The following is a 71,731-nucleotide window of genomic DNA, read 5'->3' on the forward strand; positions in this document are numbered from 1 at the left end:
GAGTGGCACGGTGGCACCGTGGTTAGCACTGCTGCCACACAGCTCCAGGGACCCGTGTTCAATTCCGGCCTCAGGTGACTGCCTGTATGGAGTTTGTACGTTCTCCCCATGTCTGCGTGTGTTTCCTCCGGGTGCTCCGGTTTCCTCCCACAGTCCGAAAGGTGTGCTGGTTAGATGGCGGACTGGCCATGTGAAATTGCCCCTTAGTGTCCCAAGATGTGTAGGTTAGGTGGATTGGCCATGGCAAATGTGTAGGGTTACGAGGATAGGAGAGGGAAGAGGGTCTGGGTAAGATACTTTGTCAGAGAGTCAGTGCAGATTCGATGGGCTGAATGGCCTCTTCTGCACTGTTGGGATTTTATTCTATGTCTGGTCCAGTTCAGTTTCTGGTCAATGGTAACCCCTAGGGTGTTGATAATGGGAGAGTCAGTGATGATAATGCCATTGAATGTGAAAGGGAGATGGTTGAATTCTCTCTTATTGCATATTTTCAGCTGTAACAATACCTCCTATTGTCAAAGAGCCTTTGGATCAGACTTGTTCTGCCCCTAAATGACCAAAAGATGGCACCAAACATCTAAGATTCAACCGGAAATCATGATGGAAACTCAAAAATTGAACGTGAGCTATTCAACGATTGGATTGAAAAGATGAATTGCTGAATTAAATTAGGCCTGTGAGTGCTCAAAACTGCTGACTAACATTTGTAACTAACAAGTGCTTAATAAGCTAACTGTAGATTGCAAATCAATGGAGTGGTTGGAGCAGAGAAGATTAAGGGGAGATTTAATTGAGGTGATCAAAGTTGGGAGAGGTTTTGAGAGGGGAAGTGGATGTTTCTGGTGACAGGGAGGACCGGTGACCGATTGGGAACATAATCTTTCTCGGTGCAGTGAGTTGTTATGACCTGGGACTTACTGCCCAAAAAACGTTGGAAGCAGATTCAGGAGGAACTTTTGAAAGGGAATTGGATAGATATTTGACGGGGGAATACATTTTCAGGGCTCTGCTGAAAGAGCAGTGGTGGGGGGCGGGGGGGGGGGGGGGGGGGGGCGTGGGATTAATTGGATAGCTCTTTGAAAGAGCTGGCACGGATATGGTGGGCCGAACGGCCTCCTTCATTTTTCTGTGTGATTGTACCTTGTAAGAAGTCTCACAACACCAGGTTAAAGTCCAACAGGTTTATTTGGTAGCAAAATTGATTGTACCTTGGTCATGGCCATCCTTGCTGTCTGTGTACCTCTTCCTGTTGGACTTTAACCTGGTGTTGTGAGACTTCTTACTGTGCTTACCCCAGTCCAACGCCGGCATCTCCACATCATGTGTACCTCTCACCAGGAGAGGGCAGTACTGAGCTACCATCAGGTAGTGCCATGTGTATAGTTGGCTTTGATTTATTATTGTCACATGTATTGGGATACAATGAAAGGTATTGTTCCTTGCGCACGATACAGACAAAGCATACCATTCATAGAGTACATTTTGATTTGATTTGGCTTATTATTACATGTATTGGTACACAGTGAAAGTATTGTTTCTTGCGCCCTATACAGACAAAGCATACTGTTCATAGATAAGGAAAGGAGAGTGCAGAATGTAGTGTTACAGTCATAGCTAGGGTGTTGAGAAAGATCAACTTAACATAAGGTAGGTCCATTCAAAAGTCTGGCAGCAGCAGGGAAAAAGTTGTTCTTGAGTCGGTTGGTACGTGACCTCAGATTTTTGTATCTTTTTTCCAATGGAAGAAGGTGGAAGAGAGAATGTCCGGGGTGCGTGGGGTCCTTGACTATGCTGACTGCTTTTTCCAAGGGCAGGGGGAAGTGTAGATGGAGTCAATGGATGGGAGGCTGGTTTGCCTGATGGACTGGGCTTTGTTCACGACCCTTTGTAGTTTCTTGCGGTCTTGGGCAGAGCAGGAGCCATACCAAGCTGTGATACAAGCAGAAAGAATGCTTTCTATGGTGCATCTGTAAAAGTTGGTGAGAGTCGTAGCTGACATGCCAAATTTCCTTAGTCTTCTGAGAAAGTAGAGGCGTTGGTGGGGCTTTCTTAACTATAGTGTCGGCATGGGGGGGACCAGGACAGGTTGTTGGTGATCTGGACACCTAAAAACTTGAAGTTCTCAACCCTTTTTACTTTGTCCCCGTTGATGTAGACAGGGGCATGTTCTCCTTTACGCTTCCTGAAGTCGATGACAATCTCCTTCATTTTGCTGACATTGAGGGAGAGATTACTGTCGCCGACACACACGATATTGATGGTGATGTCCATTCGTCTTGTCCGCACTCTTGTGACTGGAGAATTGTGATGAAACACTTCTTATCCCATCTCCTGGGAGAGGGAGGAAAAAAAATAAAACTGAACAAAACAAAAAGGGGAAAAGCCCAGGATCATTAAAGGTTAAAAAATGTTCTGGAAAATTCCTCTCTGAAAAGCGATAAAAGCGATCACAACCAGTCCAGGACATCTGCTGGATCCAGTGTGATCCATGAATCCATTTCCCATTCCCATGATACAAATTGTGCTCCTGTCAGGAACTTGACACCCATGTGATACCCACCGAGAATCGAGCACCCGTCACGCCAACCAGCGACACATTCCACAGGCTCACCCACCAGCCTCTGGGCAAAGAATAACCACCCACTCTCCAGTCTGTTCCCACTCCGACAACCAGTTCTGGTCACCACCAGAGAGTGGGCCAAAAGGTGGCAGATGGAGTTTAACTTGGATAAATGTGATGTCATGCATTTTGGTCGGAAAAATGGGAAGGTGACTCGTTATCTAAATGGGAAGAGACTTCGGGGTGTTCCAGTGCAGAGGGATCTGGGTGTCCTTGTTCATGAGTCACAGAAAACTAGCATGCAGGTACAGCAGAAAATAAAGAAAGCAAATGGAATGTTGGCATTTATAGCTAAAGGAATAGAATATAAAGATAAGGAAGTATTGCTGCAACTATACAAGGCATTGGTGAGGCCACACCTGAAGTATTGTGCACAGTTTTGGTCCCCTTATTTGGGGAAAGATGTAGTGGCATTGGAGGCAGTTCAGAGGAGGTTCACTAGATTGATTCCAGAGATGAGGGGCTTGTCGTATGAAGAGAGATTGAACAGTTTAGGCCGATACTCTCTGGAATTGAGAAGAATGAGGGGAGATCAAATTGAGGTATACAAGATGATAAAAGGTATGGATAAAGTAGACGTGGAGCGGATGCTTCCTCTTGTGGGGCATTCTAGGACGAGAGGTCACAGTCTTAGGATAAGGGGCAGCAAATTTAAAACAGAGTTGAGGAGAAACTACTTCTCCCAAAGGGTTGTGAATCTGTGGAATTCGCTCCCCCAAAGTGCGGTGGATGCTGGGACAGTGAGTAAATTTAAGGAGGAGTTAGACAGATTTTTAATTGGTAATGGGTTGAAGGGTTATGGGGAGAAGGCAGGAAAATGGGGATGAGGAGCATATCAGCCATGATCGAATGGCGGAGTGGACTCGATGGGCCGAATGGCCTAATTCTGCTCCTATATCTTATGAATTTATGAACCACTCTTTAGGGAGGAGGCGAGGGTTCTTGAGAGAGTGAAGAGGGAGACATATCGATAATGCTCCAGGGGATTTTAGCTCCGATGTTAGGGTTGGAGAACCTGGGATTGTTCCCCTTGGAGCAAAGGTGATTGAGGGGAGATTTGATCGAGGTGGACAGGACTGGGAGAAAGAAAGGTTATTCCCATTGGCTGATAGAACAAGGACTAAGGGTGGGACACAGATTTAAGGTTTTGGTTAGGGAGGTGCGGAGGGGGACGGGAGAAGGGATTCTTTTTTAATGTAACGAGTGCGAATGGGCTGGAACTATCTGCCCACCCTGGGAGACGGTGACTGATTTCAAAAGGAAATTGGATAAACACTCATGGGCTATCATCTCGCAGGGATGCAGGGGAGGTGAATGGGATTGACTAGTTTGTTCCGCGGAGAGGCTAGCATGAACTTAATGGATTGAGTGGCCTCCTTCTACTCCATTATGTCTCTTGTGACAGAATTAAACTCACGTCCCCCGGTCGTCCCTAATCTCTCGCACTGGAATAATTCAACAATAGGCAATAGGTTACCCAGGCCAAGTTATAAACCTCTGCCAACACTAATGTGAATAGACCCAGCGCCAACCCACTGGCAGCGGGAGGCTTGCTGGGCAGGCAAACTTTCATAAAATTCATTTGTGGGATATGGGCGTCGCTGGCTGGGCAGCATTTATTGCCCATTCCTAGTTACCCGAGTGCAGTTGAAAGTCAACCACATTGCTGTGGCTCTGGAGTCACATGTAGTAAGAAGTTTAACAACACCAGGTTAAAGTCCAACAGGTTTATTTGGTAGCAAAAGCCACACAAGCTTTCGGAGCTCTAAGCCCCTTCTTCAGGTGAGTGGGCCAGTCACATGTAGGCCAGACCAGGTAAGAACGGCAGATTTCCTTCCCTAAAGGACATTAGTGAACCAGATGGGTTTTTCCGACAATCGACAATGGTTTCATGGTCATCAGCAGATTCTTAATTACAAATATTTTTTATTGAATTTAAATTCTACCATCTGCCGTGGCGGGATTCGAACCCGGGTCCCCAGAACATTAGCTGAGTTTCTGGATTAATAGCCTAGTGATTATAGAATCCCTTCAGTGCAGAAAGAGGCCATTTGGCCCATCGAGTCTGCACTGACCACAATCCCACCAAGGCCCTATTCACGTAACCCCACATATTTACCCTGCTAATCCCCTTGATACTAGGGTGAATTTAGCATGGCCAATCCACCTAACCCGCACATCTTTGGACTGTGGGAGGTAACCAGAGCACCCGGAGGAAACCCACGCCGACTTGGGGAGAATGTGCAGACTCCACACAGACAGTGACCCGAGGCCAGAATTGAACCCGGGTCCCTGGCGCTGTGAGGCAGGCCATGCTGCCTCATGTAGGCCAATAGGCCTCATGTAAGCCTGCCAATATGGAGGCCAGACCAGGTAAGGATGGCAGATTTCCTTCCCTAAAGGGACATTAGTGAACCAAATGGGTTTTTCCGACAATCGACAATGGTTTCATGGTCACCAGTAGATTCTTAATTCCGGATATTTTTTATTGAATTTAAATTCCACCAACATCCGTGGTGGGATTCGAACCCGGGACCCCAGGATATTAATTGAGTTTCTGAATTAATAGTCTAGCGATAATATCACTAGGCCATCGCCTCCTCCTTAATTTGGCACAAGGCCAAAGGTCAGTTTGCCAATGGCGAGGTGCAGTTTTACAATTTGTGACTTTAAAGGGGGGTCAAAAATTCGGACAAATTATGTCGGTGTCGGGAGAAATTCAGGGAAATCGAATAAATCGGACTGTTCTCTGCTGGTGCATATTTTTAGAACCTATTGGGAAAATATAAGCTGCTTAAAGGCGGGGACAATTTGGTTATGCTAACGGGACTAGTGCTTTTGATATGTTAATGGGTTTCGCATCACTGCAGAGAGGTGTCTACCTAAGGCAAGTTGGTAACAATGTGGAACAGAACATAACAGGTTTGAATGGGGTAAAGTTAGCGATACTGTGGATAGCCATTGTTGGAGGTAAAAGGGAGATGACAAGGTGCGAACTTTGCATTTACACTCGAAAAAGAAAACACATGACGTGAGGGTAATTAAGTTTGACTTCTGAAGAGGTTAGTTTCGGTGAGGCAAGATCAAGAGGGAAAAATAGCATATCTGGAGATGATTGAACCTCCAACCTCAGAACCAGCAGGAAGAGGTTCCAACTCCCAGCAAGCTGAATCTCTGAAGAAAGCCTGTCTCAAGAAGCCAGCTGTTTGTTTGACCTCAGATGCAGACTTAAAAGAGATGCAGCTGCCTGGTATGGTAACGATGGCTGGATGTTTTAAAAACATCCATTAGATGGGCGGCACGGTGGCACAGTGGTTAGCACTGCTGCCTCACAGGGCCAGGGACCCGGGTTCGATTCCGGCCCTGGATAACTGTGTGGAGTCTGCACATTCTCCCCGTGTCTGCGTGGGTTTCCTCCGGCTGCTCCAGTTTCCTCCAACAGTCTTGAAGCACATGCAAGTTAGGTTGATTGGCCATGCTAAATTGATCCTTAGTGTCAAGGGGTCTAACAGGGTAAATAGGTGGGGTTACAAGGATAGAGGCTGAGTGGGATTGTGGTCAGTGCAGACTCGATGGGCCAAATGGCCTCCTTCTGCACTGTAGGGATTCTTTGTTTCTATGTTGTGGAATGCTTGGGGAGAATTAACTCTGAAGGTGGAGATAATAAAGATGTTTCAAAAGGGGGTAAAGTTAGCGATACTGTGGATAGCCCATTGTTTTAGTTCATGGTACATAGAAACATGGAAGATAGGAGCAGGAGGAGGCCATTCGGCCCTTCGAGCCTGCTCCGCCATTCATCACCATCATGGCTGATCATCCAACTCAATAGCCTAATCCTGCTTTCTCCCCATAACCTTTGATCCCATTCACTCCAAGCACTATATCCAGCCGCCTCTTGAATACATTCAATGTTTTGGCATCAACTACTTCCTGTGGAAATGAATTCCACAGGCTCACCACTCTTTGGGTGAAGAAATGTCTCTTCATCTCCGTCCTAAACGGTCGACTCTGAATCCTCAGACTGTGACCCCTGGTTCTGGACACCCCCACCATTGGGAACATCCTCCCTGCATCTAATTTACCTTACTGTTGTTTATTTCATTGCTTCATTTACCTTTATTTTATTGAAAATTATCACCAAACGTCTGGGACATCATTCTCAAGATACCAAACCTTTCGTTCACATTCCATCAAATTGAAGGCAGTTGTTACAAGTTTGCTGTCTGGGATTTGGAATAAATTGGTGTTTACAATTAGCCGTGTTCTTAACCGTCAGAAAGCCCGGACTATTGCGTGTATTAGCATGTCAGGCATGTTTATCCACGAGTCACGCAGCACGGAATTAAGCGCCCACGCCAATTTAAGCTCTCTGCCAACAAGAAGTTAGAACATTTATATTCTTGACAGCAGGTACGCGGGCAGCATTAGGCCAGGGTGACTACCTTCCTTCATTAAACAGTTGTTGCTGCATTCTGCTGCTGAGGGAGTGCCTGTAAATGCCAGCATGTCCTTCAGAGCGGGTGCTGCCAATGCAAGTTGTGCAGGGGATGAACAGGAAAAGGAGGAAGGTTTAAAGGGGAAACAAGGAGAGGTAGTTTGGTGAAAGGAGAAGGGATAGAGTATTCGGGGAAGAGGGATAGTGTCCGGAGGGAGAGTGCCCGGGGAGGGATAGTATCCAGGAGGAGGGAGAGTGCAGTATGTCCGGGGACGGATAATCACACTCCGAATATTCTTTCAGTACGATTCCCAGATATTTGACCCTGTGAGTGAATGCTGTGGGCTGCGTCTTTCCTGCCTCCGTCCACTGCGAGTCTCGGCAAATCCCTCGGAGAGTGCTAGCTCCCGGGTGGTCAGTAATCCTGCAACTCCCCCCCACCCCCCCACCGCCCCCCCTCGACACCCACACCATCCCAGCGAAGTGACTCCCACTTCCACACCTGCCACCCGTCACAAACTCCACAATGGAAGATTCCCGAAATTATCTCTAAGAGTTCCTGGGAGACGAGGGAAAAAAAATTGGTGCGGGATTTTGTGTCCTCGCTGACCCCCGGAACTGTAAAATCCCACCTGAGGTCAACGGATTTTGCTGTTGTCTGTCCTCCCCCCGTCCCCGCCTGTTCCGATTCCCATGGCGGACAGGGCGGTAGAATTCTGGCGTCTGGGCGCTGACTTACATGGCCAGGCCTGGTCGGAGAGTTTGGCGCTAGCCAGATCTCCCCGTTCACCGCTGCGGGATGGAAAAATCCCGCTGGCGTGAATGGTGGTAAGGTTCCGGCCTCTGTTTCCGGGGCGAGCGAGTTTTGCTGTGTAGTTTCACTGAACAAATCTCAACGAAAGCCACGGGTAAGAATATTGTTCGTATCGATGTAGCGAGTAAAAGCCATTCTCATCCTCATCTCCCCAAGCATCCTGACAGGCGGGTTGGAGTATTTCGAGGGAGGAATATCAGTTAGATTTGATTTGATTTATTATTGTCACATGTATACCGTGAAACAGTAAGAGGTCTCACAACACCAGGTTAAAGTCCAACAGGTTTATTTGGTAGCACGAGCTTTCGGAGCGCCCCCTTCATCAGGTGAGTGGAGAGCTGGGTTCACAAACAATGAAAAGTATTGTTTCTTGCGTGTTATAAAGACAGAGCATACCGTTCATAGAAAAGGAAAGGAGAGGGTGCAGGATGTAGTGTTACAGTCATAGCTAGGGTGTAGAGAAAAATCAACTTAATGTGAGGTAAGTCCATTCAAAAGTCTGATGCCAGCAGGGAAGAAACTGTTCTTGAGTTGATTGGTACGTGACCTCAGACATTTGTATCTTTTTCCCAATGGAAGAATGTCCGGGGTGCGTGGGGTCCTTGATTATGCTGGCTGCTTTTCCGAGGCAGCGGGAAGTGTAGACAGAGTCAATGGATGGGAGGCTGCTTTGCGTGATGGATTGGGCTACATTCACGACCTTTTGTATTTTCTTGCGGTCTTGGGCAGAGCAGGAGCCATACCAAGCTGTGATACATCCAGAAAGAATGCTTTCTATGGTGCATCTGTAAAAGTTGGTGAGAGTCGTAGCGGACATGCCAAATTTCCTTAGTCTTCGGAGAAAGTAGAGGCGTTGGTGGGCTTTCTTAACTATAGTTTCGGCATGGGGGGACCAGGACAGGTTGTTGGTGATTTGGATAACTAACATTTACCTGTCCCACACACCGTGGGTGTGAAATCGACAGGGTACTGGCTCCCAAGAGTTTGCCGCCCAATAATCTTGCTGGAAGCTCAGGAAGTTGAGTAACCTCCCTCCCACCCGGCCCACCCAACTCACCCCCCCATCCCCACCCCCACTCCCCCCCCCCAGTCCCACTCCCCCTCCCAGCCCCCAAACCCTCACCCTCACCCAGTTTTAACACCACTGGATTCAATTATTAGCCAGCTCTGTGTCTTATCTCCAACACTTTGCGCGTGCGAGAGGGGCCATCCCGTCCACGGGCGCCGTCAGCTCCTCTGAGGTAAGGCTCACTTTCCGAAGGCGCCCTTTAATCGTACTTCCTCTTTGCTCGGTGTAGATGGAGCCGCCGGCAGCACTTGCTCAGCAACAAGGCCAGCAGGAAGGCCAGGACGAGCAGGGCCCCCAGGACGTCCAGGCAGTGGTACTGGATCCAGTTGAGGTCGTGGGCTGCGGTCCACAGATGTTCAACCCTGCCATGCCTCATCACAAACTCCACCCAAAAGACGGAGAGCTCCAGCGCCCCCAGAGCGCGATCCTGCGAGATGGCAGACATCTTTGTGACGGCTTCCTTGTACCTGAAAGAAAAAGCAATGGCGTGACTGAGAGCGCTGTCCCACCCCCATTCCTCCCCGATGTGAACAGTGGGAGATCTGGGCCAGTCGACTTATTGGTCTGTTCACTAGTTCCAAAGCTGATAGCACTGGACTCGACAAGACAAGTGTCCCACTCAAAGTACAAAGAACAGTATAGCACAGGAAACAGGCCCTTCGGCCCTCCAAGCCTGTGCCGCTCCTTGGTCCAACTAGACCAATCGTTTGTATCCCTCCATTCCCAGGCTGCTCATGTGACTATCCAGGTAAGTCTTAAACGATGTCAGCGTGCCTGCCTCCACCACCCTACTTGGCAGCGCATTCCAGGCCCCCACCACCCTCTGTGTAAAAAACGTCCCTCTGATATCTGAGTTATACTTCGCCCCTCTCACCTTGAGCCCGTGACCCCTCGTGATCGTCACCTCCGACCTGGGAAAAAGCTTCCCACTATTCACCCTATCTATACCCTTCATAATCTTGTACACCTCTATTAGATCTCCCCTCATTCTCCGTCTTTCCAGGGAGAACAACCCCAGTTTACCCAATCTCTCCTCACAGCTAAGACCCTCCATACCAGGCAACATCCTGGTAAACCTTCTCTGCACTCTCTCTAACGCCTCCACGCCTCCTTCTGGTAGTGCGGCGACCAGAACTGGACGCAGTACTCCAAATGTGGCCTAACCAGCGTTCTATACAGCTGCATCATCAGACTCCAGCTTTTATACTCTATACCCCGTCCTATAAAGGCAAGCATACCATATGCCTTCTTCACCACCTTCTCCACCTGTGTTGCCACCTTCAAGGATTTGTGGACTTGCACACCTAGGTCCCTCTGTGTTTCTATACTCCTGATGACTCTGCCATTTATTGTATAACTCCTCCCTACATTATTTCTTCCAAAATGCATCACTTCGCATTTATCCGGATTAAACTCCATCTGCCACCTCTCCGCCCAATTTTCCAGCCTATCTATATCCTGCTGTATTGCCCGACAATGCTCTTCGCTATCCACAAGTCCAGCCATCTTCGTGTCATCCGCAAACTTGCTGATTACATCAGTTACACCTTCTTCCAAATCATTTATATATATCACAAATAGCAGAGGCCCCAGTACAGAGCCCTGCGGAACACCACTGGTCACAGACCTCCAGCCGGAAAAAGACCCTTCGACCACTACCCTCTGTCTCCTATGGCCAAGCCAGTTCTCCACCCATCTAGCCACTTCTCCTTGTATCCCATGAGCCTTAACCTTCTTAACCAACCTGCCATGTGGGACTTTGTCAAATGCCTTACTGAAATCCATATAGACGACATCCACGGCCCTTCCTTCATCAACTGTTTTTGTCACTTCCTCAAAAAACTCCACCAAATTTGTTAGGCACGACCTCCCTCTTACAAAACCATGCTGTCTGTCACTAATGAGATTGTTCCGTTCTAAATGCACATACATCCTGTCTCTAAGAATCCTCTCCAACAACTTCCCTACCACGGACGTCAAGCTCACCGGCCTATAATTTCCTGGGTTATCCCTGCTACCCTTCTTAAACAACGGGACCACATTCGCTATCCTCCAATCTTCAGGGACCTCACCCGTGTCCAAAGAAGCGACAAAGATTTCCGTCAGAGGCCCAGCAATTTCATCTCTCGTCTCCCTGAGCAGTCGAGGATAGATGCCATCAGGCCCTGGGGCTTTGTCAGTTTTAATGTTCCCTAAAAAACCTAACGCTTCCTCTCTTGTAATGGAGATTCTCTCTAACGGGTCAACACCTCCCTCCGAGACACTCCCGGTTAACACGCCCCTCTCCTTCGTGAATACCGATGCAAAGTATTCATTTAGGATCTGCCCTATTCCCTTGGGTTCTAAGCATAATTCCCCTCCTTTGTCCCTGAGAGGTCCGATTTTCTCCCTGACAACTCTTTTGTTCCTAACGTATGAATAGGATTCTCCTTAATCCTGCCTGCCAAGAACATCTCGTGACCTCTTTTTGCCCTTCTAACTCCCCGTTTGAGTTCTTTCCTACTCTCTCTGTATTCCTCCAGAGCTCCATCTGTTTCCTGTTGCCTGGACTTAACGTACGCCACCCTTTTCATTTTAATCAGATCCTCAATTTCCCTGGTTATCCATGGCTCTCGAATCCTACCTTTCCTATCTTTCCTTTTTACAGGCACATGCCTATCCTGCAGCCTTATCAATAGTTCCTTAAAAGACTCCCACATGCCAGATGCGGACTTACCCTCGAACATCCTCTCCCAATCAACATCCACCAATTCCTGCCTAATCCGGCTATAGTTAGCCTCCCCCAATTTAGCACCCTGCCCGTAGGACAGCACTCATCCTTGTCCATTACTATCCTCCACACTGACACTACAATTGGAAGTGCGACCTTTATTCATTCATGGGATGTGGGCGTCGCTGGCTGGGCCAACATTTGTTGTCCATCCCTGAGGGCAGTTAAGAGCCAACCACATTGCTGTGGCTCTGGAGTCACATGTAGGCCAGACCGGGTAAGGACGGCAGATTTCCTTCTCTAAAGGACATTAGTGAACCAGATGAGTTTTCCCGACAATCGACAATGGTTTCATGGTCATCAGTAGATTCTTAATTCCAGATATTTTTTATTGAATTAAAATTCGACCATCGGCTGTGGCGGGATTTGAACCCCCCGTCCCCAGAGCATTAGCTAAGTTTCTGGATTAATAGTCTCGCGATAATTCCACTGGGCCATCGCCTATTGGAATAATATCCAAAATACGGTCCCTTGAGCGATTTTGGTTTGAAAAAGGATCTCATTTATAATGAAGAGGACTTCACATAAGTTCCCCTGTCCCCAACCCTCCCTCCCCCCACTCCCCCCCACCATCCCCCTTACTGAATGCCAAACAGGACTGCTGGGCATTTCCAGAATTTTTCAGCTTCGCCAAGAAATAGGGTGGCACGGTGGTTAGCGCTGCTGCCTCACAGCGACCCGGGTTCAATCCCAGCTTGGGTCACTCTCTGTGCGGAGTCTGCACATTCTCCCCGTGTCTGCGTGGGTTTCCTCCGGGTGCTCTGGTTTCCTCCCACAGTCCAAAGATGTGCAGGTTAAGTGGATTGGCCATGCTAAACTGACCCTTAAGGCCCTATTTTACTATTTTGATTCGAAGTGCTGGGCGGACTTGAAACTGGGAGTGTTTCAGGTCCGACTTTTAGACCTGTTCTCAGGCGCCCCCATCCGCACTCTGCCTGCAAAAATATCAACAATTCTGAATCGCGCTGTACAAGCCTGTGGGCGGGGCTTAACACACCCAAAATCCTGCAGCTCCAATCGGAACCTCCAACTGTGCATGCGCAGTAAGAAAATATGATAGAATGCGGCTCCCCTACCATAATGCCCCTTCCATAATGCCTCCCCCTGGCCCCACACACATTGCCCCACCCCCACAACATAACAGACTGCCTTATCCCCCCAATCATCCGCCACCCAGAATGATCCCGGGCCCCTCCCCCACTTCCCCCCCACTGATCTCAGGCAGAGTGGCAGCGGACCACCCCCTTCCCCCTCACTCATCTCAGGCAGAGAGATCCACCCTCCCCCCGCTTCACCCTACAGATATCAGGCAGTGTGATCCCCCTCACCCCCACCCCGGACCCTTCTGCACAAGGCCCCCATCTCCTCCGGCCTCCGATGGCTGTGTGACACCTCCCTCTCTCTCCCCTGTCCCCAGTCATTGAGGCACTCATCTGTCACCCACCCCCCCTCCCCATCAGCACACCTGCAAGTGTTCACTTGCCTTCCCCTCAGTGCTAACAAGCAAACTGCATGGAACTTGCTGGAATGTTCTGCCAAACTGCCTGCAGCTGATCTGCCCTAACGAGGGGCAGCTCCATAAAAACTCAAGAATGAACAGGCAGACAGGCATTCCTGCACAATTCTCTCAGGGTGATCTGGGGGAGGCTGCTAGATGCAGCAGAGGTGAGGCGGGACACCCTCTTCCCCCCCCCCAAGAGGACGCAGATCCAGGGGGGCTGATGGAAATGCGGCCTGGGAGGAAGTCACCATTGTGGTGATATAAACAGGGCCTAGTTTTAAGGCTGATAAAATTGGATATCCTAAATTAAAGAATTGGGCACATTGAAATCAAACACAGTCAAACCTCAGGCAGGCCAATTGTACAATACACAAACGTGACTGGGCCTGACCCATCAACCACCCATCAAAGGTCGTTACACTCTACTTGAGACTTAGCAGGAGATCATGGCACCCCATTGAAATGCATCGGCCTATTGTTAGAAGCACAGATCGGGCCAGACTTTCTGTCACCAAGAGTTCCTGTAGAAAGCTTACCTGATAACAAGTTCAACAACATGGAGATGGACACCTGGGGTGCGGACCCTGGTGTCCTGTCAGGCAGACATCAAGAAACCCACTGGGTATTGGAACCCCCTCCTGGGACCTCATTGGCCGGAAGCCAGAGAAGGTTCTGGAAAGGCAAGCAGGCTGGGGGATAAAGGGACACACTTCAAGGTACACAGGAGCGAAGACTCGACAAGGGAGACGGCCGTGACCATTTGGAAGACTGACCAGAGAAGGAAGAAGCTGCCATCGAGACTCACCTTCGTGACGACGGACCAGAGGGACTCAGAGAATCGGGTCTGCAGTTTAACCAAGCCATCTTTGCGGGTAGCATACTTGAATCTGGGGTATCCTCTTGTTTTATGTGGGTAATTTAAGGGTTAATAGTGTTATTATTAATAAACTTGTTGAACCTTTACTTGTGTTTGTCTTTTGTCCATCTTGCAAATAAGGGCACCGGGGTAAAATCTTGGAGTAAGTAAACTGGTTGAAAGTATCTGAGAATTAACAGGTCCAACACCATCTCGGTCAGTGCCAGGGCTCTGACCCCCCGAACCGGGAAGCAGTGCCGGAAAAAAGTCAATGACTTCATCCATGCAGCAAGGGTGAGTGCTGAACCCCATCTTGCATCTTTCCCCAAATCTCCCCCAGATCCTCCCATCCCCAGCACCCCGCATGCTTCCAGCTGACCCCCAAGCACCTCCTTCCTATCCCCCCCAAGAGCCCCATTGCACTTGCCCTCTAAGGGCCACCACCTGATACTCTGCAGGAGTCACACCATCATTTCTTTCATGAACCCTTCTGTCTCCACAGGAGAAGATCGACCATAACACCCGTGAGAGGGCAAAGACAGGGGGTGGTGAGCCAGACCTCCGGGTCCTCACCCCCTTTGAGGAGCGGGCGCTGGAGCTCTCCAGAGAAGGGGAGATGCGGGCTGTCAGTGACAGCATGGTCGAGCTGCTGTCCAGACGTGAGCACCTGTCAATCCTTCACTCACTTTGAGGCAACTTCTCAGGGGCACGGGTTTCGGGTGCGAGGGGCACGGTTTAAAGGAGATGTACGAGGCATGTTTATTTGCACAGAGGGGGTAGTGGGTGCTTGGAACTCGCTGCCGGGAGAGGTCGCGGAGTCAGATAGGATAGTGACCTTTAAGGGGCATCTCTACAGCTATGTGAATGGGATGGGAATAGAGGCATATGGTCCCCAGAAGGGGAGGGGGTTATAAATCAGATGGGCAGCCTGGTCACTGCAGGCTTGGAGGGCCAAAGGGCCTGTTCCTGTGATGTAATTTTCTTGGTGCTTTGTTCTATGTTCAATGGAGAAATGTGAATCATGTGTTTGGCATCCCAGATTCCTCTCCCTCACTTGCACTTAACCTTGTGTCCTGTGCTGCAGGGACAGAACCGGACATCCCGGGGCCTTCTGGACTACAGGCCCCGACTGCAGCTCCTGCCCATCCTGGTCCAGACAGCTTGGATGAGTCCTCGGAGGATGCGGGTGAAAGGACCTCCGAGGGTGGCACCATTTTGGCATCATCTGCCACCTCACCATCCCAGATATTGACATGTCGGTGGGGTCCAATTATTGTTGAGGCTTCTGGGTCACTCTCTGGTGAGCATGACACATCTGCTGATGTACATCGGATGGAGGCGGGAACGTCCGAGGCCTCTGGCACGCAGGGGCCTGCTGGAGGCGAGGACTCAGCTGGGCCCAGGCTACATGCTGGGCCTCTGAGATCACTTCTCCCTCAGCTGCTGGAGATGCAGCAACAGAGCCAGGGAATGCAGGAGGGGCTGATGGCCACACTGGACCGACTGCGAGGATGTTGGGAGGAGTCCCAAAGCTTTCAGGCTGTTTTGCGTGTTTCCCAGGCCAACATTGCAAGAGTGGCATCTGCAGTGGAAAGCCTGGGTCAGGGGATCCTCACCATGACTGGCAGACTCCAAGCGATGGCCGAGTCACAGCAGGCCACAGCTGAGGGACTGAACAGGCTTCGCGAGATTCTGAGGCCCGAGAGCTTGCAGGAGACCCAGCGGGACAGCACTGAGACACAGCGGGCTACGCCAGCAGCCATTGAGAATGTGGCCCGATCACAGAGGGCCACGGCTGAGGGTTTGCAGAGCGTGGCCCAGTCTCAGAGGGCACTTGCTGCGGCCATTGAGAGGTGGCCCCCGACTCAAGTGGCCATCAAAGAGGGCTCGACCGCCATGGGTAGGACGCAGGTGGTCCTCCAGGACTGGCAGTGCCAGGTGACGCTGGAGCTTCTCGAGCTCACTGCAGAAGCACTGCTGTCCCATGGAGTGACCCAGGGGCCCACAGGAACCCCAAGGGAGGAGGAAGGGCTCAAGCCGACGCCGGGGCCTTTCGGCCAGGAGACTGCAGCTGTGGCTACACCTTCTGACTCTCCCCTTCCTGACACCGGGGCATCGCAGGGGCAGCGGGATGAAGACATGGAAACATCCCAGATACCTGGAAGCTGGCCAGGGCCCTCGAGGTCCAGGATCTCCAGAGGACGCCTGCCACGCGCATCACAGGTCATGAGGTAGGCAGCTGCCCCCCCTCCCTCCCCTCCCCCACTCCTCCTCCTCCTCCTGCTGGTCATCCTCCCCAGCGACGGCCGGCAGGTCAGCCTCCACATCCTCCTCCTCCTCCAATAGGTCACCCCTCTGTAGAGCCAGATTGTGCAAGGCACAGCACACCACCACTATGCGGGAGGAGGTCAGGGGGCTGTACTGGGGGCCCCCGCCAGAGCGGTCCAGGCACCGGAATCACATCTTGAGGGGCCCAATGCACCTCTCCACTATCGCACAGGTGGCTACTTTTTTCCCTGGAGCGTAGGAGGCTGAGGGGTGATCTTATAGAGGTCTATAAAATAATGAGGGGCTCAGATCAGCTAGATAGTCAATATCTTTTCCCAAAGGTAGGGGAGTCTAAAACTAGAGGGCATAGGTTTAAGGTGAGAGGGGAGAGATACAAAAGTGTCCAGAGGGGCAATTTTTTCACAAAGGGTGGTGAGTGTCTGGAACGAGCTGCCAGAGGCAGTAATAGAGGCGGGTACAATTTTGTCTTTTAAAAAGCGTTTAGACAGTTACATGGATACGATGGGTATAGAGGGATATGGGCCAAATGCGGGCAATTGGGACTAGCTTAGGGGTTTAAAAAAAAGGGCGGCATGGACAAGTTGGGCCGAAGGGCCTGTTTCTGTGCTGTAAACCTCAATGACTCTAATTGAGCGATTTCAGCACGTATAAATAGGTGTCGGCTGAAGAAATTCCTCCTCATCTCGGCTCTAAAGGGTCGTTCCTTTATTCTGAGGCTGTGCCCTCGGATCTCAGTCTCTCCGACTAATGGAAACATCTTCCCCATGTTCATTCGATCCAGGCCTTTCAGTATTCTGTAAGTTTCAATGAGATCCTCCCCCCATCATCCTTCTCAACTCCATCAAGTACGGACCCAGAGTCCTCAAACGCTCTTCATACGTCAAGCCTTTCATTCCCGGGATCTTTCTTGTGAACCTTCTCTGGACCCTTTCCAAGGCCAGCACATCCTTCCTTAGATACGGGGCCCAAAATTGCTCCTAATATTCCAAATGTGGTCTGACCAGAGCCTTATACAGCCTCAGCAGTACATCCCTGCTCTTGTATTTTAGAATGTGTAAGGTTATGGAATAAGATAGGGAAGTGGACTGGGTAAAATGTCCATTCAGCAAGCCATTGCGGACACAATGGCCTCCTTCTGCACTGGAAAGATTTTCAGTAAAGAGTAAAGCAGAGAAAAGAAAGATCTATCCAGGTGTCTGCCAGAGAGGCAAACAGGCGAGAATTTATCATCCACAAAGCACTTCTCAACCAATAGAAAACTTGCAAAGTATGCCCCCTGCTGTGGTGTAGGAAACACAGCAGCCAATTTAGAATCATGGGATGGTGACAGCACAGAAGGAGGTCATTTGGCCCATCAGGTCTGTGCTAGCCCCCCGAAGGAGCAATACACCCAGTGCCTTCTCGTCTGTTTGCCTCTCTGGCAGGCACCTGGATAGATCTTTCTTTTCTCTGCTTTACTCTTTACTGAAAATCTTTCCAGTGCAGAAGGAGGCCATTGTGTCCGCAATGGCTTGCTGAATGGACATTTTACCCAGTCCACTTCCCTATCTTATTCCATAACCTTACACATTCTAAAATACAAGAGCAGGGATGTACTGCTGAGGCTGTATAAGGCTCTGGTCAGACCACATTTGGAATATTAGGAGCAATTTTGGGCCCCGTATCTAAGGAAGGATGTGCTGGCCTTGGAAAGGGTCCAGAGAAGGTTCACAAGAAAGATCCCGGGAATGAAAGGCTTGACGTATGAAGAGCGTTTGAGGACTCTGGGTCCGTACTTGATGGAGTTGAGAAGGATGATGGGGAGAGGATCTCATTGAAACTTACAGAATACTGAAAGGCCTGGATAGAGTGAACGTGGGGAAGATGTTTCCATTAGTCGGAGAGACTGAGATCCGAGGGCACAGCCACAGAGTAAAGGAATGACCCTTTAGAACCGAGGAGGAATTTCTTCAGCCAGAGGGTGGTGAATCTGTGGAACTCATTACCACAGAGGAGGCCGGGTCATTGAGTGTATTTAAGACAGAGATAGATTGGTAAGGGGGTCAAAGATTACGGGGAGAAGGCAGGAGAACGGGGATGAGAAACCTATCAGCCATGGCGGAGCAGATTCGATGGGCTGAATGGCCTAATTCTACTGCTTTACCTTATGGCCTTATTTTTTCTCTTCAAATATCAATCCCTTTGGAATACCTTGATCGAAGCTGCCTCTCCCACCCTCTCAGGGGTCCAGGCTCCACCCTCTCCCTGGGTGAAAAGATGTTTCAGCCCCTCACTTCTGCTCCTTTTTTCTCCATTTTGAATCTGTGCCCTCTAGTTCCTGATGTACTCCTGAGAGGGAATAGTTTCTCAATATTTACTCTGTCCACACCCCTCAGGATCTTGAATATCCCTGTCAAGTCTATTCTCCGCCTCACAGCGCCAGGGACCCGGGTTCGATTGCCGGCTCGGGTCACTGTCTGGGCGGACTCTGCACGTTCTCCCCGTGTCTGCGTGGGTTTCCTCCGGTTCCCTCCCACACTCCAAAGATGTGCAGGTTAGGTGGATTGGCTGTGGTAAATTGCCCCTTAGTGTCAGGGGGATTTGCAGGGTTAATTCTTGGGGTTACAGGGATAGGGCCTGGGTGGGATTGTTGTGGGTGCAGGCTCGATGGGCTGAATGGCCTCCTTCTGCATTATAGATTCTATCTGCTCTTTCGAGATACTCTTTGGGTTTTTAAACAGAATCCCATCGAGTGCAGAAGAAGGCCATTCGGCCCATCGAGTCTGCACCGACCACAATACCACCCGGGCCCCACCCCCGTAACTCCACCCTGCTAATCCCCTTGACACTACGGTCAATTTAGCATGGTCAATCAACATAACCTGAAAAGAACATAACTCTGAGGAGAAAAAATATAGTGCAGAAGGAGGCCATTCAGCCCATCGAGCCTGCACCGACAACAATCCCACCCAGACCCTATCTCTGTAACCCCAAGTATTTACCCTGCAAATCCCCCTGACACTAAGGGGCAATTTACCACAACCAATCCACCTAACCCACACATCTTTGGGGTGTGTGAGGAAACCGGAGCACCCGGAGGAAACCCACGCAGACACGGGGGGAATGTGCAGACTCGACACAGACAGTCACCCAAGGCAGGGAATCGAACCTGGATCCCTGGCGCTGCGAGGCAGCAGAGCTAACCACTGTGACCCTGCCACCCTATGAAGATTTGAGGTTGATTGACTGAAGGTGTGCAGCCGTCACTCACCTGGTATTATTGATAACCGTGGTTAATGCATCCAGTAGCCCCTGAAAGCTGATATCTTTCAGACTCAGGACAACGCCAGCGCCATGATGCTTTATACGCTCTGCATTCTCTATCTGGTCCGCGAACATTGGCATCATGACCATTGGAACAGCGCTGCAGATAGCCTCGTAAAGTCCGTGTGACCCTGCGTGCGTCAGGAACGCTCGCGTTTTGGGGTGTCCTGGGGCGCGGAACAAGAGAGAAAATAAAATTCAACTCGCCGTGATCAACCTTATCCTCAGCAACCCTGTAGGATATAACAGCCAGCTCTGACCCAGGGCCATCCAGACTCGAAACGTTGGCTCTATTCTCTCTCCACAGATGCTGTCAGACCTGCTGAGATTTTCCAGCATTTTCTGTTTCTGTTGTCGTGTTTTTTTTATCCGTTCGTGGGACATGGGCGTTGCCGGCTGGGCCAGTATTTATTGCCCATCCTTAGTCGCCCTGGAAATTGAGTGTCTCCCTCAGCCATCTCAGTTGAGAGTCAACCAGTGGTTCTGGAGTCACATGTAGGCCAGACCGGGTAAGGACGGCAGATTTCCTTCCCTAAAGAACATTAGTGAACCAGATGGGCTTTTCCGACAATGGTTCCATGGTCATGAGTAGATTCTTAATTCCAGGTGCTTTTTTAAATTGAATTCAAATTCCACCATCTGCCGTGGTGGGATTCGAAGCCGGGTCCCCAGAACATTAGCTGAGTTTCTGGATTAGTAGTCTTGCGATAATACCACTAGGCCATCGCCTATTGGAATAATATCCAAAATACGGTCCCTCGAGAGACTTTGGTTTCAAAAAATGTTCCAATCATAATGATGAGGGCTTCACATAAGCTCCCCTCTCCCCCCTCCCCTCTCCCCCCTCCCCTCTTCCCCCCTCCCCTCTCCCCCCTCCCCCCACCCCTCTCCCCCCTCCCCCCACCCCTCTCCCCCCTCCCCTCTCCCCCCTCCCCCCACCCCTCTCCCCCCTCCCCCCACCCCTCTCCCCCCTCCCCCCTCCCCTCTTCCCCCCTCCCCTCTCCCCCCTCCCCCCACCCCTCTCCCCCCTCCCCCCACCCCTCTCCCCCCTCCCCCCACCCCTCTCCCCCCTCGCCCCACCCCTCTCCCCCCTCCCCCCACCCCTCTCCCCCCTCCCCCCACCCCTCTCCCCACCGCCCCCCTCGTACCGAATGCCAATAGGACTGCCGGGCATTTCCAGAATTTTCTACTTGGATTTCAGATTTGCCTAGCGGTAATATCCATTAGTCCAGAAACTCAGCTAATGTTCTGGGGAGCCAGGTTCGAATCCCGCCACGGCAGCTGATGGAATTTGAAATCAATTTTAAAAATCTGGAATTAAGAATCTACTGATGACCATGAAACCATTGTCGGAAAAACCCATCTGGTTCACTAATGTCCTTTAGAACCATAGAACCATAGAAAATTACATCTCAGAAACAGGCCTTTTGGCCCTTCTTGTCTGTGCTGAACCATTTTTTGCCTAGTCCCACTGACCTGCACTTGGACCATATCCCTCCACACCCCTCTCATCCATGAACCGGTCCAAGTTTTTCTTAAATGTTAAAAGTGACCCCGCATTTACCACTTTATCCGGCAGCTCATTCCACACTCCCACCACTCTCTGCGTGAAGAAGCCCCCCCTAATATTCCCTTTAAACTTTTCTCCTTTCACCCTTAACCCATGCCCTCTGGTTTTTTTCTCCCCTAGCCTCAGCGGAAAAAGCCTGCTTGCATTCACTCTATCTATACCTATCAAAATCTTATACACCTCTATCAAATCTCCCCTCAATCTTCTACGCTCCAGGGAATAAAGTCCCAACCTATTCAATCTCTCTCTGTAACTCAGCTTCTCAAGTCCCGGCAACATCCTTGTGAACCTTCTCTGCACTCTTTCAATCTTATTTGCATCCTTCCTGTAACTAGGTGACCAAAACTGTACACAATACTCCAAATTCGGCCTCACCAATGCCTTATATAACCTTGATGTGGAGATGCCGGCGTTGGACTGGGGTAAACACAGTAAGAAGTTTAACAACACCAGGTTAAAGTCCAACAGGTTTATTTGGTAGCAAAAGCCACACAAGCTTTCGAGGCTCTAAGCCCCTTCTTCAGGTGAGTGGGAATTCTGTTCACAAACAGAACTTATAAAGACACAGACTCAATTTACATGAATAATGGTTGGAATGCGAATACTTACAACTAATCCAGTCTTTAAGAAACAAAACAATGGGAGTGGAGAGAGCATCAAGACAGGCTAAAAAGATGTGTATTGTCTCCAGACAAGACAGCCAGTGAAACTCTGCAGGTCCACGCAACTGTGGGAGTTACAAATAGTGTGACATAAACCCAATATCCCGGTTGAGGCCGTCCTTGTGTGTGCGGAACTTGGCTATCAGTTTCTGCTCAGCGACTCTGCGCTGTCGTGTGTCGCGAAGGCCGCCTTGGAGAACGCTTACCCGAATATCAGAGGCTGAATGCCCGTGACCGCTGAAGTGCTCCCCAACAGGAAGAGAACAGTCTTGCCTGGTGATTGTCGAGCGGTGTTCATTCATCCGTTGTCGCAGCGTCTGCATAGTTTCCCCAATGTACCATGCCTCGGGACATCCTTTCTTGCAGCGTATCAGGTAGACAACGTTGGCCGAGTTGCAAGAGTATGTACTTTTATTTGGTAGCAAAAGCCACACAAGCTTTCGAGGCTCTAAGCCCCTTCTTCAGGTGAGTGGGAATTCTGTTCACAAACAGAACTTATAAAGACACAGACTCAATTTACATGAATAATGGTTGGAATGCGAATACTTACAACTAATCCAGTCTTTAAGAAACAAAACAATGGGAGTGGAGAGAGCATCAAGACAGGCTAAAAAGATGTGTATTGTCTCCAGACAAGACAGCCAGTGAAACTCTGCAGGTCCACGCAACTGTGGGAGTTACAAATAGTGTGACATAAACCCAATATCCCGGTTGAGGCCGTCCTTGTGTGTGCGGAACTTGGCTATCAGTTTCTGCTCAGCGACTCTGCGCTGTCGTGTGTCGCGAAGGAGCAGTTGAACCAGGAGCGCTCCTCGTCACAATGGATGTCTCAGCACTCTACACCAGCATCCCCCATGACGATGGCATTGCTGCAACGGCCTCAGTGCTCAGCGCCAACAACTGCCAGTTTCCAGATGCAATTTTACATCTCATCCGCTTCATCCTGGACCACAATATCTTCACCTTCAACAACCAGTTCTTCATCCAGACACACGGAACAGCCATGGGGACCAAATTTGCACCTCAATATGCCAACATCTTCATGCACAGGTTCGAACAAGACTTCTTCACCGCACGGGACCTTCAACCGATGCTATACACTAGATACATCGATGACATTTTCTTCCTTTGGACTCATGGTGAACAATCACTGAAACAACTATATGATGACATCAACAAGTTCCATCCCACCATCAGGCTCACCATAGACTACTCTCCGGAATCGGTTGCATTCTTGGACACGCGCATCTCCATTAAGGACGGTCACCTCAGCACCTCACTGTACCGCAAGCCCACGGATAACCTCACGATGCTCCACTTCTCCAGCTTCTACCCTAAACACGTTAAAGAAGCCATCCCCTACGGACAAGCCCTCCGTATACACAGGATCTACTCAGATGAGGAGGATCGCAACAGACACCTCCAGACGCTGAAAGATGCCCTCATAAGAACAGGATATGGCGCTAGACTCATTGATCAACAGTTCCAACGCGCCACAGCGAAAAACCGCACCGACCTCCTCAGAAGACAAACACGGGACACAGTGGACAGAGTACCCTTCGTTGTCCAGTACTTCCCCGGAGCGGAGAAGCTACGGCATCTCCTCCGGAGCCTTCAACATGTCATTGATGAAGACGAACATCTCGCCAAGGCCATCCCCACACCCCCACTTCTTGCCTTCAAACAACCGCACAACCTCAAACAGACCATTGTCCGCAGCAAACTACCCAGCCTTCAGGAGAACAGTGACCAAGACACCACACAACCCTGCCACAGCAACCTCTGCAAGACGTGCCGGATCATCGACACAGATGCCATCATCTCATAAATAAACCTGTTGGACTTTAACCTGGTGTTGTTAAACTTCTTATTATATAACCTTACCATAACACTCCAACTTTTATACTCGATACTCCGATTTATAAAGGCCAATGTACCAAAGGCACTCTTTACGACCCTATCCACCTGTGACGTCACTTTTAGGGAATTCTGTACCTGTATTCCCAGATCCCTCTGTTCAACTGCACTCTTCAGAGTCCTACCATTTACCCTGTACGTTCTACTTTGGTTTGTCCTTCCAAAGTGCAATATCTCACACTTGTCTGTGTTAAATTCCATTTGCCATTTTTCAGCCCATTTTTCTAGTTGGTCCAAATCCCTCTGCAAGCTTTGAAAACATTCCTCACTGTCCACTACACCTTCCCTTTAGGGAAGGAAATCTGCCGCCCTTACCTGGTCTGGCCTATAATGGACTCCAGAGCCACAGCAATGTTGTTGACTCTCAACTGCCCTCAGGAAACTAGAGGTGGGCAATAAATGCTGCCCAGCCAGCGATGCCCATGCCCCACGAATGAATAAAACAAAACTGTCATCAACTTCAAATGGTAAAGACAACAGAAATATTGACACTTTGGACACAGAGGGAGCGCACGGCTCTCACAGTCAATGTTGTGAGCAATCAGCGCACACCTCACCTCACTCACCCTCGCTTTATGTGCGAATCGCTTCAGTCAGACCGGCAGGAAAAAAACTACATGGACGGGAATCAGCGGAATGTGGCAACACTGCACCTGGGCAACGGCCAACAAAATGTCTGGTGGGGGCCGCACTCAGAATCCAAATTGGCCGTATGTGGCCCTCCCCCCGGGACACTGGTTGCCTTGGAATTGTTCCGGGACAATTCTCATGCTCACACTACTTGGGGTACAGGGGAGTGGGTGGGCTTTGGGGAGGGGGGGGAGGGGGGGGGGCTGGGGGCTGATTGCAGCTCAGAGCGATCCAAGAGTTGCCGGCGAGAATCCCAAAGTCTCTGAAGGCCGAGGGCCTGCCTTGGGGGGTGGGGGGGGGGATACGTGCTGATACACAGCTCGCCTTTTCTTGGCAAATACAATGTGTCATCACGAGAGCACGGGGGTGGGTGGGGTTAAAGGGGAGGCCTTGGCCCATTGGAGGAGAGGAAAGGTGGGTGAAGGGGGGGAGGAGGATTGGAGCAGAGGAGATTGTGTCAGTTGTCTCTTCAACGTATGCAAGCTCCTGGGCTAGATACTGTCAGCCTGGGGACGATGGGACAGCGTCAGTGACTGCCTTGTATAGGATGTAAACCTGAGGACACCATTTGTTTTATTAACAGCATGGTGGCCCAGTGGTTAGCACTGCTGCCTCACAGCGCCAAGGACACAGGTTCATTTCCGGCCTTGGGTCACTGTCTGTGTGGAGTTTGCACGTTCTCCCCGTATCTGCGTGGGTTTCCTCCGGGTGCTCCGGTTTCCTCCCACACTCCAAAGATGTGCAGGTCAGGTGGATTGACCATGCTAAATTGCCCTTTAGTGCCACGGAATTAGCAGGGTAAATGGTCATGGGGATAGGGCCTGGGTGGGATTGTTTTCGGTGCAGACTCGATGGGCCGAATGGCCTCCTTCTGCACTGCAGGGATTCAATGGATTAGCTACGGTAGAAGCACGGGATCATGGGGATAAGGTGAAGGGGTAGTTCCTGGGTGGGATGCTCTTTTGGAGAATTGGTGCAGACTCGATGGGCCGAATGGCCTCCTTCTGCACTGTCAAGAATCAAGTCCCTGGAGTGGGAGATGAGGTATATGTGAGGGGTTCCAGGGTAGATTGGATAGGAAAGGCCTGGGGGAGAGGCGGGAAGGTCCAGTGATGGTTGGACTTTAAGGGGGGGAGGTGGGATGGCGGGGGGAGGGGGGGAGGGAGGTGGGGTGGGGGGAGGTGCCCACAGTCAGAATAAGCTTCAAATGGAAGCTAATTTCCTTGTGTCCCCTTCAAAACATGTCTTCACACCTATCTTTGTGTCATCTGCCTTTGCTCCCCTCGTCTCCGTCCAAAGCTCTAACTCCTAGAACACCGCTCCCTGCTGGAGCCTCCGGATGTTCGGGACCCCCTGCAACCCCTCCTCCCCTGGTGGGAGGTGGCGCTGAGGCGCTCTGGTGCACTGTGGTGGGGCACTGAGTCAATGGTGGGGTAACTACCCGCATGACCAACACATCAACGCACGTCACTCTCTTACCCAGCAGATCGTTCTGTGGCAGCCACGTCACCAGCTTGGTATTGGAGGCCAGATTCGAAGGCCTTTTTCCAGTGTATCTCCAGAGGACCTATCGGAAAAGAGGCAACATTCCAATCATGAATTCCCAGATTAACCCCCTCATGCATCCTGATGAAAAAGGCAGGTATTTGAGGATCACCTGCCATTCAGTGAGAAGATTCTGGGCTCAAGTCGCAGGACTTGAAGGATTGTCAGAGGATACAACAGGATACAGATAGGTTGGAGACTTGGGCAGAGAGATGGCAGATGGAGTTTAATCCGGACAAATGTGAAGTGATGCATTTTGAAGGATAAAATTGAGGTGTGAATTATACTGCAAATCTACTGATGACAGTGAAACCATTGTCGGGAAAACCCATCTGGTTCACTGATGTCCTTTAGGGAAGGAAATCTGCCATCCTTACCCGGTCTGGCCTACATGTGATTCCAGAGCCACAGCAATGTGGTTGACTCTCAACTGCCCTCCAAGGGCAACTCGGGATGGGCAATAAATGCTGATGTGGAGATGCCGGCATTGGACTGGGGTGAACACAGTAAGAGTTTTAACAACACCAGGTTAAAGTCCAACAGGTTTATTTGGTAGCAAATACCATAAGCTTTCGGAGCGCTGCTCCTTCGTCAGATGGAGTGGAAATGTGCACTGTTTGAGAGCACATTTCCACTCCATCTGGCAAAGGAGCAGCGCTCCGAAAGCTTATGGTATTTGCTACCAAATAAACCTATTGGACTTTAACCTGGTGTTGTTAAAACTCTTACAGTAAATGCTGGCCAGCCAGTGGTGCCCATGTCCCACGAATGAATAAGTACAAAAAATCTCAACCAAATCTACCATCGTAAATTCCCCCTCCCTCAAATGGGTCCCCCCTGTGGACAGCACGATGGCACAGTGGTTAGCACTGCTGCCTCAGTGCCAGGGACCCGGGTTCAATTCCAAACTTGGGTCACTGTCTGTGGGGAGTCTGCACGTTCTCCCCATGTCTGTGTGGGTTTCCTCCGGGTGCTCCGGTTTCCTCCCACAGGCCAAAGATGTGCGGGTTAGTTGGATTGGCCATGCTAAATTGCCCCTTAGTGTCAGGGGGATTAGCGGGGTAAATGAGGGTTCCGAGAATAGGGAATAGGATTGTGGTCGGTGCAGACTCGATGGGTCGAATGGCCTTCTGCACTGTAGGGATTCTATGATTCTAAATGTATCTGCATTCTGCTCAACCGCTCCCTGTGGTGTGATGTTTAGTCCTTACTCAAAACACAGATCATCTTCGACATTCCCTCGTTCCCATTGGAAGGTCAACAACCTGAAACATTGCCGGGATTTTCTGCCTCCCTGGACTGTGTTCTACGGACTGTTCCCATGGACACACACCGAAACAAATGTTAACTTCCTTTTTATTCATTCTTGGAGCATGGGTGTCACTGGCTGGTCCATCCCTAGTTGCCTGAGGGCGGTTAAGAGTCAACCACATTGCTGTGGCTCTGGAGTCACATGTAGGCCAGACCGGGTAAGGACGGCAGATTTTCTTTGTTCTTTTAGGATGGGAATAGAGGGATATGTTCTCTTGAAGGGTAGGAGGTTTTAGTTCAGATAGACAGCATGGTCAGTGCAGGCTTGGAGGGCCGAAGGGCCTGTTCCTGTGCTGTAATTTTCTTTGTTATTTGTTTTATTTCCTTCCCTAAAGGGACATTAGTGAACCAGATGGGTTTTCCCAACAATCGACAATGGTTCCATGGTCATCAGTAGATTCTTAATTCCAGATATTTTTTCCTTGAATTCAAATTCTACCATCTGCCGTGGCGGGATTCGAACCCGGGTCCCCAGAGCATTAGCTGAGTTTCTGGATTAACAGTCTGGTGATAATACCACTCGGCCGTCACTGAGATTTTCCAGCTCTCTCTGTTTTTTGTTGTGTTTAATCACCAACTTATAAGTCTTTCCGATACCCATGGCAGGGAGTAGTAGCGTAGGGAGGCAGTCGGGTGGTGGCATTGGCACTAAGCTAGTAGTGCTGTGGGGACCCGGGTTCAAATCCCACCAGGGCAGATGGTGGGGAGGTCCCACCCATCCTCAAAGCTGTTTTGGGACTCCCCCGCCCCCCCCCCCTTCCCCGCCACCTCCCTGCCTCCACTGCCATTCCTGCCCCATAAACTCAAGAGCGGACAATTTGGCGATAATAGCACTAAGCCATCGCCTCCCCTGAAGGATGCTGAAGGATCACCAACTTGGCGAAAGATGCTCTTTGGTCTCCCCAAAACTTGATGATCTTCCATTGCAAAGAACTGTCCTCCACTAAGTGATGATGTGGAGATGCCGGCGTTGGACTGGGGGAAGCACAGTAAGAAGTCTCACAACACCAGGTTAAGGTCCAAAAGGCTTATTTGGCAGCACAAGCTTTCGGAGCACTGCCCCTTCATCAGGTGAGTGGGAGTTGTATTCACAAACAGGGGGAAGCACACTATATAGACACATCCCACTATCAGACTCACCATGGACTACTCTCCAGAATCGGTTGCATTCTTGGACACACACATCTCCATCAAGGACGGTCACCTCAGCACTTCACTGTACCGCAAGCCCACGGATAACCTCACGATGCTACACTTCTCCACCCTAAACACGTTAAAGAAGCCATCCCCTACGGACAAGCCTTCCATGTACGCAGGATCTGCTCAGATAAGGAGGATCACAACAGACACCTACAGACACTGAAAGACGCCCTCATAAGAACAGGATATGGCGCTCGACTCATCGATCGACAGTTCCGATGCGCCACAGCAAAAAACCGCACCGACCTCCTCAGAAGACAAACACGGGACACGGTGGACAGAGTACCCTTCGTCGTCCAGTACTTTCCCGGAGCGGAGAAGCTATGACATCTTCTCCGGAGTCTTCAACATGTCATTGATGAAGACGAACATCTCACCAAGGCCATCCCCACACCCCCACTTCTTGCCTTCAAACAACCGCACAACCTCAAACAGACCATTGTCCGCAGCAAACTACCCAGCCTTCAGGAGAACAGTGACTACAACACCACACAACCCTGCCACAGCAACCTCTGCAAGACATGCTGGATCATCGACACGGATGCCATCATCTCACGTGAGAACACCATCCACCAGGTACACGGTACATACTCTTGCGACTTGGCCAATGTTGTCTACCTGATACGCTGCAAGAAAGGATGTCCCGAGGCATGGTACATTGGGGGAAACCATGCAAACACTACGACAACAGATGAATGAACACCGCTCGACAATCACCAGGCAAGAGTGGTCTCTTGAGAAAGGATATATTGGCCTTGGAGGGAGTGCAGAGAAGGTTCACCAGGTTGATACCGGAGATGAGGGATGTAGATTATGAGGAGAGATTGAGCAGATTAGGTTTGTACTCGTTGGAGTTTAGAAGGCTGAGGGGGGATCTTATAGAGGCATATAAGATAATGAAGGGGCTGGATAGGGTAGAAGTGGAGAGATTCTTTCCACTTAGAAAGGAAATCAGAACTAGAAGGCACAGCCTCAAAATAAAGGGGGGTCAGTTTAGGACAGAGTTGAGGAGGAACTTCTTCTCTCAGAGGGTGGTGAATCTCTGGAATTCTCTGCCCACTGAAGTGGTGGAGGCTACCTCGTTGAATATGTTTAAGTCACGGATAGATGGATTCCTGATCGGTAGGGGAATTAAGGGTTATGGGGAGCGGGCGGGTAAGTGGAACTGATTCACTTCAGATCAGCCATGATCTTATTGAATGGCGGGGCAGGCTTGAGGGGCTAGATGGCCTACTCCTGCTCCTATTTCTTATGTTCTTATGTTCCTGTTGGGGAACACTTCAGCAATCACGGGCATTCGGCCACTGATCTTCGGGTAAGCGTTCTCCAAGACGGCCTTCACGACACATGGCAACGCAGAGTCGCTGAGCAGAAACTGATAGCCAAGTTCCGCACACATGAGGACGGCCTCAACCGGGGTCTTGGGTTCATGTCACACTATCTGTAACCCCCACGACTTGCCTGGGCTTGCAAAATCTCACTAACTGGCTGGAAACAATACACATCTCTTTAACCTGTGCTTGGCCCTCTCTCCACTCACATTGTCTGTACCTTTAAGACTTGATTACCTGTAAAGACTCGCATTCCAACCATTATCTTGTAAATTGAGTTTGTGTCTGTATATGCCCTGTTTGTGAACACAACTCCTCACTCACCTGATGAAGGAACGAGACTCCAAAAGCTTGTGCTGCTGAATAAACCTGTTGGACTTTAACCTGGTGTTGTGAGACTCCTTACTGTACTCCACTAAGTGACGCAGACTGGCACATTCCAAGGTCCAGGACTATGTGCTGAGGGATGCAGTCAAGTTTGGGTAGCCACCTCAGAGGCGTAGTGAGGGAAGATCGCTATCTAAGACCTTTCAGCCATTGTTTATGGAGGGGCTGGGAATTGTATAGATCCCTCTCAGGCTGTGTGCCTCACATTCGATGTATCACAACTTTATTGTAACTATTCAGAGTGCAGCATGATCTCTGTAGAAAACTTGACTAGTATTGCACGTTCCTTGGTGGCCATTTTGAAATGTTTTAGAATGTTCTTTCAGATATTTTAATGAATAATCATAGAATCCCTCCAGTGCAGAAGTAGGCCATTCCGCCCATCGAGCCTGCACCGACCACAATCCCACCCAGGCCCTCTTCCCGTAACCACACATTTACCCTAGCTAGTCTCCCTGACACTAAGGGGCAATTTAGCACGGCCAATCCACCTAACCCACACATCTTTGGACTGTGGAAGGAAACTGGAGCACCCGGAGGAAACCCACGCAGACACGGGGAGAACGTGCAAACAGACAGTGACCCGAGGCTGGAATTGAACCCGGGTCCCTGGCGCTGTGAGGCAGCAGTGCTAACCCACTGTGCCAGGATATTCTTTTGCAAAATAAGATTGTTACATATTGAACCGGGGCTGTGGTCGAGGGGAAAAGAGTGGGACTAATTGGACAGCTCCTTCTATGCACGATGGGCCGAATGGGCATCGATTCTGTGTCGTCCCGATCTATGGTGTTAAGGTCTGCGCTTCTCTCGTTGTGTGTCCCTTCCCCGAGTTCTGCGACTTGGTCCAGCTGTGTCTGAGTAAGACCTGATGGATAAGGAACTCAGATCAACCCCTCCCCTGATGTCTTACCAATCCGTGTGGGCTGTTTATATTTACAAAGCAATGGAAGGGTTTTAATAGGTGAAACTTAAGCTTCAATGAATGGACACCAGAGCTGTCACGGGCAGAATTAATCTGTTATTCCGGTGTTAGCCGCTGCCTCGATCGAACTTCACCTTCTGAGGAATTCGGCCCAGCGCTTCTGCAATCTCATTGGCTGTCCTGATTGGCATGCTTGGCATCATTGAGCCCAGGGAGAAGATCACGGCTCCGTGATCCCCAGAACTGTTCATGAATTCTTCCAAATCCTGAGGAGGAACAAAGGAGAAGGCAAGAGGTTACGGTGAATATTTCAACTTCAGTGACTGGGCAGTAACCCCGCCGCCACCCCGCCACCCTCTCCCGTGACATATTCTGCCTCACAACGCCAGGGACCCGGGTTCGATTCCAGCCTCGGGACACTGTCTGTGTGCAGTCTGCATGTTCTCCCCGTGTCTGCATGGTTTCCTCTGGTTTCCACCCACACTCCAAAGATGTGCTTGTTAGGTGGATTGGCCATGCTAAATTGCCCCTTAGTGTCCAAAGATGTGTAGGTTATGTGGATTGGCCATGCTAAATTGCCCCTTAGTGTCCAAAGATATGCAGGTTAGGGGGATTGGCCATGCTAAATTGCCCCTTAGTGTCCAAAGATGCGTAGGTTAGATGGATTAGCCATGCTAAATTGCCCCTTAGTGTTCAAAGATGTGCGGGTTAGGTGGATTGGCCATGCTAAATTGCCCCTTAGTGTCCAAAGATGTGCGGGTTAGGTGGATTGGCCATGCTAAATTGTCCCTTAGTGTCCAAAGATGTGTAGGTTAGGGGGATTGGTCATGCTAAATTGCCTCTTGGTGTCCAAAGATATGTAAGTTAGGTGGATTGGCCATGCTAAATTGCCCCTTAGTGTCAGGGGGACTGGCTAAGTTGCCCTGGGTGACCAGTAAGATGCCCTGTCAGAGTTGGTGCAGACTCAATAGGCCGAATGGCCTCCTTCTGCATTGTAGGGATTCTATGATTCGATGGTTCTCCTACACTCATGGACTGCTGGGTTCACACTGCTGACTCACTTGATGAAGGAGCAGCACTCGGAAAGCTCGTGCTACCAAATAAACCTGTTGGACTTTAACCTGGTGTTGTGAGACTTCTCACTGGGTTTGAAGAAGGCAGCTCACCATTGCCCTCTCAAGGGCAATTAGGGGTGAAGGTCGAACCAGTGACATGCACACGGATCTGGGTTACACTAAATCGGCTTTAATGTTACATACTGGCTGGAATCTTACCGACCCGCTCGCCAGGGGAATCGGAGCGGGTGAGGGGCGGATAAAGGTCTGTTGTCCTTAGGGTGGGATTTGACAGTTTCGGGATGAACAAGGCCATAAAATGCCGCCCACTATATCAGCACCCAGAGTTACATTTAGTACAATGTTTAGCACATGAACAAGGAGCAGGGTGAGGCCATTCGGCCCCTCATGCCTGCTCCAAGATTCAATAAGATCATGGCTGACCTGAGCGTAACCTCAAATCTGCATCCTGACCTCCCCTTTCACCCCTTGCTTACCAAGAATCTATCCAGCTCTGCCTTAAAAACATTCAAAGGCTCTGCTCCCACTGCCTTTACAGGAAGAGAGATCCAGAGACTCCCCACCCTCTGAGAGAAATAAATTCTCCTTATCTCCATTTTAAAGGGTGACCCCCTAGTTCTAGATTCTCCCACAAGAGGGAACATCCTCTCCACATCCGCCCTGTCAATACCCCTCAGGATCTCTTATGTTCCAATAAAGTCACCTCTCACTCTTCTGAACTCCAATAGATACAAACCAAACCTGTCCAGCCTTTCTTCATAAGATAATCTGCCCATTCTTGGCAGTAAAGTAAAAGTAAAGTTAAAGTTTATTTATTAGTGTCACAAGTAAGCTTACATTAACACTGCAATGAAGTTACTGTGAAAATCCCCTAGTCGCCACACTCCGGTGCCTGTTCGGGTAACACTGAGGGAGAATTTAGCACGGCCCTAACCAGCACGTCTCTGGACAGTGGGAGGAAACCGGAGCACCCGGGGGGAACCCACGCAGACACGGGGAGAATGTGCAAACTCCACACAGACAGTGACCCACGCCGGGAATCGAACCCGGGTCCCTGGCACTGTGAGGCAGCAGCGCTAACCACTGTGCTACCGTGCCATCCCCTGGTCGGTGCAGGCTTGGAGGGCTGAAGGGCCTGTTCCTGTGCTGTAATTTTCTTTGTTCTTTGAAACGGGAGCACCCGGAGGAAAACCACGCAGACACGGGGAGAATGTACTGACATGCAGCTGGCTCCTGTTGAGTATCTCGATGGTTAGAGATTCGGACGGCAGGCGAAGTATGGGTTTGGCAGTCTCGATGCTCCCAGCTCACCCTGCCTGCCCCGATCGGGGCCCGCCCCTCCCATAGCCGGCAAGAACCCAATTTAAATACTTTAAATGTAGCTGGAAGGGGAGGACTGGTTCATGATGCAGAGCGACACCAACAGCGCGGGTTCAATTCCCGTACCGATTCGATTTGATCTGATTTATTATTAACATAGAAACATAGAAGATAGGAGCAGGAGGAGGCCATTCGGCCCTTCGAGCCTGCTCCGCCATTCATCACGATCATGGCTGATTGTCCCCATTTCTCCCCATAACATAGAAAACATAGAAACATAGAAACCCTACAGTGCAGAAGGAGGCCATTCGGCCCATCGAGTCTGCACCGACCACAATCCCACCCAGGCCCTACCCCCACATATTTACCCGCTAATCCCTCTAACCTACACATCCCAGGACTCTAAGGGGCAATTTTTAACCTGGCCAATCAACCTAACCCGCACACCTTTGATCCCATTCGCCCCAAGTGCTATATCCAGCCGCCTCTTGAATACATTCAATGTTTTGGCATCAACTACTTCCTGTGGTAATGAATTCCACAGGCTCACCGCTCTTTGGGTGAAGAAATGTCTCCTAATCTCCGTCCTAAAGAGTCTACCATATTGTCACATGTATTAGTATGCAGTGAAAAGTACTGTTTCTTGTGCACTATTCGACAAAGCATACCGTTCATAGAGAAGGAAAGGAGAGGGTGCAGAATGTAGTGTTACAGTCATAGCTAGGGTGTAGAGAAAGATCACCCCATCTTTTCAACCTTGCCCTAGCCTGAAGTGTGGTGATCGTCAGGTTAAATCTCCACCAGTCAGCTCTCCCCCTCAAAAGGAGAGAGCAGACCATGGTCACCTGGGACTATGGCGACCTTGCCTCTATGTTTAATTGACCAAAGAACAAGTTTGGAAATTAAAATAGCGCTGATAAATATCCTGAATTAAATAGATGGCTTATTCAAAGCCCTTCAGCCACAAGTAGTCAGTAATTATGTCAGATTCCATGGCCGGAATTCTCCGACCTTGCTCACAGCTGAGATTCTCCCATCTGGTTCGCTAATGTCCTTTAGGGAAGGAAATCTGCCATCCTTACCTGGTCTGGCCTACATGTGACTCCAGAGCCACAGCAATGTGGTTGACCCGGTGGCACGGTGGCTAGCACTGCTGCCTCACAGCGCCAGGGACCCGGGTTCAATTCCCGGCTTGGGTCACTATCTGTGTGGAGTCTGCACGTTCTCCCTGTGTCTGCGTGGGTTTCCTCCGGGTGCTCTGATTTCCTCCCACAGTCCAAAGATGCGTGGGTTTGGTTGATTGGCCATGCTAAATTGCCCCTTAGTGTCCAGGGGATTAGCAGGGTAAATATGAGGGGTTACGGGAATAGGGCCTGGCTGGGATTGTGGTCGGTGCAGACTCGATGGGCCGAATAGCCTCCTTCTGCACTGTAGGGATTTTATAACAAGCGATGGGCAATAAATGCTGGCCAGCCAGCGACGCCCGTGTCCCATGAATGAATAAAGAAAAACTCCGGCTGGAATAAATGGAGATTTGGCTGAGCGCCAAATTCTCCGTCCCTGCTGACAATGGCAGCAGGATGTGAAAGGCCGGAGGACTCCGGAGTACAGAATTCTGAGAGTGCAGTCCACAGATCCTTAAAAGTGGCAGCACAGGTGGAAAAGGTGGTGAGGAAAGCATACGGCACGCTTGCCTTCATTGGACAGGGCATCGAGTACAAAAGTTGGCAAATTATGTTCCGGTTATATAAAACGCTGGTTAGGCCACATTTGGAATACTGTGTCCAATTCTGGTCACCACACTATCAGAAGGATGTGGAGGCTTTGGAGAGAGTGCAGAAAAGGTTTACCAGGATGTTGCCTGGTATGGAGGGTATTAGCTACGAGGAGAGATTGAATAAACTGGGATTGTTCTCCCTGGAAAGACGGCGGCTGAAGGGGTGATCTGAAAGAAGTTTATAAAATTATGAGGGGGATGGATAGGGTGAACAGTTGGAAGCTTTTTGCCAGGGTAGAAATGACAATTACAGGGGGCACAAGTTCAAGATAAGGGGGGAAAGGTTCAGTGGAGATGTGCGGGGGGAGTTTTTTACACAGAGGGCGGTGGGGGCCTGGAATGCGCTGCCAAGTGAGGTGGTGGAGGCAGTTATGTTAGTGACATTTAAGACTTATCTGGATAGACACAGGTGGGGACTAGAGGGACACAGGCGGTTGGTCTAGATAGGACAATGTGATTGGTGCAGGCTTGGAGGGCCGAAGGGCCTGTTCCTCTGCCGTACTGTTCTTTGTTCTTTGTGTTGTCCCCTACCTGCGGTAATGGTTTCCTATCTTTGCAGTTAATGCCTCCAACCAGCACCACGTTCGGCATGATGGGTCTAGGGTACTCCAACATGAAGTCGGATCTCAGCAGCCAGATGGACGTCCTGCTCAGCAGTTCGACCAGTGTCACCTCTCTCTGGAGGAACCTTTTGGCCAGTTCGTCAAAGGGGGAGTAAATGAAGTGGCACAACAGTGGCTCCATTAACCCGGCTAACATGTTCTTAGCCCTCTGCAGGAAGTTCATCCGGTCGGTGTTCCCCGTCAGAGCTCTTGGCACGTAGGAGAGAGGCCTGGGACACTGTGTGGCCAAGTTGTCCAAACCGCACGGAAGCCTTTGCAACAAGTTGACCGAGGGTAGCGAGAGGTTCTCCGCGATAATGGTGCCGCAGGGGCTGAAGGGGTCGGTCAGCAAAGCGTCGTACTTTTCCTTGGCCAGCTCCTTCATGAGCTCCGCGTTGAACAGTAGGTCCTCACAGCTGCTGAGGAAGAACTGCCTGATACTACTCACATGCTGCAGGGTCTTGCTGATCCTTTGGTAAAACATTCCTTCGTAAAAAGCCAACTCGATCAGGCCCTCGTACATCCTGTCCACCTCGGCCTTGCTGAACCCGATGGGGTAGACCTTGCTGCCGTAGTGGCCAGGCACCTTGATCAGCAAGTTGTTATCGGGACTGACCACCACAATCTCGTGCCCCCGCCCGTGGAGTTCCTCCAGAATGAGCCGCATGCTCAGCCAGTGACTCCCGTCCATGGGAATAACCAACAGTTTCCCACTTTCCCCGGCGCTCCAGAAACATGACAGGCAAACCAGCAGGCAGCCCAGCCGATGGGCAGAAGCCATTCTGCCAAGTGGCTGAATGTCCGTGGGTCCCGGGAGCAGGTCCTGACCTGAATCCACTGCACTCAAATATCATCTGGTGATAAAACCCCTTAAAAACGTGATCATTTACAGAGTCTGTGACCTCGAGGCTATTAATGTTTAACAACACAGATGCAATCCCTCACTTGCATTACCTCATTAACTTTTACCATCTATTAACCTTTGTTAGGGCCGTTAGCTTGGTTGATGTGGTGAACCATCGTTGGTTCCCACTGTGGGATTGTTCTAATGTTGTTGTTGGGCTAGGGTATTCCCACTGTGGGATTGTTCTAATGTTGTTGTTGGGCTAGGGTGGGTTTGATACACCTGTGGTTGTTACTGTTTTGGCACATCCCAGTCGGGCTCCGCCTCCTGGGAGAGGTATAAGACCCCCTGCTCGGGCGGGACCTCGTCAGTCTGGGATAGTGTGTTAACGTTCTATTAAGTTCCATTGTTAGACAATAAAAGCCTTCTGTTACCGAAGCTTCGTGCCTCGTGTTCAATTGACGCGCATCAGTTGATAAACGCAGGGTCGTAGCTTTGATTCCTCCGCTATGGTTAAGAAAGCCCACCAACGCCTCTACTTTCTCAGGAGGTTAGGGAAATTTGGCATGTCCACTACGACTCTCAGCAATTTTTATGGATGTGCCATAGAAAGCGTCAGAGCAGGTATGGCTCCTGCTCTGTCCAAGACCGCAAGAAACCACAAAGGGTTGTGAATGTAGCCCAGTCCATCACTCAAACCAGCCTCCCTGTCAACACTTCCCACTGCCTCGGGGAAAAGCAGCCAGCATAATCAAGGGCCCCACGCACCCCGGACATTCTCTCTTCCACCTTCTTCCATCGGGAAAAAGATACAAAAGTCTGAGGTCACGTACCAACCGCCTCAAGAACAGCTTCTTCCCTGCTGCCATCAGACTTTTGAATGGACCTACCTCGCACTAATTTGATCTTTCTCTACACACTAACAATGACTGTAACACTACATTCTGCACTCTCTCCTTTCCTTCTTTATGAACGGTATGCTCTGTCTGTATAGCGCGCAAGAAACAATACTTTTCACTGTATACTAATACATGTGACAATAATAAATCAAATCAAATCCCCCTGTGTTGGCCATTGACATTCTGATTCAAGAATTAAGTGGAGAGATAGCATCCATTATTTAAAGTTTATTTATTAATGTCACAAGTAGGCTTACATTAACACTGCAATGAAATTACTGTGAAAATCCCCTGGTTGCTACACTCCGGCGCCTGTTCGGGTACACTGAGGGAGAATTTAGAACGGCTAATGCTCCTAACCAGCATGTTTTTCGGACTGTGGGAGGAAACCGGAGCACCCGGAGGAAACCCACGCGGACACCGGGAGAACGTGCAAACACCACACAGACAGTGATCCAAACCTGGGTCCCTGGTGCCGTGAAGCAGCCGCCCCGTTAGCAGGAACAAGAGGCCTGAATGGCATGTTGCCTCTCGCTAGTGGGGTGCCAGGAACCTTCAGGACCCGCGCTGGGGCATCAGCTATTCCCACATTTATTGATGACTCAGGTGATGGGATATGGAAAGTCACAAGGAGATTTACATCACATACCAGGATAGGCAGTAGTAGAGGTGGAGGTACAACATTGCAAAAAGATATTAACAGATTAAGTGAGCGGGATTGTTGCAAAAGGATTTGTCATTAAGCATATGTGAGGTTATAAACTTGGCAACGGAAAAGGCACTCTCTAAATGTGGTAAAATCTAGAAACAGCGATGTACTTGGAATCCAGGTATGTGTAGATCATGAAAACGTCACAAGGCAAGCAGGGACAAGGTGATGGCCTGGTGGTATTGTCGCTCGACTATTAATTCAGAAACTCAGCTAATGTTCTGGGGACCCGGGTTCGAATCCTGCCATGGCAGATGGTGGAATTTGAATTCAATAAAAAAATATCTGGAATTGAGAATCTACTGATGACCATGAAACCATTGTCGATTGTCAGAAAAACCCATCTGGTTCACTAATGTCCTTTAGGGAAGGAAATCTGCCGTCCTTACCCGGTCTGGCCTACATGTGACTCCAGAGCCACAGCAATGTGATTGACTCTCAACTGCCCTTGGGCAACTAAGGATGGGTAATAAATGCTGGCCAGCCAATGACATAAGAACTAGGAGTAGGCCATCTGGCCTCTCGAGCCTGCTCTGTCATTCAATAAAATGATGGCTGATCTTTTTGTGGACTCAGCTCCACTAACCTGCCCACTCACCATAATCCTTAATTCCTTTACTGTTCAAAAATTTACCTATCCTTGCCTTAAAAACATTCAGTGAGATAGCCTCAACTGCTTCACTGGGCAGGGAATTCCACAGATTCACAACCCTTTGTGTGAAGAAGTTCCTCCTCAACTCAGTCCTAAATCTGCTCCCCCTTATTCTGACGCCATGCCCCCTAGTTCTAGTTTCACCCACCAGTGGAAACAACTTCCCTGCTTCTGTCTTATCTATTCCCTACATAATCTTATATGTTTCTCTAAGATCTCCCCTCATTCTTTTGAATTCCAATGAGTATAGCCCCAGTCTACTCAGTCTCTCCTCATAAGCCAACCCTCTCAATACCGGAATCAACCTAGTGAATCTCCTCTCCACCCCCTCCAGTGCCAGTATATCCTTTCTCAAGTAAGGAGACCAAAACTGTACACAGGAAGGTGGTCCTAAAACTTTTGTGGCAACTTGTGCTTATGCAAGCCCTTCTCATAGTAAATATGGCAGTATGTAAAGAGACCAAAACTGTACACAGTACTCTAGGTGTGGCCTCACCAGCACCCTATACAGCTGCAACATAACCTCGCTGTTTTTAAACTCCATCCCTCTAGCAATGAAGGACAAAATTCAATTTGCCTTCTTAATTACCTGCTGCACCTGCAAACCAATTTTTTGTGATTCATGCACAAGGACACCCAGGTCCCTCTGTACAGCAGCATGCTGCAATTTTTTACCATTTAAATAATAGTCCATTTTGCTGTTATTCCTACCAAAGTGGTTGACCTCACATTTACCAACATTATACTCCATCTGCCAGACCCTCGCCCACTCATTTACACTATCAATATCCCTTTGCAGACTTTCAGCGTCCTCTGCACACTTTGCTCTGCCACTCACCTTAGTGTCATCTGCAAATTTTGACACACTACACTTGGTCCCCAACTCCAAATCATCTATGTATATTGTAAACAATTGCGGTCCCAACACTGATCCCTGAGGCACACCACTAGTCACTGATCGCCAACCAGAAAAACACCCATTTACCCCCACTCTTTGCTTTCTGTTAGTTAATCGATCCTCTATCCATGCTAATACATTACCCTATACTGTGCCCCTTTATCTTATGTAGCAGTCTTTGGCGCGGCACCTTGTCAAATGCCTTCTGGAAATCCAGATACACCACATCCACAGGTTCCCCATTGTCCACTGCGCATGTAATGTTCTCAAAGGATTCCACCAAATTAGTCAAACATGACCTGCCCTTCATGAATCCATGCTGCATCTTACCAATGGGACAATTTATTTCCAGATTTCTTGCTATTTCTTCCTTGATGATAGATTGAAGCATTTTCCCTCCTACAGAAGTTAAGCTAACCGGCCTATAGTTACCTGCCTTTTGTCTACCTCCTTTTTTAAACAGTGGCGTCACATTTGCTGTTTTCCAATCTGCGGGAACCACCCCAGAGTCCAGCAAATTTTGGTAAATTACCACTAGTGCATTCGTTATTTCCCCCACCATCTCTTTTAGTACCCTGGGATGAATTCCATCAGGACCAGGAGACTTGTCTACCTTTAGCCCCATTAACTTGCCCAACACTACCTCTTTCGTGAGAATGATAATTTTTAGGTCCTCGCCTGCCATAGCCTTCCTGTCATCAATGTTTGGAATGTTATTTGTGTCTTCCACTGTGAAGACCGACACAAAATAGCTGATAAATGCCTCAGCCATTTTCTCATTTCCAGTTACTACATCCCCCCTTCTCATCCTCTAAAGGACCAATGTTTACTTTAGCCACTCTTTTTCGTTTTATATATTTGTTGAAACTTTTGCTATGTTTTTATATTCTGAGCGAATTTACTCTCATAATCCACCTTACTTTTCTTCATAGCTTTTTTCTGTTGACCTTTAAAGATTTTCCAATCCTCTCGGTTCCCACTAATCTTTGCCACTTTGTATGCATTTTCTTTCAATTTGATATCCTCCTTTATTTCCTTAGGTATCCATGGCTGATTATCCCTTTTTCTAGAGTCCTTCCTTATCACTGGTATATACTTGGTGACGCCCATGTCCCATGAATGAAAGCTCTGGTTAGAATATACCTGGAATTTTATTTATTTGGCTAATTCTGGCTGACATTTGACCTCATAGAATCATAGAATCCCTACAGTGCAGAAGGAGGCCATTCAGCCCATCGAGCCTGCACCGAAAACAATCCCACTTAGGCTCTATCCCTGTAACCCTACATATTTACTCTGCAGGTCCCCCTGACACTAAAGGACAACTTAGCATGGCCAATCGACCTAACCTGCACATCTTTGGACTGTGGGAGGAAACCGGAGCACCCGGAGGAAACCCACACAGACATGGGGAGAATGTGCACACAGATGGTGACCCAAGCCGGGAATTGAACCTGGGTCCCTGTGAGGCAGCAGTGCTAACCACTGTGTCACCGTGCCGCCCCAAAACATTTGTCTGATCTCAATTCAAGGTTTAGAACTTGACTCCCAAAAAACTTCTAAAATGTCAGAAGGTTACATCAGCCGAGCAGTCCATTGTGGTTGTAATACATCAATAAACTCACATCACTTTACACTGCGATAGCTCTCAGCACTAACTTTCCCCTTCTCCAGAAAACTTGATTCAGAGTTCAATAATTCAAGACATTTTTCACAGCCAGTTGTGAGTTCCCTCCCCCACACCAATAAGCAAAGCAGAAGCAGGCAGATTCTCCTACTTACCTGATGAGGTCACCTGATGAAGGAGCAGCGCTCTGAAAGCTTGTGGCTTGTGCTACCAAATAAACCTGTTGGACTTTAACCTGGTGTTGTGAGACTTCTGACTGTCACATGTAGGCCAGACCAGGTAAGGACGGAAGATTTCCTTCCCTAAAGGAGAGACTGGATAGTCGAGGGTTGTTCTCCTTAGAGCAGAGAAGGCTGAGGGGGTGAGGGGAGGGGTACAAAATTATGAAGGGCACAGATAGGGCAGTTAGGAAGAAACTTTTCCCCCTTAGTTGAGGGATCAATAACCTGGGGGCAGAGATTTGAGGTAAGGGGAAAAGGGGATTTGAGGGCAAAAAAAATTTCACTTGGAGAGTGGTGGGAATCTGGAACTCACGGACTGAGAGGTTGGTAGAGGCGGGAATCCTCACAACATTTAAGAAGCATTCAGATGAGCGCTTGAAATGCCCGTAGCACACAAGGACCAAGTGCTGGAAAATGGGATTAGAATAGATAGGTGCTGGATGGTTGGCACAGACACGATGGGCTGAAGGGCCTCTTTCATTGCTGTAAAATTCTACAGGTGGAATTTTCCTGTCCCGCCCGGCACGGGAATTGCAGTGGGTGGGGAGCAGACCACGCATTGGTCCATTGACGCCGGGCGTGAATTTCCGGTCTTGGAGCAAGTATGGCCAGAGAATCCCACCCTTTGACTCTACCGCCCCGCCCACCACGGAATTGGAGCGGGCGAGGGGCGGGCAATGGACATGTCCGGTGACCTTGGGCAGGAATTTCCGGTCTTCCTTGAGCCAGGCTGTAAAATCCCCCCCCTTCCATGGGTCTATTAGCCAACCAGATGGGTTTTTACGAAAATTGAAGAAAAGACACCGTTACCAGCCCTATTAGTTAATTGGCTAAATTCATAAAAAATTAAATTTAAACCTCACACGCTGCCAGAGTGGAATTTGAACCGTTGTTCTCACAGGATTAGCCTGGATCGCAGGATTATTAGCCCAATTGCATCATTTCTGTTATTGGTAGGTTACTAATTCAAGGGCCCGGATTAATGATCTGAGTCAGGTTATACATTCAGATTAGTTACTCAGTCCTTATGGCCTCTGCGAGGAAAACTGAGCTGGCAGGTCATGCTGCAGTGATCACATTGTCACCTTTTACCCCGAACGTCTGTCCCCTCACTTTGAGGTGAATTCAAAGAAAATTTCGAAGGCCTCAAAGAACAAAGAACAAAGAACAAAGAACAGTACAGCACAGGAAACAGGCTCTTCGGCCCTCCAAGCCTGTGCCGCTCCTTGGTCCAACTAGACCAATCATTTGTATCCCTCCATTCCCAGGCTGCTCATGTGACTATCCAGGTAAGTCTTAAACGATGTCAGCGTGCCTGCCTCCACCACCCTACTTGGCAGCGCATTCCAGGCCTCCACCACCCTCTGTGTAAAAAACATCCCTCTGATATCTGAGTTATACTTCGCCCCTCTCACCTTGAGCCCATGATCCCTCGTGAACGTCACTTCTGATCTGGGAAAAAGCTTCCCACCGTTCACCCTATCTATACCCTTCATAATCTTGTACACCTCTATTAGATCTCCCCTCATTCTCCGTCTTTCCAGGGAGAACAACCCCAGTTTACCCAATCTCTCCTCATAGCTAAGACCCTCCATACCAGGCAACATCCTGGTAAACCTTCTCTGCACTCTCTCTAATGCCTCCACGTCCTTCTGGTAGTGCGGTGACCAGAACTGGACGCAGTACTCCAAATGTGGCCTAACCAGCATTCTATACAGCTGCATCATCAGACTCCAGCTTTTATACTCTATACCCCGTCCTATAAAGGCCTCCCATTTTGTTTCTCACAATCTTTTTTCAGGAACCTTTAGTGAGGAGAAGGATTGTCCGGGAATATAGAAACATAGAAGATAGGAGCAGGAGGAGGCCATTCGGCCCTTCGAGGCTCCTCCACCATTCATCACTATCATGGCTGATCATCCAACTCAATAGCCTAATCCTGCTTTCTCCCCATAACCTTTGATCCCGTTCGCCCCAAGTGCTATATCCAGCCGCCTCTTGAATATATTCAATGTTTTGGCATCAACTACTTCCTGTGGTAATGAATTCCACAGGCTCACCACTCTTTGGGTGAAGAAATGTCTCCTCATCTCCGTCCTAAATGGTCTACCCTGAATCTTCAGACTGTGACCCCTGGTTCTGGACTCCCCCCACCATCGGGAACATCCTTCCTGCATCTACCCTGTCTAGTCCTGTTAGAATTTTATAAGTCTCTATGAGATTCCCCCTCATTCGTCTGAACTCCAGCGAAAACAATCCTAACCTCGTCAACCTCTCCTCATACATCAGTCCCACCATCCCCGGAATCAGCCTGGTAAACCTTTGCTGCACTCCCTCGAGAGCAAGAACATCCTTCCTCAGAAAAGGAGACCAAAACTGCACACAATACTCCAGCTGTGGCCTCACCAAGGCCCTGTATAGTTGCAACAACACATCCCTGCTCCTGTACTCGAAACCTCTCGCTATGAAGGCCAAAATTTGCCTTCTTTACCGCCTGCTGCACCTGCATGCTTACCTTCAGCGACTGATGCACAAGGACACCCAGGTCCCGCTACACACTCCCCTCTCCCTCCCCCGCCAGCAAAAGTTCTTTCGGAATATATGTCGGGTTTTAGACGGGTGTTACTAAGCGACGACTCAATATTGGGGGCATGCTAAACATATTGTCAGGCCAAACATTCAAGCAACACTGACTCAAACCTAAGTTCTGTGAAAATGCCAAAACAAATCCACAGACAAAACTGGAATGGCAAGAATTAATTCATAAAATCTCCCAGGGTACTTCAGCAGAGTGAATACCGAATTCGATATCGACAAATGTGAGGAGATATTAAGCCAAGTGTTGAAGGATTGGTCAAAGTTCAAGGTTTTATGCAGTGTCTTGAAGAAGGAGAGAGCTTCCTGCAACACTCATTTGTCAACAGCTCTTTGCAAAGACAAAGAATGGCATTCACCAAGCTCCAGAGAATCCCTTCAGTGTAGAAGGAGGCCATTCGGCCCATTGAGTCTGCACCAACCCTCTGACAGACTATCTTACCCAGGCCCCTTTCCTATCACCATAACCTCACACACATTTACCATGGCCAGTCCATCTAACCTACTGCTGCCTCACAGCACCAGGGAGCGGGTTCAATTCCAGCCTCGGGTCACTGTCTGTGTGGAGTTTGCACGTTCTCCCGTGTCTGCTTGGGTTTCCTCTGGGTGCTCCGGTTTCCTCCCACACTCCAAAGATGTGCAGGTTAGGGGGATTGGCCATGCTAAATTGCCCCTCAATGTCCAAAGATGTGCAGGTTAGTTGGATTGGCCATGCTAAATTGCCCCTCAGTGTCCAAAGATGTGTAGGTTAGGTGAATTGGCCATGCTAAATTGCCCCTCAGTGTGCAAAGATGTGCAGGTTAGTTGGATTGGCCATGCTAAATTGCCCCTCAGTGTCCAAAGATGTGTAGGTTAGGTGGATTGGCCATGCTAAATTGCCCCTCAGTGTCCAAAGATGTGTAGGTTAGGTGAATTGGCCATGCTAAATTGCCCCTCAGTGTGCAAAGATGTGCAGGTTAGTTGGATTGGCCATGCTAAATTGCCCCTCAGTGTCCAAAGATGTGTAGGTTAGGTGGATTGGCCATGCTAAATTGCCCCCCAGTGTCCAAAGATGTGTAGGTTAGGTGGATTGGCCATGCTAAATTGCCCCTCAGTGTCCAAAGATGTGCAGGTTAGTTGGATTGGCCATGCTAAATTGCCCCTTGGTGTCCAAAGATGTGCAGGTTAGGTGGATTGGCCATGCTAGATTGTCCCTTAGTGTCCGAAGATGTGTAGGTTAGGTGGAATGGCCATGCTAAATTGCCCTTTAGTGTCCAAGGGTGTGTAGTTTAGGTGGATTGGCCATGCTAAATTGCCCCCTAGTGTCCAAAGATGTGCAGGTTAGATGGATTGGCCATGCTAAATTGCCCCTTAGTGTCCAAAGATGTGCAGGTTAGGTGGATTGGCCATGCTAAATTGCCCCCTAGTGTCCAAAGATGTGCAGGTTAGATGGGTTGGCCATGCTAAATTGCCCCCTAGTGTCCAAAGATGTGCAGGTTAGATGGGTTGGCCATGCTAAATTGCCCCCTAGTGTCCAAAGATGTGCAGGTTAGATGGATTGGCCATGCTAAATTGCCCCTTAGTGTCCAAAGATGTGTGGGTTAGGTGGATTGGCCATGCTAAATTGCCCCCTAGTGTCCAAAGATGTGCAGGTTAGGTGGATTGGCCATGCTAAATTGCCCCCTAGTGTCCAAAGATGTGCAGGTTAGATGGATTGACCATGCTAAATTGCCCCCTAGTGTCCAAAGATGTGTAGGTTGGGTGGATTGGCCATGCTAAATCGCCCCTTTGTGTGTCTCTTTCAGAGGATCAGTCCAGACACAATGGACGGGATTTTCCAGCCACACACACCCCTCGGCTGGAAAATCCCACCCGAGGTCAATGGACCTTTGCATGGTCCGTATCCCATCTGCTACGATACCCGTGGCAGGCGTGACGAGATAATTCTGCCCAATGGGTTGAATGGCCTCCTTCTACCCACAGTGATGTTATGTTCTATGATGTCCACACTGGTGGGCAAAGATCTAACTACACTAATCCCATTTCTCAACGCTTGGCCCATAGCCCTGAAGGTCACGACAGAGCAAGTGAATATCAAAATATTTGTTAAATGTTGCAAGAGTTTCTGACTCAATCACACTTTTACGCAATGAATTCCAGACTCCCACCATCCTCTGGGTGAAATGTTTTCTCCTCAACTCCCCTCTTAGCCTTCTACCTCTTGCTTTAACTCTATACTCCCTGGTTATTGACACCCCTCTACTAATGGAAAAAAGTGTCTTCCTATTCACCCCATCTACGTCCACCATAATCTTCTACACTTCCATCAGCTCTCAACCTTCACTGCTCAGGCTCAGTCTATCCAGTCTCTCCTCGTAAGTCAGACCCTTCATCCCAGACAGCATCCTGGTGAATCTCCTCTGCATCCTCTCCAGTGCAGTCACATCCTCCCTGTGTTGTGGTGACCAGAACTGCACGCAGCGCTCCATACATAGAAAACCCAACTGAAAACAAATGGGACGCATTGGATAACGAAAAGGCTTGACGGGGTGAATGAAACACAGCACTTAGGAGGAGGCCATTCGGCCCTTCCATCCTGCTCCGCCATTCAACATGACCAAGTCTGATCCTCTATCCCATTGCCATACTCCCGCGCGCTCTCCCCGCGATACATTCAGGGTGGGATCCTCCGGCCGCGCTCGCCCCAAAACTGGAAAATCCCACCCGAAGCCAATGGACCTTTGTATGATCCGCCCACCTCCCCTTTCGCCCCCCCCCCCCCCCACTCTGCCCGCTATGGGCGGGACTGGAAAACTCCCCCCTTAAAGTCTAGACTTATTACAGAAGCACGCACCCGTAGCCTACGCAGTGCACCTGGTGGGATTTCCCATGCCTGCTTGGAGGAGCAGTTTCACCCTGGATAGCTGAATAGAGCACCCGCTGAGAGAGCCTCCATGTTGAGGCGACCTTGTTCTCCGACCCCAGCCCATCTCCCCCTGGCAGGGGCTGCCCAGGATCCAGAGCTGTAGGGGGATTTGATTTATTATTATCTATTATGCATTAGTATACAGTGAAAAGTATTGTTTCTTGTGCGCTATACAGATAAAGCATACCGTTCATAGAGAAGGAAAGGACAGGGTACAGAATGTACTGTTACAGTCATAGCTAGGTTGTAGACAAAGATCAACTTAATGCGAGGTAGGTCCATTCAAAAGTCTGACAGCAGCAGGGAAGAAGCTATTCTTGAGTCGGTTGGTACGTGACCTCAGACATTTGTATCTTTTTCCCGACGGAAGAAAGTGGAAGAGAGAATGTCCGGCTGCTTTTCCGAGGCAGCGGGAAGTGTAGACAGAGTCAATGGGCGGGAGGCTGGTTTGTGAGATGGATTGGGCTACATTCACACCCCTTTGTAGTTTCTTGTGGTCTTGGGCAGAGCAGGAGCCATACCAAGCCGTGATACAATCAGAAAGAATGCTTTCTATGGTGCATCTGTAGAAGTTGGTGAGAGTTGTAGCTGGCATGCCAAATTTCCTTAGTCTTCTGAGAAAGTAGAGGTGTTGGTGGGCTTTCTTAACTATAGCTTCCGCATGGAGGGATTAGGACAAGCTTTTGGTGATCTGGACACCTAAAAGCTTGAAGCTGTCGACCATTTCTAGTATGTCCCTGTTGATGTAGACAAGGCATGTTCTTCAGTGCGCTAACTGAAGTCGATGACGATCTCCTTCGTTTTGTTGACATTGAGGGAGAGATTTCTGTCCTCACACACCAGTTCACCAGATTCACCAGATTCTCTATCTCTTTCCTGTACTCCGTCTCATCATAGTTTGAGATCTGACCAAGGCGGTGGTGTCATCAGTAAATGAGTTGGAGGGGAATTTGGCCACACAGTCAAAGGGTATATGGAGCATAGTAAGGGGCTGAGGACACAGCCTTGTGGAACACCGGTGTTGAGGATAGTCCTCAAGGAGGTAGTCAAAGAGATAGTCATCGACTTCAGGAAGCATAGTGGAGAACATGTCTCTGTCTACATCAACGGGGATGAAGTAGAAATGGTCGAGAGCTTCAAGTTTTTAGGTGTCCAGATCACCAACAACCTGTCCTGGTCCCCCCATGCCGACACTATAGTTAAGAAAGCCCCACCAATGCCTCTACTTTCTCAGAAGACTAAGGAAATTTGGCATGTCAGCTACAACTCTCACCAACGTTTACAGATGCTCCATAGAAAGCATTCTTTCTGGTTGTTTCACAGCTTGGCCTGGCTCCTGCTCTGCCAAGGACCGCAAGTAACTACAAAAGGTCATGAATATAGCTCAATCCATCACGCAAACCAGCCTCCCATCCATTGACTCTGTCTACACTTCCCACTGCCTCGGAAAAGCAGCCAGCATAATTAAGGACCCCATGCACCCCGGACATTCTCTCTTCCATCTTCTTCAATCAGGAGAAAGATACAAAAGTCTGAGGTCACGTACCAACTGACTCAAGAACAGCTTCTTCCCTGCTACCGTCAGACTTTTGAATGGGTCTACCTCGCACTAAGTTGATCTTTCTCTACACCCTAGCTATGACTGTAACACTACACTCTGCACCCTCTCCTTTCCTTCTCTATAACAGTATGCCTTGTCTGTATAGCGTGCAAGGAACAATACTTTTCACTGTATGCTAATATATGTAATACGGTGCGGCACGGTGGCACAGTGGTTAATCCTGCTGCCTCACAGCGCCAGGGACCCGGGTTCGATTCCCGGATCTGGTCACTGTCTGTGTGGAGTTTGCACATTCTCCCCATGTCTGCGTGGGTTTCCTCCGGGTGCTCCGGTTTCCTCCCACACTCCAAAGATGTGCATGTGAGGTGGATTGGCCATGCTAAATTGCCCCTTAGTGTCCCAGGACGTCAGAGGGATCAGCGGGGTAAATGTATGGAGTTAGGCACTGTCGGTGCAGACTCGATGGGCCAAATGGCCTCCTTCTGCACTGTAGGGATTCTATGATTTTCTATGACCTCACGGATCCTGAGTGCTGACTGGAAAATCCCAGCCGGTCTCCTTCAAAGGGCTGTAAATGACCGTTTAACCGGCTTGCTGCCCCCTGCGAGCAGACAGCCCTGCTAGACAACCCCTCCCCCCATATCCCATCTCTGGGAAAATAGCCCCAGAGTGGGATGGAGACGAGGACCAAGCCTGTGCGCTGCCCGCAATATATTTGAGCCCCGCCTCTGCTCTTGGCCCCCTCCCCCGCAAGCCCTTAAAATCCAGCTCACTGTTTTTGAGCATTGCCGACAAAAAAGAGACATGCTGTCGAAGCTTTTCATCTTGCACCCATCAGGACAAAAAAAAACACCAGAGTATCAAATCTCAAATGGAACAATTTATACTGCATGAGAAGAGATTGGTTGGCGAGTGGACTCTGATTGGTGGAGGCATGGCAATGAGGAATAGACCAGGGAGCAGTTAGCCGCCAAGCCTATTCTTGTGAATCTATCCTGATGAGTGCAAGATGAAAAGCTTCGACAGCACGTGTCTTTTTTTTGAAAATGATACTTGAGTTCTGGAGCACCAAGCGAATGGGGCGGCACGGTGGCACAATGATTAGCACTGCTGCCTCACAGCGCCAGGGACCTGGGTTCGATTCCCAGCTTGGGTCTGTGCGGAATCTGCACATTCTCCCCGTGTCTGTGTGGGTTTCCTCTGGGTGCTCCGCTTTCCTCCCACATTCCAAAGACGTGCTGGTTAGTTGGATTGGCTGTGCTAAATTCTCCCTCAGTGTACCCGAACAGGCGCCAGAGTGTGGCGACTGGGGGATTTTCACAGTAACTTCATTGCAGTGTTAATGTGAGCCTACTTGTGACTAATGAATAAAAAATAGTCGTGGTCTTTTTTATTTGCCTCTTTGCCGGGAGTTCAAAGTTCAACCTCAGGCCTGTTCATCTTTAATCCGTGTTCATTCATCCAGTTCTGTTCAAACATTGACCAATACACGAGTTAGACTAGTAAATGGAGATATTGCTGTCTCTCGCCTGGGCTGACTGGATAAGAGATGAAGATATCCGTCCTGAAACAGTCCTCACAAAAGTGAAACGTGCCCAGAATTTGAGAATGGGAATGTGCTAATTCTTGAAGATTGGTTAAAACAGGGACCGGCACGGTGGCACAGTGGTTAGCACAGCTGCCTCACAGCGCCAGGGAACCGGGTTCAATTCTGGCCTCGGGTGACTTACTGTCTATGTGGAGTCTGCACGTTCTCCCCGTGTCTGCGTGGGTTTCCTCCGGGTGCTCCGGTTTCCTCCCACAGTGCAAAGATGTGCGGGTTAGGTGGATTGGCCATGCTAAATTGCCCCTTAGTGTCAGGGGGATTAGCAGGGTAAATGTGTGGGGCTATGGGAATAGGGCCTGGGTGGGATTGTGGTAGGTACGGACGTGAGGGGCTGAATGGCCTCCTTCTGTACTGTAGGGATTCTATGAATTCTATTTTATGAATAAATTGCCCCTTAATGTCCCAAGATGTGTAGGTATGGGGGAATTAGCAGAGTAAATATGTGGGGTTATGGGGATAGGGCCTGGGTGGGATTGTTATTGGTGCGGGCTCAATGGGCTGAATGGCCTCCTTCTGTACTGTAAGGATTCTATGATTCTATGATTCTAACAAACCAGAAATGGGAGAGAAATGGGCAGCACATTGGGGGTGATTCTCCTGGCCTCCTACGCTGATCGAGTACTGAAATTTGAGGCCAAAAACAGGGATATTCCCGGGCCATTGTTTCTGACATAATCAGCCTTGCAATGGGGAACGGGAGAGAGGGGGAGGCGGTGGGGGGTTGGTGCTGATGATCAGGAGGCCGGTGATCGAGGAGGAGGCATGTCAGCCGATCTCCGAGTACACTGGGAGATCGACGCATGCGCAATGGCGCCCTGAGCACTCCACTGCCGGCCTCTCCAGTGGGATTAGGTTCCCCCACTCCCGGCGTGAATCGCCTGATGGCCTCCCTGTGTTGCAGCGAGTGCCATAAATTCATTCAATTAACCTCAACCAGAAAAACAGGCCACCTCCTGTTTGCCCGCTGCTGGGCGCCCACGATGTTTCGATCAGACACTTTTAACCCCTTCCACACTCCAAACCGAGTTCAACAAATCCAGGCGGTGATCTCTGCCCTGTTTCCTGTTCTTGGCAGGATTCAGTTTCATCCTGGCCTTTCTGTGTTTGGGCGACCGTTTATCATTCTGCCATTCGCACCTCTTCGAGGCTCATCTTCTGTTTCTTGCTCCATTCAACATTAGATAAAAGCAAATTAGTGCGGGTGCTGGAATCAGAATGCAATGGACCAAACTAAGCCGCATTCGCTGCTCCCGATGTGGTCTCCTCTATATCGGAGAGAGAAACGTAGACTGGGTGATCGATTTGCTGAGCACCTTCGGTCAGGACCCTGACCTCCCCGTCGCTTGCCATTTTAACACACGATCCTGCTCCCGTGTCCACATGTCTGTCCTTGGCCTGCTGCAATGTTCCAGTGAAGCTCAACGCAAACTGGGGGAACAGCATCTCATCTTCCGGCGAGGCACTTTACAACCTTCCAGTCTCAACATCGAATTCAACAACTTCAGATGATTAGCTCCACCCCACCTCCATCCCTTTGTTTTTAACTGTTCTCCATCTTTTATTTATTGTCTTTCTTCATTTTTCCCCCTTATTCTTTCTCCCTACTTCACCCCCCTTCCCTTACCTTTTTTATCCCCCCGCTTCCCCTTTTCTACATTCTACCTCTGTCCCATTTCACCCCCCCTCCCCCCACATCTCCATCTGTCACAGTTCACCCTCTGATTTCAGCTTCTCTGCCGTTTGGCCATTCACACCTTCTATTCTCTCTATGGGCTGCCATTAGCAGCCTTTCCCCTGGTTTTTGTGGCTATGAGTCATCTTTCATTCTCTCCCCCTGCAGTATAAATATCTCCCACTTTCTCTGCCTTTTAGCTTTGATAAAGGGTCATCCGGACTCGAAACGTCAGCTCTTTCTCTCCTCACAGATGCTGCCAGACCTGCTGAGATTTTCCAGTGTTTTCTCTTTTGGTTCCATTCAACGTTACCCTGCAGCAGCAACTCTTTGGCCGTTTGTTCTTTCCTGCCCTCCAGCCGCTGACAGACCTTTTTCCATTTCTGTACATTTCCCAGTCTTCCATGTCCCCGAAACCTGCTGCGCCTCGAACTTTGCCCCCCTCCTTTTGCCGGTGAGGCCAGGAGGATCAAACATTTCCACTCCTGTTTTTCTCTCTCTCCTCAGATGGCTCCACGACCTGCTGAGCGTTTCCAGAATTTCCCTTGGAAAATTCTAGAATCAGGGAACATAGACTCAGGATAAGCGGCAGTCAGTGTAGAGGGGACAAGGGGACAAACTTATTTTTCATGCAGCGGGGTCTGGAATTTGCTGCCTGATTTGGTGGTGGAGGGAGAGACTCTAAATTCTTTTTAAAAAGTACCTCAACTGTTCTCTACTTTTTATTTCTTTGTTGCCTTTCTTTATTCTTCTTCCCTCCCCCGCACTCTTTCCCCCTATTTTATCCCCTCTTCCTTTCCAACTTTTCTCTCTAAGTGCCGTCAGTGGGTGGCACAGTGGTACAGTGGTTAGCACTGCTGTCTCTCAGTACCAGGAACCCAGGTTCGATTCCCAGCTTCATAGAATCCCTACGGTGCAGAAGGAGGCCATTCGGCCCATCGAGTCTGCACCGACCACAATCCCACCCAGGCCCTATTCTCATATCCCCATGCATTAACCCTAGCTAGTCCCCCTGACACTAACGGGCACTTTAGCGTGGCCAATCCACCTAACCCGCACGTCTTTCGGACTGTGGGAGGAAACTGGAGCACCCGGAGGAAACCCACGCAGACACGGGGAGAATGTGCAAATTCCGCACAGACAGTGACCCAAGCCGGGAATCGAACCCAGGTCCCTCGCGCTGTGAGGCAGCTGTGCTAACCACTGTGCCACCGTGCCGCCCTTGGGTCTCTGTCTGTGTGGAGTCTGCACATTCTCCCCGTTTCTGCGTGGATTTACTCCAGGTGCTCTGGTTTCCTCCCACAGTCTGAAAGACGTGCTGGTTGGGTGCATTGGCCGTGCTAAATTCTCCCTCAGTGTACCCGAACAGGCGCTGGAGTGTGGTGACTAGGGGATTTTCACAGTAACTTCATTGTGGTGTTAATGTAAGCCTACTTGTGACACTAATAAATAAACTTAAACTTAAAAATGTAAACTTACAGAGCTAAGGGTTGGGAGCGGGAAAAGTTTTCTTTTAAAGTTTATTAGTCACGAGTAAGGCTTACATTAACACCACAATGAAGTTACTGTGAAAATCCCCTGGTCGCCACAGTCCAGCACCTGTTCGGGTCAATGCACCCTAACCAGCACGTCTTTCGGACTGTGGGAGGAAACCGAAGAACCGACTACAACCCCACCTTACAGGCCCTATCCCCATAACCCCATGCATTTACCCCAGCTAGTCCCCCTGACACTAAGGGGCACTTTAGCACGGCTAATCCACCTAACTCGCACATCTTTGGACTGTGGGAGGAAACCGGAGCACCCGGAGGAAACCCATGCAGACACGGGGAGAATGTGCAAACTCCATGATGGGATTATAAAGGACACCTTGGTGGTGGGGGGGGGGGGGGGGGGGGGGGGGGGAGGGGGCGCGGGGGGGGGGCGGTGTGGTTCCTAAGGCTGGTATGGACAAGATGGGCTAAATGGCCTCCTTCTGTGCAGTAACCTTTCTGTGGTTCTATAGGTGAAAATCTAACGATGTGGAGATGCCGGCGTTGGACTGGGGTAAATACAGTAAGAGTTTTAACAACACCAGGTTAAAGTCCAGCAGGTTTATTTGGTAGCAAATGCCATTAGCTTTCAGAGCGCTGCTCCTTCATCAGATGGACAAGGGGCATTTTCCACTCCATCTGACGAAGGAGCAGCGCTCCGAAAGCTAATGGCATTTGCTACCAAATAAACCTGTTGGACTTTAACCTGGTGTTGTTAAAACTCTGACTGTGAAAATTTAACTCCACAGTGTTTAAAACCACTGTGTTGGCCCTCATCTCGGTTTGCGCTTATGCAACTGAACAAAGTCGACAGAGGCGGTTATTAGCAAACATAAAGATGGTTTAATCTGTCACCCATTCCCTTCGCACCATTTAAGTTCAAAACTGAATTCAGAAGCTGGTTTGCAGATCGCTCAGACTCCAACACGCTGGCCTGACGCCAAAAGCCAGGCGGATTGAAGCGTACAGACTTGCGATATTGATTATCCTCACTCCCCCAGTTAATAGGGGAGGAGTAGGCAGTCTGAATTTTCACTGGAGTATTTACGGGTGCCATTTTCGTCCGCGGTTCACTCTGGCTTTCTCTTGGTCCGACTCCTCCCCCTGCGCACACAACACTTGCAGCAAAAGCAGCAACACTTAACCATTAACCACAGAGAGGCCAGCACGCACGCAAGAAGTGCGCCGGCCACATCCAGGCTGTGGTACTGGAACCAGTTGAGGTCATGGGCAGCGGTGCGTAAGTGCTCAGCACCCCCGTGTCTCATCACAAATTCTACCCAATGGACAGCCAGTTCCATCGGGTGGACAGCGTGGTCCCTGTGTAGTGCGGACAGCTTCATCATGTTCTCTTTGTATCTGAGGCAGGAAAAGAAAGTCAAAAAATTCATTTCCATAAGACCATAAGGAGCAGAATTAGGCCACTCGGCCCATCGAGTCTGCTCCGCCATTCAATCATGGCTGATATCATCATAGAAATCATAGAAACCCTACAGTGCAGAAGGAGGCCATTCGGCCCATCGAGTCTGCACCGACCACAATCCCACCCAGGCCCTACCCCCACATATTTTACCCGCTAATCCCTCTAACCTACGCATCCCAGGACTCTAAGGGGCAATTTTTTTAACCTTTCCAATCAACCTAACCCGCACATCTTTGGACTGTGATATGATTCTCATCCCCGTTCTCCTTCCTTTTCCCCATAACCCCGATCCCCTTATTAATCAAGAATAAATCAATCAAGACAGAGGGTCATCTGGACTCGAAACGTCAGCTCTTTTCCCTCTTTACAGATGCTGCCAGACCTGCTGAGATTTTCCAGCATTTTCTCTTTTGATTTCAGATTCCAGCATCCGCAGTAATTTGCTTTTATTAAGAAGCTATCTATCTCTGTCTTAAATACACTCAATGACCCGGCCTCCACAGCCCTCCGCGGCAAAGAGTTCCACAGATTCACCACTTTCTGGCTGAAGAAATTCCTCCTCATCTCTGGTTTGAAGGATCGTCCCTTGAACCTGAGGTCGTGCCCTCCCACTAGTGGAAACATCTCACGTGGATAGGACCGTGGTGAGGCACTGATTTTAAACGCTTCACCTAGCTGCCTGGGCCCCAGGCCCTGGAATTTCCTCCCGAAACCCTCTCTGCCCCCTCTACCTCGCTTTCCTCCTGTAAGGCACCCCTCAATACCCTACCCCCTTGTGGACCTCACACCAAAAGTTTCCTGAGTGCCTGGAACTCGTTGCCGGGGGAGGTAGTGGAAGCGGATATGATAGTGACTTTTAAGGGGCGTCTGGACAAATACATGAATAGGATGGGAATAGAGGGATACGGTCCCCGGAAGGGTAAGGAGTTTTAGTTCAGTCGGACAGCATGGTCGGTGCAGGCTTGGAGGGCCGAAGGACCTGTTCCTGTAATTTTCTTTGTTCTTTGTTCTTATGTATCTCGGGGCCAAATTGATCCCTGTCAAACTCCTTAAAGGAGCCTCACGCCATCCTGATTTGGAAATATAGTATCCCTACAGTGCAGAAGGAGGCCATTCGGCCCATCTAGTCTGCACCGACCACAATCCCACTCAGGCCCTATTCCCGTAACCCCACATATTTACCCTGCTATTTCCCCCTGACACTGAGGGGCCAATTTAGCACGGTTAGGGGCAAATGCACTCTAACCGCACATCTTTGGACTGTGAGAGGAGACCGGAGGAAACCCACGCAGACACGGGGAGAATGTGCAAACTCCACACAGACAGTGACCCGAGGCCGGAATTGAACCTGGGTCGCTGGCGCTGTGAGGCAGCAGTGCTAACCCACAGTGCCACCCACCGTTATATATCACTGTTCCTTCACTGTCGCTGGGTCAAAATCCTGGAACTCCCTCCCTAACAGCACTGTGGATGTACCTACACCTCAGGGACTGCAACGGTTCAAGAAGGCAGCTCACCACCATCTTCTCAAGGGGCAATTAGGGATGGGCAATAAATGCTGACCTAGCCAGCGACACCCATGACCCACAAATTACTAGAAAGAAATTAATGTAAGTTGTTGCGTTTGGAGTCTTTGGGGAGGTAATGGCCCAGTAGTATTATCGCTGGACTATTAATCCAGAAACTCAGCTCATGTTCTGGGGACCCGGGTTCGAATCCCGCCACGGAAGGTCGTGGAATTTGAATTCAATAAAAAATATCTGGAATTAAGAATCTATTGATGACCATGAAACCAGTGTCGATTGTCGAAAAAACCCATCTGGTTCACTAATGTCCTTTAGGGAAGGAAATCTGCCGTCCTTACCCGGTCTGGCCTACATGTGACTCCAGAGCCACAGCAATGTGGTTGACTCTCAACTGCCCTCCGAGGGCAAACCAGGGATGGGCAATAAACGCTGACCAGCCAGTGACGCCCATGTCCCACGAATGAATTTATCATAGAATCCCTACAGTGCAGAAGGAGGCCATTCAGCCCATCGAGTCTGCACTGACAACAATCCCACCCTACTCCCACAACCCCTTGTAGTTACTCCGCTAATTCCCGCGAAACTAGGGTCAAGTTAGCACGGCCAATCCACCCAACCCGCACATCTTTGGAGTGTGTGAGGAAACAGTAGGAAACCCACGCAGACACGGGGAGAACGTGCAAACTCCTCACAGACAGTGACCCGAAGCTGGGAATTGAACCCGGGTCCCTGGCACTGTGAGGCAGTAGTGTTAACTGCTGCGCCGCTGTGCCGTCCACAGGGGGGGATTCATTTGAGGGAGGGGGAATTTACGATGGTAGATTTGGTTGAGATTTTTTGTATTTATTCATTTGTGGGACATGTGGCGTCGCTGGCTGGCCAGCATTTACTGCATGTTCTCCCCGTGTCTGCGTGGGTTTCCTCCGGGTGCTCTGGTTTCCTCCCACATTCTAAAGATGTGTGGTTTAGGTTGATTGGCCATGCTAAATTGCCCCTTAGTGTCAGGGGGATTAGCAGGGTAAATGTGTGGGGCTATGGGAATAGGGCCTGGGTGGGATTGTGGTAGGTACGGACGTGATGGGCTGAATGGCCTCCTTCTGTACTGTTGGGATTCTATGAAGTCTATGAATTCTATTCTATGAATAAATTGCCCCTTAATGTCCCAAGATGTGTAGGTTAGGGGGAATTAGCAGAGTAAATATGTGGGGTTATGGGGATAGGGCCTGGGTGGGATTGTTATCGGTGCAGGCTCAATGGGCTGAATGGCCTCCTTCTGTACTGTAAGGATTCTATGATTCTATGATTCTAACAAACCAAAAATGGGAGAGAAATGGGCAGCACATTGGGGGTGATTCTTCTGGCCTCCTAAGCTGATCGAGTACTGAAATTTGAGGCCAAAAACAGGGATATTCCCGGGCCATTGTTTCTGACATAATCAGCCTTGCAATGGGGAACGGGAGGGGGGGGGAGGGAGGCGGTGGGGGGTTGGTGACGATGATCAGGAGGCCGGTGATCGAGGAGGAGGCATGTCAGCCGATCTCCAAGTACACTGGGAGATCGACGCATGCGCAATGGCGCCCTGAGCACTCCACTGCCGGCCTCTCCAGTGGGATTAGGTTCCCCCACTCCCGGCGTGAATCGCCTGACGGCCTCCCTGTGTTGCAGCGAGTGCCATAAATTTATTCAATTAGCCTCAACCAGAAAAATGGGCCACCTCCTGTTTGCCCGCTGCTGGGCGCCCACGATGTTTCGATCAGGCACTTTTAACCCCTTCCACACTCCAAACCGAGTTCAACAAATCCAGGCGGTGATCTCTGCCCTGTTTCCTGTTCTTGGCAGGATTCAGTTTCATCCTGGCCTTTCTGTGTTTGGGCGACCGTTTATCATTCTGCCATTCGCACCTCTTTGAGGCTCATCTTCTGTTTCTTGCTCCATTCAACATTAGATAAAAGCAAATTACTGCGGGTGCTGGAATCAGAATGCAATGGACCAAACTAAGCTGCATTCGCTGCTCCCGATATTGTCTCCTCTATATCGGAGAGAGAAACGTAGACTGGGTGATCGCTTTGCTGAGCACCTTCGGTCAGGACCCTGACCTCCCCGTTGCTTGCCATTTTAATACACAATCCTGCTCCCGTGTCCACATGTCTGTCCTTGGCCTGCTGCAATGTTCCAGTGAAGCTCAATGCAAACTGGAGGAACAGAATCCCATCTTCCGGCTCGGCACGTTACAACCTTCCCGTCTCAACATCGAATTCAACAACTTTAGATGCTTAGCTCCACCTCCACCCCTTTGTTTTCATTTTATTTTATTTTTAACTGTTCTCCACCTTTTATTTCTTTATTGTCTTTCTTCATTTTCCCCCCTTATTCTTTCTCCCTACTTCATCCCCCTTCCCTTACCTTTTTTACCCCCCCCCCCGCTTCCCCTTTTCTACATTCCACCTCTGTTCCATTTCCCCCCCCCTCTCCCCACATCTTCATCTGTCACAGTTCACCCTCTGATTTCAGCTTCTCTGGACCTGGTACTGGGGAATGAGCCCGGTCAGGTCTTCAAAGTTTTGGTTGGGGAACATGTGGCAAATAGTGACCACAATTCTGTTAGTTTTAGGATAGTGATGGAAAAGGATGAGTGGTGTCCCAAGGGTAAGGTGTTGGATTGGGGGAAGGCTAACTTTATTGGGATCAGGCAGAAATTGGCAGCTCTTGATTGGGAGAGGTTGTTTGAGGGTAAATCCACATCTGGTATGTGGCAGTCTTTTAAGGAACGGTTGTTAGGGCTACAGGCAGGCATGTGCCTGTAAAAAAGAAGGATAGGAAGGGTAGGATTTGAGAACCGTGGATAACCAGGGTAATTGAGGGACTGGTCAAAAAGAAAAGAGAGGCGTATGTTAGGTCCAAGCAGCTAAAAACGGAGGGAGCTCTGGAGGAGTACAATGAAAGTAGGAAAGTACTCAAACGGGGAATTAGAAGAGCAAAAAGGGGTCACGAAATGTTCTTGGCAGACAGGATTAAGGAGAATCCCAAGGCATTTTATTCATACGTTAGGAACAAAAGGGTTGTTAGGGAAAAAATCGGACCTCTCAGGGACAAAAGTGGGGACTTATGCTTGGAGCCCAAAGAAGTAGGGGAGATCCTAAATGAATACTTTGCGTCGGTATTCACAAAGGAGAGGGATGTGTTGACTGGGAGTGTCTCTGAGGGGAGTATTGAACCGTTGGAGAAAATCTCCATTACAAAGGAGGAAGTGTTAGGTTTGTTAGAGAATATAAAGACTGACAAATCCCCAGGGCCTGATGGAATCTATCCAAGGCTGCTCAGGGAGACGAGAGGTGAAATCGTTGGGCCTCTGACGCAAATCTTTGTCTCGTCACTGGACACAGGTGAGGTCCCAGAGGATTGGAGGATAGCCAATGTGGTCCCGTTATTTAAGAAGGGTAGGAAGGATAACCCGGGTAATTATAGGCCGGTGAGCTTGACGTCCGTGGTGGGGAAGTTGTTGGAGAAGATTCTTAGAGATAGGATGTATGCGCATTTAGAAAGGAATAAACTCATTAACGATAGTCAGCATGGTTTTGTGAGAGGGAGGTCATGCCTCACTAACCTGGTGGTGTTTTTTGAAGAAGTGACCAAAATGGTTGACGAAGGAAGGGCCGTGGATGTTGTCTATATGGACTTTAGTAAAGCGTTTGACAAAGTCCCTCATGGTAGGCTAGTGAAAAAGGTTGGATCCCATGGGATAAAGGGGGAGGTGGCTAGATGGGTGGAGAACTGGCTTGGTCATAGAAGACAGAGGGTGGTAGTGGAAGGGTCTTTTTCCGGCTGGAGGCCTGTGACTAGTGGTGTACCGCAGGGCTCTGTATTGGGACCTCTGCTGTTTGTGATTTATATAAATGATCTGGAAGAAGGAGTAACTGGGGTGATCAGTAAGTTTGCGGACGACACAAAACTGGCAGGACTTGCAGATAGTGAGGAACATTGTCAGAGACTACAGAAGGATATAGATAGGCTGGAAATTTGGGCAAGGAAATGGCAGATGGAGTTCAATCCTGATAAATGCGAAGTGATGCATTTTGGTGGGAATAATGTAGGGAGGAGCTACACGATAAATGGAAGAACCATAAAGGGTGTAGAGATGCAGAGGGACCTGGGTGTGCAAGTCCACAGATCTTTGAAGGTGACGTCACAGGTGGAGAAGGTGGTGAAGAAGGCATATGGCATGCTTGCCTTTATAGGACGGGGCATAGAGTATAAAAGTTGGGGTCTGATGTTGCAGTTGTATAGAACGTTGGTTCGGCCGCATTTGGAATACTGCGTCCAGTTCTGGTCACCACACTACCAGAAGGACGTGGAGGCTTTGGAGAGAGTACAGAGGAGGTTTACCAGGATGTTGCCTGGTATGGAGGGGCTTGGTTATGAGGAGAGATTGGGGAAACTGGGGTTGTTCTCCTTGGAAAGACGGAGGATGAGGGGAGACTTAATAGAGGTGTATAAAATTATGAAAGGCATAGATAGGGTGAACGGTGGGAAGCTTTTCCCCGGGTCGGTGGTGACGTTCACGAGGGGTCATAGGTTCAAGGTGAAGGGGGGGAGGTTTAACACAGATATCAGAAGGACATATTTTACACAGAGGGTCGTGGGGGCCTGGAATGTGTTGCCGGGCAAGGTGGTGGAGGCGGACACACTGGGAACGTTTAAGACTTATCTAGACAGCTATATGAACGGAGTGGGAATGGAGGGATACAAAAGAGTGGTCTAGTTTGGACCAGGGAGCGGCGCGGGCTAATTGTTCCTTGTTTCTCGTTTTAAGGCTTCATTCTATGATCATCTTGCTGGTGCCAGTACAGAGCGAGACTGCGGATAGTTGGGAACCTGTCTCGGGGGCAGGGAATTCATATGGTGTTCGTGGAAGTGGAAATGACTAGGGTTGGGAAGCATTTTCCGATCAGGGCCAGTGTGATCTCCTGGACTCGTTTCGATCGCCTCAGGGGGTCGGAGAGGAATTTCCCAGATTTTTCTTTTCCCATATTGGCCCTGGGGTTTTCACTCTGGGTTTTCGCCTCTCCCTGGAGATCACATGGTCTGGAATGGGGGGGTGGGGGTGAGTTAATAGGTTGTGATGAACAAAGCATCGTAGCTGTGAGGGACAGCTCGGTGGATAGGATATTGGTATGTAGATAGGCTGGAAAATTGGGTGGGGATCCTGGATTCAGGATTCAATCCTGGACCGGGGAGCGGCGCGGGCTTGGAGGGCCGAAGGGCCTGTTCCTGTGCTGTATTGTTCTTTGTTCTTGTTCTTTGTTCTCTGCCGTTTGGCCATTCACACCTTCTATTCTCTCTATGGGCTGCCATTAGCAGCCTTTCCCCTGGTTTCTGTGGCTATGACTCATCTTTCATTCCCTCCCCCTGCAGTATAAATATCTCCCACTTTCTCTGCCTTTTAGCTTCGACAAAGGGTCACCTGGGCTCGAAACGTCACCTCTTTTCTCTCCTTACAGATGCTGCCAGACCTGCTGAGATTTTCCAGCATTTTCTCTTTTGGTTCCATTCAACGTTACCCTGCAGCAGCAACTCTTTGGCCGTTTGTTCTTTCCCACCCTCCAGCCGCTGTCCCACGAATGAATTTATCATAGAATCCCTACAGTGCAGAAGGAGGCCATTCAGCCCATCGAGTCTGCACTGACAACAATCCCACCCTACTCCCACAACGCCCTTGTATTTACCCTGCTAATTCCCGCGAAACTAGGGTCAAGTTAGCATGGTCAATCCACCCAACCCACACATCTTTGGAGTGTGTGAGGAAACAGGAGGAAACCCACGCAGACACAGGGAGAACGTGCAAACTCCTCACAGACAGTGACCCGAGGCTGGGAATTGAACACGGGTCCCTGGCGCTGTGAGGCAGCAGTGCTAACCACTGTGCCAATTGAATGAAGAAACCTGGAATTATTAATCTTACTGACCTGGTGTCATTGATAACTGTGTTCAGTGCGTTGACCAGGTCTTGGGCACTCATGTGTTCTATCTCCAGCCCGATACCAGCACCACGAACCAGCATCTGGTCGACATTATAATTTTGATCACCAAACAGCGGCAACATGACAGATGGTACTCCGCTGCAAACAGCCTCATAGATTCCATTGGTCCCTCCATGGGTGATGAAGGCTCGAGTTTTGGGATGTTCTGGTTCACAGGAAAGTGGGACAAAAATGACCGAGATTGGTTGAGAGCTCGACTACACTTTTATTTCCAGTAACTCATAAAAGCTCTCTGCAGAAATTGAGGGAGATGGTGGCATGGATTTGATTTGATTTCATGGAATCCATACAATCCTTACAATGCAGAAGGAGGCCATTTGGCCCATCAAGTCTAGACTGCCTCTCTGACAGAGTTACAGCTTGACAACCTGAAAATGACCCATTTATTCCTCCTCTCTACTTCCTGCTAGCTAACCAATCCTTTATCCATGCTAATAAATTACCCCCTATACCTATGTGCTCTTATCTGTGTGACAACTTTTGATTTAATTTGATTTATTATTGTCCCATGTATTGGGATACAGTGAAAAGTATTGTTTCTTGCGCGCTATACAGACAAAGCATACCGTTCATAGAGAAGGAGAGGAGGGAGTGCAGAATGTAGTGTTACAGTCATAGCAAGGGTGCCAAGAAAGATCAACTGAATGTGAGGGTAGGCTCTTTCAAAAGTCTGACAGCAGCAGGGAAGAAGCTGTTCTTGAGTCAGTTGGTACGTGACCTCAGACTTTTGTATCTTTTTCCCGATGGAAGAATCATAGAATCCCTACAGTGCAGAAGGAGGCCATTCGGCCCATCGAGTCTGCACCGACAACAATCCCACACAGGCCTTATCCCCGTAACCCCACATATTTACCCCGCTCATCCCTCTAACCTACACATCCAGGGACACTAAGGAGCAATTTAGCATGGCCAATCCACTTAACCTGTACATCTTTGGATTGTGGGAGGAAACCGGAGCACCCGGAGGAAACCCACGCAGACACGGGGAGAACGTGCAGACTCCACACAGACAGTGACCCATGCCGGGAATCGAACCCAGGTCTCTGGAGCTGTGAGGCAACAGTGCTAACCACTGTGCCACTGTGCCGCCTAGTGACAGAAGAAGGTGTAAGAGAGTATGTCCGTAGTGCGTGAGGTCCTCGATTATGCTGGCTGCTTTTCCGAGGCAGCGGGAAGTGTAGACAGATTCAATGGGTGGAAGGCTGGTTTGAGTGATGGACTGGGCTTCGTTCACGACCCTAAGGGGTAATGTCACTGGGCTAGTAATCCAGAGAATTAGGCTAATGTTCTGGGGACAGGGGTTCCAATCATTGATTGTTGTAAAAACCCATCTGGTTCACCAATGTCCCCTTTAGGGAAGGAAATCTGCTGTCCTTACCCGGTCTGGCCTACATGTGACTCCAGAGCCACAGCAATGTGGTTGACTCTCAACTGCCCTCTGAAATGGCCGAGCGAGACACTCAGTTCAAGGGGCAATTAGTAGGGGGTAATAAATGTTGGCCCAGCCAGCGATGCCTACATCCCATGAAAAAATGAACCTTAAAAGAAAGGAACTGAGCAGGGGAAAATATTGCTTCTTGTTCTATTATAGAAAGGATATTATTAAACTAGAAAGAGTGCAGAGAAGATTTACTAGGATGCTACCGGGACTTGATGGATTGAGTTACAAGGAGAGGCTGGATACAAAAGATACAAAAGTCTGAGGTCACGGACCAACCGACTCAAGAACAACTTCTGACTCAAGAACAGCTTCTTCCCTGCTGCCATCAGACTTTTGAATGGACCTACCTCACATTAAGTTGATCTTTCTCTACACCCTAGCTATGGCTGTAACACTACATTCTCCACTCTCTCTTTTCCTTCTCTATGAACGGTATGCTTTGTCTGTACAGTGCGCAAGAAACAATACTTTTCACTGTATGCTAATACATGTGACAATAATAAATCAAATCAAAGATTTTAAATATGTATTTTTGAAAGAATTCCTTACACCTTGGCCAAATGCAGACTGCCCCAAGGCATAATGGGATGGAAGCTAAGTGAGATGAACTACATTCTTTTAGAACAATACAGCCACAGAGCACAATTTTGATCGGTATAATTCCCAGATACTAAATGAATGGAACAGTTTATTTACTACTGATAAGGGACGCTTAGCAGACAGTGAGAACAGCAACTCTCAAATTCTATGGAGAGACAGTGAGAAAGGTACCTTTGAGCTCATGGCAAGTCATGTTGCAGCTTTATAGAACTTTAGTTAGGCCGCAGTTGGAATATAGTGTTTAATTCTGGTCGTCACATGACCAGAAGGATGTGGAGGCTTTGGAGAGGGTACAGGAAAGATTTACCAGGATGTTGACTGGTAAGTGGAGGGCATTTGCTATGAGGAGAGGTTGGAGAAACTTGGTTTGTTCTCACTGGAGTGATGGAGGTTGAGGGGAGACCTGATAGAAGTCTACAAGATTATGAGAGGCATGGACAGAGTGGATAGTCAGAAGCTTTTTCCCAGGGCGGAAGAGTCAATTACTAGGGGGCACAGGTTTAAGGTGCGAGGGGCAAGGTTTAAAGGAGATGTACGAGGCAAGTTTTTGTACACAGAGGGTGGTGGGTGCCTGGAACTTGCTGCTGGGGGAGGTAGTGGAAGCAGATACGATAGTGAATAGGATACATGAATAGGATGGGAATAGAGGGATATGGTCCCCAGAAGGGTGGGATGTAATTGGCTAAGTTATATGGAACATATTAACATGATTGGTCCATCCTATTGAGATGGACAGAGTAGGCGGGTTTCTAAAAATGTATAATTACAGGATGTCCTAATAATTTAATAAGAGTAATTTGAACTCTCTTAAATTGCACTCTCTTCATAGTGGAAACCAGACATAGGTTGATAAAATACGTCTTCAACCAGAAACTACTGTCTCCCTGAGTTCTTTGTATTTGCTGAGCTGTATTAATAAGGTGAAATCTGCCACATGAAGCCAGCAAAATACATAGCTCTCTGAAATACTCCCACAATGTACGGCACGGTGGCACAGTAGTTAGCATTGCTGCCTCACAGTGCCAGGGACCTGGGTTTGATTCCTGGCTTGGGTCACTGTCTGTGTGGGTTTCTCCCCGTGTCTGCGTGGGTTTCCTCTGGGTGCTCCGGTTTCCTCCAACAGTCCGAAAGACGTGCTGGTTAGTTGCGTTGGCCGTGCTAAATTCGCCCTCAGTGTACCCAAACAGTTGCCGGAGTGTGGCGACTAGGGGATTTTCACGGTAACTTCATTGCAGTGTTAATGTAAGCCTACTTGTGGCACTAATAAATAAACTTAAACTTAAACTACAACGGGCGAGCTCCAACATCGGCCCAATGTGTCAATGCCCCAATCAATGGGAGACAAGGAAGATCCCAGTCCCAATTCCTGAGGGAGACCAAGCCTCCCATTCACCAGTGGGGAAAATGGGCAATTGAACCAAGCTTACTTTGCTAAATCCGCATAATGATAGATTGGCATCTTACCCAGTAGGTCGTTCTGTGGCAGCCACTCGAGTAGCTTTGTGTTCGGCGCCAGTGTTGTTGGCGGCGTTCCAGTGTATCTCCACAAGACCTTTCAGAAGTGGGGACAACAACATTGAGTTACCAATCAGGGACAGGAAAAGGAGAGGCGGCAAAGGGGGAAAGAGCAAATTGGAAAAATTGGACAGAGTCATTGTGGCAGAGAAAGGGGCCATTCAGCCCAGCGAGTTTGTGCTAGCCCCCCCCCCCCCCCCCCCCCCCCCCGTCGAGCAATCCAGTCAATCCCTTGCCCCAATCCTCATTGCGTTGTAAATTTATTACCCGTCCAATTCCCTTTGGAAAACATTCATCATCTCTGCTTCCACCACCCTCACGGGCAGCGGGTTCAAAGTCATAAGGGGAGGCGATGGTATTATCGCTGGACTATTCATCCAGAAACTCAGCTACCGTTTTGGGGACCTGGGTTCGAATCCCGCCACGGCAGCTGGTGGAATTTGAATTCAATAAAAAAAATCTGGAATTAAGAATCTACTGATGACCATGAAACCATTGTCGATTGTCGGAAAAACCCATCTGGGTCACTAATGTCCTTTAGGGAAGGAAATCTGCCGTCCTTACCCGGTCTGGCCTACATGTGACTCCAGAGCCACAGATATGTGGTTGACTCTCAGCTGCCCTCTGAAATGACTGAGCGAGACTCTCAGTTGTATCGATCACCACCACCTTCTCAAGGGCAACTCGGGATGGGCAATAAATTCTGGCCAGCCAGCGACGCCCATGTCCCACGAACGAATAATTAAAAAAATACCTATACAATTATAGAATCACTACAGTGCAGAAGATGGCCATTCGGCCCATCGAGTCTGCACCAACCACAATCCCCCCCAGGCCCTATTCCCATAACCCCACATATTTATCCTACTAATCCCCCTGACACTAGGGTTATTTTAGCACTGCCAATCAACCTAACCCGCACATCTTTGGAGGAAACCCACGCAGACACGTGGAGAATGTGCAGACTCCACACAGACAGGGACCCGAGGCCAGAATTGAACCCGGGTCCTTGGTGCTGTGAGGCAACAGTACTAATCACTGTGTCACCGTGCCTCTCTGAACGTGCTATCCATGGAGATCTTGGTCTCGCGGATGCGTCACAGTGACTCCAGTTGCCGTTCCAGCTCTGAAACCCAGAGCTCAGCATCCTGCAGCCAGTGACCCTGTCCTGCGCGTGTGCCTGTCTAGGCTGGTTGAAGTGTCCAGGACTTCCCACGTGCCACAGGATGAGCATTCCATGCAGCCAGGCTGCCCTTTCACAGCTCACTTTGGGACAATTTACTGTAAACTGGAGACTGGAATGTAGAGCAGACTTATCACCAATCAACTCCTTCCCCTTGTGTTGAAAAGTTAATGACTTACGGATTATGTAGAAAGTTTTTCTGTAATCCAGCTAGTTATGCAAGTATGTGTCAACTAACTACCTGTTCAATTCATTAATTTTAATGGATAAACTCCATTCCTAACGAGCTTCGCTGTTGCCATGACAAAGATCTTATTACTCATAAAACCTTCCAATTAGCAATAATCTAAAGATAAACACACAAAATACTCACCAACCAATCACTGACCTGGTTCCATGCGACATCACAATTGATTTGCTCTGAATCTGATTGGTCCACAAGAGGTACAGGAGCAGAATTAGGCTATTCGGCCCATCGAGTCTACTCTGCCATTCAATCGCGGCTGATCCGTTTCTCAACCCCATTCTCCCGCCTTTTCCCCGTAACCTTTGATCCCTTTACCAATCAGGAACCTATCTATCTCTGTCTTAAAGACACTCAATGACCCGGCCTCCTCTGTGGCAATGAATTCCACAGATTCACCCACCCTCTGGCTGAAGAAATTCCTCCTCATCTCAGTTCTAAAGGGTTGTCCCTTTACTCTGAGGCTGTGCCCTTGGACCCCAGTCTCTCCCACGAATGGAAACATCTTCCCCACGTCCACTCTATCCAGGCCTTTCAGTATTCTGTAAGTTTCAATGAGATCCCCCCCGCCTCATCTTTCTAAACTCCATCGAGTACAGACCCAGAGTCCTCAGACGCTCTTCATGCGTCCGCAGACTGAGGCCCAGGTTTAGGTCTACAGGAAGTCGTACGGCCTCTCACACTCAGGCTCACTCAGAAGTGGTTGACTCGTCAATAAATGAGTTGTTCAGGTTGGCTAAAGGCATTGACTATGCGAACATTCCACAGGACAAGGAAGATCGAGAAGAGGCCATTGTCCACTTGGTACACGCCATTAATATCTGCTCATCAATCAGACGGATCTAATTATCCACTGCGCACTGGAGTGCGCATGCCGGCACTGCTGCGGTTAGCACTGCTGCTTCACAGCACCAGGAACCCGGGTTCAATTCCAGCCTTGGGTCACTGTCTGTGTGGAATTTGCACATTCTCCCCGTGTCTGTGTGGGTTTCCTCTGGGTGCTCCCACTTCCACCCACACTCCAAAGATGTGCAGGTAGGGTGGATTGGCCATGCTAAATTGCCCCTTAGTGCCCAAAGATGTGCAAGTTAGATGGATTGGTCATGCAAAATTGCCCCCTAGCGTCCCAAGGATGTGCAGGCTAGGTGGATTGGCCATGCTAAATTGCCCCTTAGTGTCCAAAGATATTCAGGTTAGATGGAATGGCCATGCTAAATTGTCCCCTAGTGCCCAAGGATGTGTAGATTAGGTGAATTGGGCATGCTAAATTTCCCCCTAGTGTCCAAAGATGTGCAGGTTAGGTGGACTGGCCATGCTAAATTTCCCCCTAGTGTCCAAAGACGTGCAGGTTAGGTGGATTGGCCATGCTAAATTGTCCCCTAGTGTCCAAAGATGTGCAGGTTAGGTGGATTGGCCATGCTAAATTGCCCCCTAGTGTCCAAAGATGTGCAGGTTAGGTGGATTGGCCATGGTAAATTGCCCCTTAGTGTCCAAAGATGTGCGGGTTAGGTGGATTTGCCATGCTAAATTGCCCCTCAGTGTCCCGCAATGCACAGGTTAGCTGGATTGGCCATGCAAAATTGCCTCTTGGTGTGCAGAGATGTGCAGGTTAGGTAGATTGGCCATGCTAAATCACCCCTTAGTGTTCAAAGGTGTGCAGGTTAGGTGGATTGGCCATGTTCAATTGCCCCTTAGTGTCCAAAAAAGAAGAGGTTAGGGGGATTGGCTTGCTAAGTTGCCATTTAGTGTCCAAAAATGTGCAGGATAGGTGGATTGGCCATGCTAAATTGCCCCCTAGTGTCCAAAGATGTGTAGGTTAGGTGGATTGGCTATGCTAGCTTGCCCCTTAGTGACCAAAGATGTGCAGGTTAGGGGGATTGGCCATGCTAAAGTGTCCCTTAATGTCCAAACATATGTGGGTTCAGTGGATTGGCCGTGCTAAATTGCCCCTTAGTGTCCAAAGATGTGCAGGTTGGGTGGATTGGCCATGCTAAAGTGTCCCTTAGTGTCCAAAGATGTGCAGGTTTGCTGGATTGGCCATGCAAAATTGCCCCTTAGTGTCCAAAGATGTGCAGGGTGGGTGGATTGGCCATGCTAAGTTGCCCCTTAGCGTCCAAAAGTGTGCAGGTTAGGTGGAATGGCCATGCTAAATTGCCTCCTATTGTCCAAAGATGTGTAGGCTAGGGGGATTGGCCATGCTAAATTGCCCTTTAGTGTCCAAAGATGTGCAGGTTAAGTGGATTGGCCATGCTAAATTGCCCCTTAATGTCCAAATATGTGCAGGTTAAATGGATTGGCCATGCTAAATTGCCCCCTAGTATCCAAAGATGTGCAGGTTAGAGGGATTGGCCACAATAGATTGACCCTTAGTGTCCAAAGGTGTGCAGGTTAGGTGGATTGGTCATGTTCAATTGCCCCTTAGCATCCAAAAATGGAGAAGTTCGGGGGATTGGCCATGCTAAATTGCTATTTAGTGTCCAAAGATGTGCAGGTTAGATGGATTGGCCATGCTAAACTGCCCCCTAGTGTCCAAAGATGTGTAGGTTTGGTGGATTGGCTATGCTTGCTTGCCCCTTAGTCACCAAAGATGTGCAAGTTAGGGGGATTGGCCATGCTAAATTGCCCCTTAATGTCCAAAGATATGTGGGTTCGGTGGATTGGCCATGCTAAATTGCCCCTCAGTGTCCAAAGATGCGCAGGTTGGGTGGATTGGCCATGCTAACGTGTCCCTTAGGGTCCAAAGATGTGCAGGTTGGGTGAATTGGCCATGCAAAATTGTCCCTTAGTGTCCAAAGATGTGCGGGTTAGGTGGATTGGCCATGCTAAGTTGCCCCTTAATGTCCAAGGATGTGCAGGTTATGTTGATTGGCCATGCTAAATTGCCCCTTCGTGACCAAGGATGTGTAGGTTAGGGTGGATTGGCCGTGCTATACTGTCTCTTGGGGCCGATTTTACCAAATCGGGACTAAGTGCCGGGTCCGGTCGTCAAACGGATCCGCGCCCGGCAGCCACGCTCCAGCGCGCCCATACGCCTTTTTTCGGTGCCGGTCTATTGGGCGGGGCTTAGCACTGTTGGAGCGGCCGGAGCTCCAACTGCACATGCTCAGTTCAGAACAGACCGCAGGCAGCGCCGCCCGGGGGCGAAAGGCAAAGCAGCACAGACAGCAGAGAGGATGAAAGGAATTCCCTTTGGAGGAAAATGTCCACGTTATAATCACAGGAACTAAAAACCTGACAGTCCAAAATCTGGGATAATATTTCAAAATGTATCCCCCCCATCCCTGTCCTGTAATATTATCCCAGATTTTGGAATGTCAGGTTTTTAGTTCCTGTGATTATAACGTGGACATTATCCTCCAAAGGGGATTCCTTTCATCCTCTCTGCTGTCTGAGCTGCTTTGCCTTTCGCCCCCGGGCGGCGCTGCCTGCGGTCTGTTCTGAACTGAGCATGTGCAGTTGGAGCTCCGGCCGCTCCAACAGTGGGGGTGGGCTGCCGGGGTGGTTCGCGGGGGGGGGCGGGGTCCGCGAAGGATGGTCGGGGGGGGGATTGGCTTCGGTGGTTCCCCTGCTGAATTGGAGTCCCATTCGGACTTTTATTCAGCCGGTCGTTTAATGCGTGGAGGCGAAATGGGCCGTAACCTGGTAAAGTCAGATTCGTCGGTAAAGTTGGGCGCGAGCTTCATTAAGTCGATTTAAATGCATGCAAATGCATTTCAATCATTGCGCCGGCTGATTCGGTCACGCGCCAGACCCGGGCCCGGATCGGGGCTCGGGAAAGATCTGCCATGAGTCGGGTGCAGATCGCGTTTTAGGCCCGACGCCCAGCTTTACCGCGATTCCGCGCCCGAAAACGGTAAAATCGGGCCCTTAGTGTCCAAAGGCTTGCAGGTTAGGTGGATTTGCCAAGCAAAATTGCTCCCTGGTGTCCAAGGATGTGCAGGTTTGGCGGATTGGGCTTGCAAAATTGCCTCCTGTTGTCCAAAGATGTGTAGGCTAGGGGGAATGGGCATGCTAAATTGCCCCTTAGTGTCCAAAGATGTGCAGGTTAGGTGGATTGGCCATGCTAATTTGCCCCTTAGTGTCCAAAGATGTGCAGGTTAGGTGGATTGGCCATGCTAATTTGCCCCTCAGTG

General features: G+C 49.4%; 2 protein-coding genes across 2 annotated transcripts in view; both read right to left on the reverse strand.

Annotated features, from left to right (window-relative positions):
* Positions 1-8,994: 8,994 nt before the first annotated feature.
* LOC144503921 (UDP-glucuronosyltransferase 1A1-like) lies at positions 8,995-36,752 on the reverse strand. Its single transcript, XM_078229000.1, has 5 exons — positions 35,837-36,752; positions 31,267-31,398; positions 25,916-26,003; positions 19,605-19,824; positions 8,995-9,405 (listed from the first exon to the last, which is right to left on the reverse strand). The coding sequence occupies exons 1-5, from the start codon at positions 36,686-36,688 to the stop codon at positions 9,138-9,140; spliced, it is 1,560 nt and encodes a 519-aa protein (XP_078085126.1). The 5' UTR covers positions 36,689-36,752; the 3' UTR covers positions 8,995-9,137.
* Positions 36,753-54,453: 17,701 nt separating this feature from the next.
* Positions 54,454-71,731, reverse strand: part of LOC144503920 (UDP-glucuronosyltransferase 1A1-like) — a 21,259-nt gene continuing 3,981 nt past the window's right edge. The window contains exons 3-5 of the mRNA XM_078228999.1: positions 66,121-66,208; positions 62,541-62,760; positions 54,454-54,987 (exon numbers count right to left, since the gene is read on the reverse strand). Of these exons, the coding sequence (XP_078085125.1) occupies positions 54,699-54,987; positions 62,541-62,760; positions 66,121-66,208 (597 nt within the window). The 3' untranslated portion in view covers positions 54,454-54,698. The remainder of the gene's footprint in view (positions 54,988-62,540; positions 62,761-66,120; positions 66,209-71,731) is intronic.

This window comes from Mustelus asterias, chromosome 14, assembly GCF_964213995.1.
Source record: "Mustelus asterias chromosome 14, sMusAst1.hap1.1, whole genome shotgun sequence".
Lineage (NCBI taxonomy): Eukaryota > Metazoa > Chordata > Chondrichthyes > Carcharhiniformes > Triakidae > Mustelus > Mustelus asterias.

Excerpts from the sequence above, each read along its gene's own strand:
- LOC144503921 (XM_078229000.1), bottom strand. The coding sequence starts at position 36,688 with ATGGCTTCTGCCCATCGGCTGGGCTGCCTGCTGGTTTGCCTGTCATGT. Across the intron at positions 31,399-35,836 it reads ATAGGAAACCATTACCGCAG|GATTTGGAAGAATTCATGAA; the intron begins GTAGGGGACAAC and ends GTTCCTCCTCAG. Across the intron at positions 26,004-31,266 it reads TGGGCCGAATTCCTCAGAAG|GTCCTCTGGAGATACACTGG; the intron begins GTGAAGTTCGAT and ends CTTTTCCGATAG.